The sequence below is a fragment of the Bos indicus genome, chromosome 2, assembly GCF_029378745.1.
Source record: "Bos indicus isolate NIAB-ARS_2022 breed Sahiwal x Tharparkar chromosome 2, NIAB-ARS_B.indTharparkar_mat_pri_1.0, whole genome shotgun sequence".
NCBI lineage: Eukaryota > Metazoa > Chordata > Mammalia > Artiodactyla > Bovidae > Bos > Bos indicus.
The window spans coordinates 126,629,442-126,697,551 of NC_091761.1; the positions used below are offsets into that span (position 1 = coordinate 126,629,442).

The 68,110-nt window shown below is 51.0% G+C and overlaps 5 protein-coding genes and 2 long non-coding RNA genes across 9 annotated transcripts; 3 read left to right on the forward strand and 4 right to left on the reverse strand.

Annotated features, from left to right (window-relative positions):
- Positions 1-2,281: 2,281 nt before the first annotated feature.
- On the reverse strand, positions 2,282-17,689 carry CATSPER4 (cation channel sperm associated 4). The gene is made up of 11 exons (XM_070776019.1): positions 16,932-17,689; positions 16,730-16,804; positions 16,107-16,250; positions 13,083-13,184; positions 7,039-7,136; positions 6,750-6,870; positions 6,402-6,535; positions 4,955-5,126; positions 3,971-4,182; positions 3,487-3,652; positions 2,282-2,743 (listed from the first exon to the last, which is right to left on the reverse strand). The coding sequence occupies exons 1-11, from the start codon at positions 17,649-17,651 to the stop codon at positions 2,696-2,698; spliced, it is 1,992 nt and encodes a 663-aa protein (XP_070632120.1). The 5' UTR covers positions 17,652-17,689; the 3' UTR covers positions 2,282-2,695.
- On the forward strand, positions 17,332-26,719 carry LOC139178570 (uncharacterized). Its single transcript, XR_011562917.1, has 5 exons — positions 17,332-17,445; positions 17,693-19,229; positions 20,455-20,518; positions 21,222-24,497; positions 26,585-26,719. It is a non-coding gene; the product is annotated as an uncharacterized lncRNA (long non-coding RNA).
- CNKSR1 (connector enhancer of kinase suppressor of Ras 1) lies at positions 17,738-29,871 on the reverse strand. Of its 2 annotated transcripts, XM_070776013.1 has the most exons (21): positions 29,727-29,871; positions 26,871-27,028; positions 26,585-26,770; positions 24,417-24,497; positions 23,955-23,996; positions 23,772-23,876; positions 23,113-23,172; positions 22,939-23,007; positions 22,561-22,662; positions 22,404-22,474; positions 22,253-22,329; positions 21,996-22,102; positions 21,887-21,917; positions 21,333-21,496; positions 20,423-20,496; positions 20,188-20,259; positions 19,334-19,407; positions 19,117-19,178; positions 18,927-19,023; positions 18,639-18,820; positions 17,738-18,384 (listed from the first exon to the last, which is right to left on the reverse strand). In XM_070776013.1, the coding sequence occupies exons 1-21, from the start codon at positions 29,776-29,778 to the stop codon at positions 18,115-18,117; spliced, it is 2,136 nt and encodes a 711-aa protein (XP_070632114.1). In that variant the 5' UTR covers positions 29,779-29,871; the 3' UTR covers positions 17,738-18,114. The 2 variants fall into 2 exon arrangements, with proteins under 2 accessions (XP_070632114.1, XP_070632115.1); XM_070776014.1 differs by lacking the exons at positions 26,871-27,028; positions 29,727-29,871 and adding an exon at positions 25,720-25,822 and having other exon boundaries at positions 24,417-24,501; positions 26,589-26,704.
- Positions 29,872-36,027: 6,156 nt separating this feature from the next.
- ZNF593 (zinc finger protein 593) lies at positions 36,028-37,001 on the reverse strand. Its single transcript, XM_019980790.2, has 3 exons — positions 36,714-37,001; positions 36,411-36,473; positions 36,028-36,317 (listed from the first exon to the last, which is right to left on the reverse strand). Exons 1-3 carry the CDS (start codon positions 36,911-36,913, stop codon positions 36,176-36,178), a joined length of 405 nt encoding a protein of 134 aa, XP_019836349.1. The 5' UTR covers positions 36,914-37,001; the 3' UTR covers positions 36,028-36,175.
- Positions 37,002-38,361: 1,360 nt separating this feature from the next.
- Positions 38,362-42,125, forward strand: C2H1orf232 (chromosome 2 C1orf232 homolog). Its single transcript, XM_070801001.1, has 4 exons — positions 38,362-38,445; positions 39,975-40,058; positions 40,168-40,265; positions 41,849-42,125. The coding sequence occupies exons 1-4, from the start codon at positions 38,362-38,364 to the stop codon at positions 42,123-42,125; spliced, it is 543 nt and encodes a 180-aa protein (XP_070657102.1).
- A 640-nt stretch (positions 42,126-42,765) lies between these two features.
- Positions 42,766-46,427, reverse strand: FAM110D (family with sequence similarity 110 member D). 2 transcript variants are annotated; one of them, XM_070776048.1, is made up of 2 exons: positions 46,237-46,427; positions 42,766-44,454 (listed from the first exon to the last, which is right to left on the reverse strand). In XM_070776048.1, exons 1-2 carry the CDS (start codon positions 46,242-46,244, stop codon positions 43,545-43,547), a joined length of 918 nt encoding a protein of 305 aa, XP_070632149.1. In that variant the 5' UTR covers positions 46,245-46,427; the 3' UTR covers positions 42,766-43,544. The 2 variants fall into 2 exon arrangements, with proteins under 2 accessions (XP_070632149.1, XP_070632155.1); XM_070776054.1 differs by having other exon boundaries at positions 42,766-44,451; positions 46,237-46,422.
- Positions 46,428-49,569: 3,142 nt separating this feature from the next.
- On the forward strand, positions 49,570-50,386 carry LOC139186485 (uncharacterized). The gene is made up of 2 exons (XR_011570052.1): positions 49,570-49,837; positions 50,089-50,386. It is a non-coding gene; the product is annotated as an uncharacterized lncRNA (long non-coding RNA).
- Positions 50,387-68,110: the final 17,724 nt, after the last annotated feature.

Below are 68,110 nucleotides of genomic sequence, written 5' to 3' on the forward strand. Positions count from 1 at the left end.
AGTCTCCCATCTTGGTCTTCAAAGTTACCTTGGCTATTGTTGACCTTTTGTTCTCCCTCATAAGTACTGGAATCTAACACCATTGTGATTTTGATTGGAAGTGTGTTGCAATTAGAGGTTTGCTAAGAATTCACAAGTATATGACATGGAAGCCTCCTGCCCATAGTAGCTCCTTTGAGAAGCAATGGAACCTGGCCTGGACCCCAGAGTCAGACCTGGGACAGACTCCTAGCACTGTGACGAGCAGACAACCCACTTCATGTCTCCGAGTCTCAGTTTCCTCAACTGTAAAACAGCATTGATAACAGTGCCTACTTCAGGGGTGCTCATAAAGATTAAATGAGACAATACATAGGAAGCACTTGGCACAGTGCTGAGCATACAGTAGGTGCTCAATAAGCAGAACCTGCTGCTGGTAATGATTTCCCCTTCTGTGCCTCTCACCAAAACTGGTATCTGCCTCCTGGGTATTATTTTGCCAAGGAAACACCCGGTCTTGGAAAAAGTCGTGACTCAGGGGATTGATGACACATGCAGTTTCCTGAAAGCTCCCCATATCTTCCCCCGTGCTGTCCCATGAACTCAGGATCCAGGGTTGCACTCCTCCGTTGCGCTCAGTGAGACATTGCGGGTGGCAGTTGGAGTAGGGCAGGGGAGGGCAGCAGGGGTCCAAGCCCCTGCAGGGGCCACAGTTCTAGACCAGATTGAGAGGGAACTAACCTACTGAAGCCCCTAGCTACTGGCCCAACGCAGATGGAAAGGACAGACAGAAAAGGGGAGACGGCTGAGATGACAGATGAAATGGAAGTAGACAAGGATGGCATCTTGAATGAGGATGGGCAGACAAAGCCAGAAGCTCTTCTGAGGTCATCCCATCATGTTCCTGCCCTGCCCCTCAAGCTCATGGGTGCCCTAAGCCTTCAGATCATTTAGGAGTAGGTTGAAGATGGCTGTACTCACATAAGGTCTTCCTAGGGACAGACACTAACCTATCTTCCACCACCTGCTTCCCCTCCCCAGTGAGCCAGAAGATGGGCTGTGAGAGCCTCCAGAGAAGGATGGATGGAAAGGGTGTGTGTGGATACTCACCAGGAAGATGGAGGGCTCCATCCCCAGTTAATAACAGCAGCAGCAGCAAAAGCCACTGTCCGCCCATCGTTCTTCTGGTTGATAGTCCCGGAGCTCACTGGCAAGGAGTCCTGGTCCAAACCGAGGCACAGACAGCAGCCCCAAGACAGCGAGGAACTGCTGGCGCTGGTGTCACCTCCCACCTGCCTGCTGAGTGTTCCACCCCTGCCCTGGTGGTCCAGACTGCTTCCCAGCAGGCCCCAGGGGGCTTTTCAGGGCTGGCAGCCATGCCGATGGGAGGGAATGAAGGGTGGAGTTTCCCATCAGCTGCAATCAGTGGGCCTCTGGGGATTCCTATTCCAACTGGTGACTGTCCCCAAGGCCCCTAATTGTCAGGGTACGCTGAACAGCCGGGCAGAACTCGAGGCCTTGCAGCCTTTCTCTCACATAACAGCAGGGAACCTGAGTCTCAGTCACATGGCTGATCTCATCAGACTCCCAGCTCCAGGGAGTTGATCTCCGGCCACTTGATTTTAGAGCTGGCGTTCAATCTCACCCTCTCCCGATTGCACCGATGGGCAAAATGAGGCCTGGTGACTTGCCCAAGAATGAGAATCCGTCAGGGCAGCTCTTGATAGTGTCCACCCGTGCCACGGCTTCGTCAGACTGCATTGCCTGGCTCAGGGACCTGCTGTGGCTCTCAGTGGTCTTACTGTGAAGGCCCCAAAGAGGTCTCACAGGTCCCAAGTTCTCTACCAGACTTCATTCACCTGACCCTCAAATTCTTCCTGCTGCCTTCCAGGAGGCTTCCATGCTCTTCTCCAGAGAGCCTGCCAGGACTCACATTTCATTCTCCATTGACCCAGGATGGAGTTTCCTGTACCTGCATGATTTGGTCAATGGTGACCCCACAAGACTAGAGCTCTCCAGAATGAGGACCAGTGTTTTATACCTTCAGACAGAGAGAGAGGGTAGGTGTTTCCATCAGTGAGGCACTCCCAACCCTGAAGACCAGACTTTCATCCCCCAAATTTAGGACCCTAATGCAGGAATTATCTCTCTACCATTAAGTCAAAATTTTTCAGGCTGTAGATTCTCTCTCCCATTAGACTGGAAGCTCTGGGGGACAGTCAGTTACTCCCCTGTCTGGCAAAAGAAGCTTTTGAGGGGGAAGGCTGCCTCCAGAGGTTTGGAGGTCTACCAGTCAGACACATTGATCCCAACACAAAACTTTATTGTCAATACACAATACCTGGCTCCACCAGCCTCATCTTTCTCCTCTTGGTACTTGGGCCCACTTAGACCCCATCTAGTTCTGGTCTAGCAGGGGACCAGGGATGCCAATCCTGAGGGCAAATCCTGGCTGCCTTGGCCAGCACCCCCTTGTGGGCTTATCCTTGCTGTAAGGCTCCCACTCTCATCCACCACCTTCTCCATCCGTGCTCCTCTGGACCTGGGGCTCACAGGCCCAAGTCCTAGAGATACCGCCCCCTTCCATCCCCAGGCATCTGCCCAGGTGTAAGGCAGAGGATGGGCTCAGGCCAGGATGTGCCATGTCACGCTAGCGATGCAGGAAGATGCAGCAGCTGGGTGTGTGCTCATGCCCACTGGCTCCTGTACTGCCCTCTCAGCGGCTGGCCTTGTGTTTGTTAATATTTGTGTTGGATTCCTGAACCTGCAAACCAAGAGGTCTTCTTGTCAATCCCCCACCCCTGACATGGCAGACGCCCCCTTACTTCCCTCCTCCAGCTCAACAGTGGCGCATCCAGGCTTCCCAGGGAAGTCCTTCCCGTCTAACTCTTAGTCTCCTCTCTGACGGTGGCGCTCTCCTCTCAGGCCATAGACACCCACAAGGCTCCCAGGTCAGATGGGATGGGAAGCAGAGAAGGAAACGAAATGTGTGGGAATGTGCTTTGTTCTATGGGGCTTCCCAGGTGGCGCCAGGGGCAAAGAACCCGCCTGCCAATGCAGGAGACATGGGTTCGATCCCTGGTTCAGGAAGACCCCCTGGAGGGGGGCATGGCCTTTTTCTCCCTAGAATTTTCTTCCCTCAGGAGGCTGCTCCTCTTACGTACCTGACAAGACCCGGGGGGTCCTATGCCCCCCTGGTGGACCTAAGCATTTGCCACTAAGCAGGAACTGAGCTGCTCAAGTCCCCTTAAGAGGAAGCTTGAAAAAAAAAAAGAGGAAGCTTGAGGGTGCTGAAGACCAAGATGGCTCAGTGTGTGGAGCCCTACAGGAGGGGCAGGGCCTCCCAGAAAATCTGGAATCTAACCAGATGGGCGGTGACTGCTGGGGTGCCTGGGAGTCTAGGGGGGCGGTCCAGACCTTGAAAGAGTCAGAAACCTTGACTAAGGGGGTGGTGGCTGGGTGGGGTGAGCACTGATTGAGTAGGAAAGGGAAGCTGAGAAGCTGCACCTTTTCTCTGTTGACGAGCGCGGTGATCAAGTCTTGCTCGCGAGTCATCTCACGGATGTCCACGGAGGACCTGCTCTCCAAGGATATGTTCCATGACAAGTACCTCTGCATCAGCTCCTCCTCCTGCTCCTGGTTGAAGCGGATGGAGCGGACCTCGTCCACTATCCTGAAGGTGGAAGGGTGAGTGCATTCCGAGGGAGGGGGTTGGGGGGCGGCCCTTCCATCTCTTCCCTGGGGTCCAGCCCCCTGCACCCTCCCCGCCTTGACTCTGATAGAGACCCAGGCCAAGGCTCAAGGCCCTTTGTGAGATTACGAGGAGGTATATATCCTGCACAGACAGTCTGGGAGGAGCCTGGGCAAGTCACTTAACTGCTCTGAGTCCCAGGGTCCCCATTATCAATCAGGGCATGAGGCCAGAAGAATCTGAGGGTCCACTGAGCCCTGACTCATGAGACTCGGGGGTTACCCCCTGTACCCGCCCTACATGTTGAGCTCATCACGGATCTCCTTGTATTCCATCAGGTTCTCCTGTATCGCCTCGAGCACCAGGCAAAAGTTGTCGCATGTTCTTTCCGAGAGGTTTGTCAGGGGGCCTCCCATAAATGGCTCTTGGGGGACGCCAGACATCTCCGAACGGGCGACTGCACAGTGCACCAGCGGCAGCTTGTTATTCCCATTTTCCTTCTTGTCGTCTACCTGGGGAAGGGAGAATGGAGAGGGAAGGGTAGCTTAGCCGGTACCCCCTCCCCTGGCCCCTTCCTGCCTGACTTCAGGGGAGACGAGTCTCAGGACGCCAGGGTTCTCACGCCCCTCATTTCAGCTCCAACCAGTCTTAGCCTCCCTCCTTTACTGTGGGAGCTCAACTTGAAATGCAGAAGTCTGTCCCTCTGAAAATTCTCACCCCTTTTCACAACTTAGTGCTTCCCCCATCATTTCCCTCCTGATAAATCCTACCCAGCAAACTTCTGAAACCCTAACTACTCTCAGGCCACAGTCCACAGCCCTCGGCACTTTACACAATACTCCCCACCTTTCGGAAGCTCTACCCCCCGATGAGTAATACTATAGCTAATGTTCATCGAGTTCTTAATATGTGTCAAGTACTGTTCGTTGACCCATGAAATTCTCATAATAGCCCTATGAAGTAAACAGAATTATTATCACTTCCATTTTATAGAAGAAGGAATTGAGGTTTAGATTGGTTTAAATGCCCTAAGGTCACCCAGCTGCTCACTTTTGAGTTGTCACAGAGCAAGATATCAAGGAACTCCACACCCCTCAGAAGCCCCAGTTGGTGAGTTGGCATTCACAGTGGGGATTGCTGCCTTCAGGCCTCAGGCTTGGCTTTCTTTAGGCCCTCCAGTGTGTGAGCGCGCGCGCACACACACACACACACACACACACACACTCAAGTTAGCACTCATATACACGCTCCCTTTCCCCCCTCTGCCCTCCCTATCTCACTCACCTCTCTGAAGGCTATTTGATGCTGGTGCCCCTGTTCTGCCTTCATCATTTGCTCCAGATTGGTGGTCACCACGACGACCAACAGGTTGATGCCAATGAAGGCACCCATGGTGATGAAGATGGCAAAGTAGATGGCGCCCCCAATCTCCACTCCGTACTCCCCTGTCTCCGTCCTGGAGATGGCAGTCAGGGGCCCTATCACCTCCCTGGCCCTTTGGGCCTCAGTTTCCTCATCTACGAGATGGAGAAATTATCTCAAAGCCTACTGGGACTTCTGCTGCCTCACTGCTGCTGTGCAGACCTAAGGCCTGACTCCTGATTGTTCCCACAGCTGCTCTTGAATGAGCACCCGCTGTACTGCCAGACAGTGGGCTGCCCTCAAGCCAGCCCTGCAAGGTGAGGATTCATACACCAGCATTATCAAATTTAATCTATTGGCTGTACTTTTATCATGTCATTCTTATTATAACTCAGGTTTGTTGTAGAAAAATCAGAGGGAAAATATATAGGAAAAAAAATCCCACCACTGTTAATATCTATTGCAAACCTCCCATAAAATATTTTCCCAAATAATAGCTTTTGCTCTCTTGCTACACATGTATGTGTGTGTGTGCACACAATGTCAGTCTCTACTAATCCTCAGAGCAACCCATGACATGGTTAAATGTCGTATTATGATCTCCAGTTGACACATGAGGAAACAGGCTCAGAAGGTTGCATGGCTAGTACAGTGGAGCAAAGACTCAAAAGGCCAGGCCACCTTTATTGCACATTCCATGACTTGTCCACTGCCTATAATGTAATGCGTAATGAGAGTAGAAGCCCCTTTACCAATTGGGCTTCTACTCTCACACGAGGAAGATAAAAAGAAATCAGTCAGTGGGACCCAGCCCCTGAAATGGCCTGGAAACAAGTAGGATTTGGGCTAAATGGAAAGAGGCAAAGAACAGAACGCAGGCAGCCCTCTGCGGCCAAACATGACCTTGGACAGTGGGTCTCAAAATGAATAAAATGAGACCTTACATTCCCAGGAGTCGAGGCATTCTGGTGGGCTCCAGTGTGGACTGGGAGCTGCCTTGGGACCCTAGGTACAACCACAGACCTGCTGCCTGGCCCAAGGCTAAGCTGCCCAACTGCTGAGCATGAAGGGAGACTGCAGTCCATGAACAAGACTGCAGCGGGACTTTGAATACATGGAGTTTCATAGGGACAAGGCTTCAAGTAGATTACAAAGCTAGAGGCCTCAGCCCCAGGAGTCTGCTTTTCCCCAGTTCAAAGCCCCAGGTGCCACACCCGCCTCCTGCCACCCTCACCCCAAGTCCTGGAGCCCCACTCCCACCTGAGACCCCTTCTCCCTCCCCAGGTGGTTTTTTTTGCCCCTGGATGCCCCAGGCCCTCCCCGCCTAGCTCAGCTGGACTGGGGGCCCGGAAGCCCCACGGACACTCACTGAAAGTCACTGTAGATGTCCACCCAGCCATCCTGGGTGATGCAGATGAAGAGGGTATACAGGGCAACCTGCATGTTCTGGAAATGCATGGGCACGAACACACCAAAGAGAGTGACCCCAAACACGGAGAACACCTGCCGGAGAGATGGGAGACCCACCCCTGATTTCACCCACGGGCCTGGGACACAGGACATGCAAAGGAGCTGCCAAAGGAATCACAGGGAGGCGGGCCTCTCCTCCTCTTATCTCCAAAGCCTCCTCCTCTCCTCTCCAGACACCCCGTATCCCCAGTGACCCAGGGGCCTGTCCAGGAAAGGGGGGCGGCTGGGGGGAGGGGAGGGCACTGACCAGCATGAGGAAGAGGATGAGGACCATGATGTTGGCCATATCGGGCACCGACTTCAGGATGACGCGAATGATCCGGGCCAGGGGCTCCACCGCCATGCACACGTGCAGCAGACGAAGTGCCCTGCGGCAGAGCCTCTCAGGGTGCCCCTCGGCCCTTCCCAGACCCCTCCTCCTCACCATCGCCCCACCTGCCCAGAAAGGCAGAGCTGATGCCCACCTGCAACAACCCCCTCCCCTCTCTCCCGGGATCCAGACGGGTCCCTTCTTCACTCCGAGTCCCCCAGCTTACCTGAGGGTGTAGGTGATAGCCACGACACTGAGTTCATTAACGAAAAACCCCAGGAGCAAGATAAAGATGATAAGGAAGTTGAGGATGTTCCAGCCGTCCTGGGGGGGTGGGCCAGCCCCAGCAGGGTCTGTCAGGCCCAGCCCACGGGTTCATCCTGGGTCTGCCCTCCCCACACCCTCAGGATGGGGACTCCTGGTGCTCTCAGAACAGGGCCAGTCACGTGCCACCCACTGCGGTCCTGCTGTCGCCCCCCAAACATGCCACAAAACACCCACGCACTCGCTGTCTCACACACGTGTCCACAGCCAAGTGCAGTGTCTGAACACACAATTGAGTCCCTCATATACGCCAGTTCCTAAGCTGAGCGCCCACCTTGGCTAGTGTGCCGCTGACAAAGGCCTTGCCCTGCAGTTAGGTGACCTGAAAGCGTTTGGATGCTCCAGCTTTGTGGGACACACACTACAGTTAATAAAACGAAAATAAACGAAAACACTAAGGCACAGGGCTTCAATAGCCACTTCAGAGCTGAACTAACTCTCACTGTAGAAGAAAGGCACAGTTTGCAAGCCCCACGTCCAACACGGCACAAACTCCTTTAGAGTACGGACGGAGGAAGGAAGCTCACGTGTATGACAAATTCAAGCACAACCGCTATGGGGGGAATTTTCTCTAATAAACAGTCTGCATTTTCCTTTGACCAGTGATCCCACTTCTAGAAATCCATCCCACACAAACTCTGGTACAACTACAAAATGACATTTGTAGAAGGCTGAAAATAACTAAAGTGTCCAGCAATTATAATAGAACACTGGCTGGCTAAACTACATGTTCATTCAATGGAGTACAGAACAATGGGAGAGGTCTCCATGTACTGACACAGAAAGACCCATTAAATGACAAAAGTAAAATGTACTGCAGCATTTAAACTATGCTACTGCATGGAAAGGGAGGACTAAAAATATACACATATTTGCTTATGATTGCAAAATAAACACTAGGAGGATAAACAAGAGATTATAAATAACAAAGATTATCTGAAGAGGGTGGGGGAAGGGGACAGGGATGAAGGGACAGAGTAGAAACAAGAATTTTGTATGCTCCTTTCAGTACAGTTTTGACCAATATGTAGCTGCATTAAATATTCAAAAAGAAAATAATTTTTTTTCCTTTTTGAAAAAATATTTGGCTGCAACAGGTCTTTGTTCCAGCATGTGGGATCTAGTTTCCTGACCAGGGATTGAACCTGGGTTTCCTGCATTGGGAGCATGGAGTCTTAGCCACTGGACCACCAGGGAAGTTCCAAAAAGAAAACTACTTTATTTTGAAAAAATTACTTTAATGGGAAAAAAGTTCTTAAATTTATTGGGCAGTCCAATAAACACAAGACTTCCTGGTATGTCACATTCAGAGTGTTGGTGCCTAAACATACATCAGGAGACACAAGGCTCCCTGTCTACAGATCCATCCCTGTATCCATTCAATATTAAGCTCCTACTCTATGCCACACCTCAAATCAGATCCTGAAGATACAGGATTTCTGCTCTGCTGAGCTCATAGGCTATTTTGAGGGAAGTGGACAGACAGTAAATTTTAACTCCTGGTGAGAGACTCCAGGAGTTGGTGATGGACAGGGAGGCCTGGCGTGCTGCAGTTCATGGGGTCACAAAGAGTCGGACATGACTGACTGACTGAACTGAACTGAACTGAGAGGTGAGTACACAGTGTTAGGGAGACAGGGCAACAACTAAGCTAGCTTAGGAGAAACAGGAAGACTTCCTGGAAGAGAAGACATCTGAATGAGTCTTAAACTGTAAGTAGGAGAAAAGCAAGTGAGTAAGTGGTAAGGAGCTTTCATAGACTAGATGTCAGCATGGACAAAGGCATGAAAGTGAGCAACAGCAGTGTGTAAAGTGAGCAACAGCAGTGTGTGTATGTATGTGTATGTGTGCGTGTGCACACGTGTAAGTGTGTCTTTAGGAATGTCAACCCACTCCAGTACTCTTGCCTGGAAAATCCCGTGGACGGAGGAGCCTGGTAGGCTGCGATTCATGGGGTCGCAAAGAGTCAGACACTACTGAGCGACTGATCTGATCTGAGGAATGTCACTACAAGCAGCTTGATGTAGCTGGAACACCCAAGGGTGAGGTGAGGAGTGATAAGGCTGCAAAAGCAGACAAGAGCCATTTCATGGAAAGCCTTAAGCACAACTGAGACAGCCTGGGACCTGGCACTCTTTGCTGCCGTGCTTCAATGCTTGCACCTGGACGTACCTCTACTCGAGCAACAAAATACAAAGAAACTGCTGCTGCTAAGTCGCTTCAGTCGCGTCGGACTCCGTGCGACCCCATGGACTGTAGCCTACCAGGCTCCTCCATCCACCGGATTTTCCAGGCAGGAGTACTGGAGTGGGGTGCCATTGCCTTCTCCTACAAAGAAACTATTTGGGACTAAAAATAACTAAGTGCATGTGCAGATGGGACAAATCTGGGACAAAAGATACAAAAAGACCAAAAAATTCAATTGCCACTTCTAAAGAGCCAGGAGCAAAAACAGGATGTTGGGAGCAAAATCAGGGTATTGCACATGCCCCCTGCACACAACACTACCTAAGGGATGGGAAAACCACCTAAGACACCCCTCCAGTCTGACTCCAGACACACCCCTACCCCCACCCCATGTAAGGAACAACCTTGCCTCGCAGGTCAGGGATTAAGGGAACAAAACAATCTGTTGCTTGTCCTCCTTCCCCTCTTCTGCAGCAGGGGCCCTAAAAAGCCTAGCCTGAATCTTTTGTCTGGCCTCTAGTCAGTTTCTGTTGATTGGAGAAGGCCAAGAACCCTGGTCGGTATCACAATGAGGCATTTAGACCTGATCCTATAAACAGTTGGGAGCCACTGGAATGTTTAAGGGCACTCTGTCTTGGGCTTTGGGAAAACTATTTTGATGGCAGGTGGGGTGCACTGGAAGCCATAGCAACACCCTGTGAGAGAAGACAGGAACTGGAATGGGGTACCAGAGCTGCAGAGGTGGCAAGAAAATTGTGAAATTCTTAGGTGGTAAAATAGTAATTAATAGAGTGTGGAGGTAAGGAGGAGACAGGAGCCACATGAGCACTGTAGAAAAGGGGGCATTGTGGGCAAAACGTTGGGGATCCCATGTGGCTGGGTAATATTTGAAATATTAACTTGCAGATTTTCCTCCCTCCCCTGCCTTCTCCCTTTCCATCCACCCATTAAATGGGGAGTAGTCCTTGTACACCAGGACCAGGAGAGGGGCTGGGCCTGGGGAAGAAGACAGCAGAGGGTCTCTAACAAGCCCTGGCTTTTGGCACTGGGAGGCTGGCCCCAGATAAAGGTTAGGGCTTGGGACATTCGTTGTCAGCCATTAGTTCTGGAGGGCGGTTTTGCCTTCCAGAGGACATTTGGCAGTGTCTGGAGATACCCTTGATTGTCACAGCTAGGAAGACGTTTATGGCATCTAACGGGTAGAGGCCAAGAATGCTGCTAAACATTCTACAGTGCACAGGACAGTCCCCTCCCAATGAAGCATTATCTAGGCCAATTATGTCAACAGTGCCCAGGCTGAGAAATCTTGTCCTTGAGGAGATATGCAGAGTGGCTGGGAGGAACACAAAATTTGCTCCCATTCTCTTGTGCTAATGAAACGCTAGAGTTTAGCCTTGAAAGTGCAGGCCCTCCTAACTGCTGCTGCCAATGAGACAGGTAGGAATCTGGGACCCTTTGCTGCAATGCTTGCACCTGGACAAACTTCCCCAAGCAACAAAATACAAATAAACTGTAAGAGACTAAAAATAACTGCCTGCATGAGCAGTTGGGGCAAATTATGGACAAGATACAAAAAGACCAAACAGCCTAAATGCCACCTCTGAAGAGCATAGAGCAAAAGCAAGGGGCTGGAAGCAAACGCAAGGGCTCAAAAGCAGTAAGCAAAAGCAGTACTCGCACATGCCTCCTGCACACACCACCACCAAAACGGCAGGCGTACCACCTAAACCACCCCTCCAGTCCGACCCCTGGTCACACCACTACCCTCACCTCATACAAGGAATCAGGGAGAGATGAGCAAAGGAAATAGTTACTTGTTCTCACTCCCCACTGCTACTGCAGAGGCCCCAACAAAGCCTTGCCTGAATTTCTTATCTAGCCTCTGAACAATTTCTATGGACAACGAAAGAAATCTCAGGACTGCTTTCACATAAGAAATGCTCTCTCTTAGGGAACAAATATCTGCCTGTATCCTGAAGAGTGGTACATTGAAATATTCACAAAATCATGGTACCTATTCTCCCCTCCACCATGGAGACAAATAAATATGCACCATCCTATTCTATTTTCTGTTAATAAACATCCTCCCAAGTGTTGGTCTCACAAAGCAGCCTTTAAGACATCCATACTTTAGAAATATTGTTCTAGGTTCTACATTCTGTGTTCTATGAAGTGACACTTCTAAGCCCTGGAAAGCTTGTAATTCTAATTGGTTGTCCTGATAATGGTATTTAAATGATGCTTCCTTTTTAAAAACGTATAAAGTTTTGATGGGTAATTTTTTTTAAAGACTCTTCTTGCACATGCCCAAAGGCAAGATAAATCTCTTGACTCCAGAAATCCTTTGACTCTAGAAGTCCCATTTAAACAAAGAATTTGAGTCTTTGTTTCACTTTATGTAATGTTAAGATCTGTTCCTACCCAGGTATCTTTTTGATACTCTCCCAAATAGGAGTCAGAACACTATAGCTCAAGGCCAAATCTGACCAGCAGTCTCTTTTTTTTAAGACCCATGGGTTTAGAATGATTTTTACATTTTTTTAATGGTTGGGGGGAAAGCAAAAGGAAAATAATATTTCGTGACATGTAAAATTTAAAGTTCAAATGTCAGTATACACAAATAAAATTTATCTGGAACATAGCATGCTCATTTGTCTATATACTGTCTATGGCTGCTTTGTGCTCTTACAGCAGAGATGAGTATTTGCAACAGAGACTATATGGCCCCCACAAAAAAATATTTACCTGGCCCTTGAGAAAATTATAGGGAAACCTCCCTGCAATGCAATTGGATGGCCAAAAGGGGGCACTCTCATGCAGTACCACTAGATTACTAGTAGATTACAGGAAGAATTGTCAATTACTGACTCAACAGAATAATCACCAACTGGGAAAGAATCATCAATTATAGGCCCCACAGGAAAAGAGGTACAGAGCATCTCCTGCAAGAAATCTAATATTCCAGAAACTCAGCTAATAAGACCATTTCACCCTGCACTCTCACTTTTCTCCAGCAGATTTTGGTTCAAATCAACCTCTCCTAACTGCCTCCTTTTTCTCCCTAAAATAATGTTCCTCTCCATTTTTGGACTTGCTGTGGCTTTGGCTATAGCTTACTAGTCCTGAATTGCAAATCCTCTTCTATTCCCAAATAAACCCCCCATTTTGTTTTGCTGGTAAAATAACTGACTTAATTATTTTTAAGGTCAACACCCTTTACAGAAAGTCTCTGCTGACCCCTCTGCTCTTGAACCCTGTAAATTAAGGTGTGTGTGTGCGCACTAAGTTAATTCAGTCGTGTCTGACTCTTTGCAACCCTATGGACTGTAGCCTACCAGGCTCCTCTGTCCATGGGATTCTCCAGGCAAGAACACTGGAGTGGGTTGACATGCCCTCCTCTAGCGGATCTTCCTAACCCAGGGGTAAATGAAGGTGGATACTCTCAGCTGCATTTCTCTGATAAGGAAATCAAGGTTTTCCTAAGAGCACAGAACTAGGGAAAGCTGGATCAGGAACGGGGACCCAGGAAGGCTGCACTTCCAGTACAAATTACTTTCTGCCACATCACAGACATCTCAGAAGTCAGTCTTTCTTTCTTCATGCATGCGCATGAACATACTCACACACTCATACACACACACACACACACACACACACACTCCTCAGGTTTCAGGGCCAGGTGCACAGTGGTGGGGACAGGATGGGGTGCCAACCCTAAGGAGGAGTAGAGGTGATGGCAGGGAGGGCCCAGGATCTCACCTTCCAGAAAATCCAGAAACCATTCAACCAGCCGAGAAGAAGTTCACAGATAAGGGTGGTCAGCACAATGTCATCTATGGTAGAGAACAACTCATAGTGTTTCTACATGGAAGACAGAGAAAAAGAAGGGCAGAAAAGTCAGTGGAGTGGGGCCTTGGCAAGACCAGGGACAGAGGATGTCTGTAGGGAAGGGGAGGCCTAGATTCTTATTGCTTTTCAGGCTTGCATCTTTGTAGCGCTCTTTAGAGTAACTCTTGCACGTACGTGCCAGGCACCATTCTTAAGACCACAAACTTATTTCATGTTACCATCACCATCATCCTGCAAAGTAGGTTTTATTCCCATCTTGCACTTGAGGAATCAGAGAAGTGCCCAAAGTCAAACAGTTAGTGATAAAGACTGTTGTCTGACTACAAACCTTTGTCCATGAACTCTAGAGTAGGAAAAGGGAGGTGGAGAAAGGCAGAACAGACTCCAGGATCGGGAGGGAAAGCCCTGGCCCTTGAGATGGAGGACACCAAGTCCCATCATTGCTTCTTTGGTTGTCTCCACCACTCCGGCTGCACCAGCTCCCAAATCCCCAGGCTTGGCTTGACCAAACTCCTGAGTATCCCCTTACTCATGGGTCCAAGACATGCTCCCGGGGTGGATGGATTGATGGATGGATGGATGACTCCATGATTCTGAATTCTGTTTAAAACGACTCACTTTCACGCCATCTCCTGTTAAGCTGTGACACTGCTGTTGTTTGTGACATGAACAGCTCCCAGCCCCCGACTCCACTTTGCCAGTTACAAAAGTCACCTGACTCCCCCTTTTCTTTACCTCCGTGGCCCACAGACTCAGGGCTTCACGCCTCCTGCTCCCCACACCTTGCCACCAGCTCCATCCACCAGCCAGTGTGAGGCTGGACAGAGTTGCTTCTTTTTCTCTCAGCCATGCAGCACAGCATGTGGGATCTTACTTCCCTGACCAGGGATTGAACCCATGCCCCCAGCAGTGCAAGCGTAGAGTCTTAACCACTGGACCACCAGGGAACTCCCTGGGCAGAGCTTCTTAAGTTCAGATGGGAGCTGAAGTTTATGGGCTCCCAGCCTGTTCCAAATTCCCAAAGGGCATCATGGGCCAGTGGTGTCTACCTAAAGCAAGGAAAGGCTTTTTCTTCCCTTCATCTTTCCCTTCAGCTCTACCCCACTGGCCACAGGTGGCAATAGCCTCTTGTATTTACTGAAAGAGCGTCCTGAACAGTTGCCCTGCCTTCTCCAAGTCAAGAGCATCTGTGGTTAAATCAGAGTTGTATTCTTTACCCACAAACCTTCCATGACTCGCTATGGCCTGCAGGGTGAGGTACAAAACCAGGCTGGCATTCACAGCTCTCTAGGATCTGAGCTTCACGGCACATACACTCTACCAGGCTTTTTTAGCATTTTTGACTTGGACTCAAATATATATTTTACTCCATAATGCTTTCTCTCCCTCTGGCTCCTCCCCTCCCTCTCTCTTCCCCACCACAGTTGCTACTTCATTCTTTTTCATTTTGTTTGATTCTACATCAAAAGCTACCTGCATTCTGAATTGTTTTCATGATCCACTGATGAGTTTTGATCTGCCCTCCAGTCACTCATTCTGCAAACCCTGGCAAGTGGGTTTCTGCCTCCACCACATCAGAGTTAGCTCCTGTCAAGGTCACAAGGGCAAGATCCAAGGGGTGTTTCAGAGTCCTTTTCTGGCCTCGTGTCCTAGCCACATCTGACGCTGCGCTTGCTCCCTTGGTAATGTTCTCTCCCGGGGATCCTCTCACTCGGCTGGCTGCTCCTCCTTACTACCCTTTTGCATTTCCTCTTCTATTTTCTGCCCTTTACTTAGAGGCTCTTCTCAGAGAACTCTGTCTTGGTCCCCTTCTCACTCGGTACTCTCTCCCAGGCAACCTCATCCCTTCCTTGAGCTTCGGCAACCAGCTGCTTGGATGTCAGTCACTCTCACGCTGCCATACTTTAAACCCTGGCTTGCCTGGATAAACATCAAGGTCCTACTGTATAGCACAGGGGACTATAGTAATATCCTATGACAAACCATAATGGAAAAGAATATAAAAAAGAATATATATATGCATACATAACTGAATCACTGCTGTACAGCAGAAATTAACACAACACTGAAATCAATGATACTCCAATTTAAAAAAAAAGTAAAAAATAAAAAAATAAACCTTGGCTTGCTGTTCATGGGGTGGCAAAGAGTCAGACACGACTGAGCGACTGAACTGAACTTCCAAAGACATCCTCCTTAATATAACTTGAAGATGCTGTGTGATCTGGCTGTTGACCGCCTCTCTGAACTTATAAGTCACCACACAGGAACATTTTAAAATCACTGGCTTTCAAAAGGACAATTCACGTATGTGGTGGACTCCTTGTAAGAAATTAAAACCTCAAGGGTAAGACCCAAGTCATAGTGGACTTGAAGCTGGATACCCAGAACTCACTTCTATGCTGTTTCTTCTGCCCAAAACATTCTTCTCCACCTCCTTCTGCCTGGCCAACACCTACTCATTCTTTATTCTCCACTTAAATGCCTCTTTCTCCAGGAAGCCCACCTGACCCCAAGATTGCGTCCAATGCCTCCTCTGAGCTTCCACACACCCTGTGACACTCAGGTACTTGCAATGACATGTTTGTCGTGTCTGTCGTATTCATACCTGGCACAGAGCCCAGTATCTGGTGCAGAGTGATTCTCGCTCAGTGACTGTTGGTTAAAATGGGATACCCTTCCCCACAAGACACCCACTGGCCTGCCTCTGCTCACACCATTTTTCTCCTGTCCTTCCTCTGCAAATCCAATGCATTTCTCAAAGCTGGGGCCCCTCCAGCACGAAGTCTTCCTTGATCTCAGTGCTGAAAGGCCCGTGAAAAGCATCCAATCCAACCATCATAAAAAGATGAGGAGTCCGAGGCCCAGGGAGGGAGGTGCCTTGCCCCGGCCCCTGTGAGATGAGTGAGAGCAGGGGTCAGGCTCGAGTCCCACCTGGCCAAGCATGGAGTTGGTGCGGAGAGCGATGGTGATGGCGTTGACCACCAGCAGCATGGCCAGCAGCACCTTGGAGGCCGGGTGTCGGAGAAGCTGCTTGACATACATGCGCGTGATGAACTCCTGCATGTCCCAGGCATCCTGGGAGAGGACGGGGGACCTTCCTTCAGGCAGGTGTCACCATACGAGGCCTCTGCCTGGAAGTTTGCTCTCAGTGAATAGGGACCCACAGGGGCCACTTTTAGGGGGAGAAGTTGCCTGAGACGGGATCATAGAATTGGGGGCATTAGTGTAGAGGTCACTACTTAGTCACTAAAAGCGGGTCACTCCTGGGGGTGGTCTTTGTTGGGGTCATTGCAAGGGAGACTCTTTTGGGGGTCTCTGCTGGGGAGTGGCTCTCATTATAGAGGGGCTCCTGTGAGGGTCACAGCCAGGCGGTTACTAACATATCATGGTTGGGGAGCGGGTCACTGCAGGGATCCCTACTGGGGCGTTTAGAAGCAGAAGGGGCAGTTATCCTGAGGGCCTGTGGCCCCATGGATGCAGCAGCAGAGGGGTCACCATGGGGGTGAGGATGGCTGCAAGCCCCCGCCAGGCTGCACGCCCAGCCTCAGCCTTACCTTCCTGCTGGTGATGTCTCGGCGGTTGATGAGCACTTGCTCCTCTGGCCGCCGGTAGGGCTCTTGAGCAGCCCTCTGCAAGGGTGAGGAGGGGGCCCATCAGGGCAGCCCGTGCCCCTCCAGACCCAGTCCAGTCCTCTCATGCCTCATCCCACCCCGGGATGCCCAGCTTGGGCAGTGCAGCCAGGCAGGAGCCGCCTACCAGGCGGTTCAAAGGTCTGATGTAGGTGGTGTCTGTCCACTGCTGCCACCAGCTCCTCTGATTATCTGCCATGTCGCTCAGTCTCCCCCGACTCCTCAAAGAAACGTCACTCCAAGCGCGCCTGCCCGCCCCTCGTGGTGATATCACAGAGGCCTCTGTGACCCCCCAGCGTCCGCATTCCACCAAGGAACTCCTGGAGCAAGAGAAGCTCCTCCCACTGACTCCCCTGGGTGTGCCACAGAGGAGGCCCAGCACACGGGGGAGGTCACAAGTCGGAGGCTGGTGAGAGCAGGTCAGGTCTCTTACGCAGCCTGGATGGAGACAAAGGGGCAGGTCCCTGCTCTGCATCCAGGAGCTGGAGGTGAGACCCTGCCAAGGAGAGAGAAGAGGAGAAAGGTGTTTCGTTCTGGGGTCCTCCTCCAAGCAGACTTCATCCTGAATCCCTGCCCACTGGCCACCCCATCCCACCACCCCAGTCTCCAGGGCTGCCCTTCTGCCCATCTTTCCATGGGAGGTATGTTTCCCCATCTGTAGAGGAAAAGTTTGGTCTCTGTTTCTCACATGTTCCCCCCTGGAGATGGCGCAGGACAACACCATCAGGTCTCTGAGGGCTGGGGAGAGATGGGCATTAAGGAGAAGCCCCCACCATCCTGGTAGGGATGGGGCTTCAGCTAGAGACCCCGTCGGTGGGCTGTGCAATGGGCTACTTACCAAGAGCATTCACCCCCATCTGACAGCTTTTCATCCCTGTCCCCTCCCAGAAGCAGATTCCAGATTCTAATACAGAAGTCAAAGGCACATGCAGATTCATGTTAAAGAAACTGACTTTATTTACTTGAAAAGTATCCACTGGTTCAAGTGAAGAACTTCTGTACAGACTGGCTTGGGGAATGGAGACATGCTGAGGGGCGGAGGGGGCACAGGAAGAGCACAGGGTAAGAAAGAGTTCTTGCACCCCTGCCTCTCGCTCCTTCCTTGGCACAAGCTCACTTCACTTTACCCCATTCCAGGGCGGGCAGAGGAGCAGAAATGGCAGAAGGCGGAGCAGAGGCGGTCAGCTTGGGGCAGAGGCACCGACAAGCACCGCCTCCAACTCGGAACAGCATGCAGGGATGCTCTGTCCTAGATGTGTCAGAGGTGGTCCTCAAGGCCGGAGGTCGGAAACTTAGGGTACTGGCCAAGGTTAGAGGTCAGGAGGTCGGGGGTCACTCTCTGGGGTCAGGGGGCAGAGAGGGGAGCACTCCTCGGGGTCAGAGGGTGGCGGGTGGGAAGACTGTTCCTTGGGGTCAGAATTCAGGACTTGGGAGCCGCCCTGGGCCTGCTCCCCTCCCCAGGCCCCCAGGCCCTCCGAGTAGAGCTCCTGGTTCTGCTCCTTCCACCGGCGGAATTTCTCTCCGGTGAGCTCGGGGTCGCCCAGCACTTCCTCCAGAGCCTGCAGCTCCTGCAGCTTTGCCTGGAAGAGGTGTCGGGGTTAAGGGGCCAGGATCACCCCAGGAAGGGGCAGAGCCCGAGCCCAGAGCTAGCTCTAGGGCCCAGCGCCCAGATCCCAGCCAGCGCCAGCCCCCATCCTCAAAATAGAGAGCCTGGCTCCAGGAATCCAGAACTCGACCCGGTCCGCAGCCGAGCCCAAGAGGGCTAGACATCTAGACACCTGGCCCAGCTAGACATCTAGCCCAGCACCCAGCCCCCCGTGCGCCCCCTGCTGACCTTGAGCGTGCTCTGCAGTGCGCGCACACGGTGCACTCGCTCATTGAGCTGGGGGTCTCGGTTGCGCCGCATGAAAGAGCTTCGCCATTGCTCCTGAGTGAGGGGCTGCTGCTGGCCCAGCAGGGACACACCACCCAGTCTCAGGCCCCGGACTATTCCTTCGAGGGCCCCTTCGCTGCTGTCTGTGGGAGGGGGGAGCAAAGTGAAGGTGTGCCCGCCCCACTGCCACCAGCCCTGTCTCAGCTCCGTGTCCCGACTAACCCCACCACCGCCTGCTCTGCTCCGCACCTGTCGCCTGACTGAAGGAGGTCCGCGGGCTGTCCTGCGGGGTGACTGCAGGTGATGGATCTCCATGGAGCGAACTCGTAGCTTGGGCTGGGCTGGGCTGTGGGCAGGGTGGAAGGAGAGGAGGGTTATCAGTCTGAGCTCCACGCCCTGCTCTTCACCCCACCACCCTCTCCACCAGCCCCCGACTCACTGAGGCTGAGCAGGATCCAGCCTCGTCGTCAGGATCTTCGGCTTCCGTCTCGCTATAGCAGTCTGGAGTGGACAGGAGCCGTTGGGGGGACGCACAGAAGCTTCACAGGTTGGGTAAGCCAGGGGGTGGGCTTGGGGAACTGGATTCCCAGCCCCCACCCCAGGAAAGCAGAGGCTCAGGTGAGATTCGATGGGATCCAGCCCTGTGAGATACCCACCTTCCTCTCGGGGTAGGGAGGCCCGGCCTGGAGACTGGTACTTGGAAATACAGGTGATGAGATGACGCACCCACCTGTGGAGGGGCAAATGGGTCTCAGAGAGTTTCCACTGAGTCAGTATGCTGGGTTGGAGAAGGCAATGGCAACCCACTCCAGTACTCTTGCCTGGAAAATCCCATGGACGGAGGAGCCTGGTAGGCTGCAGTCCATGGGGTTGCACAGAGTTGGATACGACTGAAGTGACTTAGCAGCAGCAGCAGCAGCAGCATGCTGGGTGTCAGTCAGTCAGTCAGTTCAGTCGCTCAGTCGTGTCCAACTCTTTGTGACCCCATGGACTGCAGCTCACCAGGCCTCCCTGTCCATCACCAACTGCCGGAGTTTACTCAAACTCATGTCCATTGAGTTGGTGATGCCATCCAACCATCTCATCCTCTGTTGTCCCCTTCTCCTCCTGCCTTCAATCTTTCCCAGCATCAGGGTCTTTTCAAATGAGTCAGTTCTTCACATCAGGTGGCCAAAGGTTTGGAGTTTCAGCTTCAACATCAGTCCTTCCAATGAATATTCAAGACTGAATATTCCTTTAGGATGGACTGATTGGATCTCCTTGCAGTCCAAGAGACTCTCAAGAGTGCTGGGTGGGGCTTTCACTTATATCATCTTCTAACTTAATCCTCAGAGCCAATCTGAGAGATAGGAATTCTTATTAGTCCATTTTACAGAAGGTGAAACTGAGGCTTAGAGAAGGGAGTATCTTGAGCAGCCCTCTCAGAGAGCTGGGATCTGAATCCAGGCTCCTGAGCCCAGGCCCTGAGCACTCACATGCAAGCTGTGGGGGGTGAGAGAGTGGCACTCACATGCTCAGATCCGTCAGGGTATCAGCAGCGAAGATGAAGGGTTTGTACACGTTGTGGGTGAGCTGGAACACACTGCCGGGGAGCAGAGGGGCCTCACTCACCTGGGGGTGCCCATCCCGAACCCAGAGAGGCTGGCCTGGGAACCCCAGCCACCTGCTGCCCCCACCTCGCCCCTCCTGTCACCTGCCTCTCCCTTTCTCTCCCTATCCCCGCCTGTCACAGCCCAGGACTTAACTATTTTTTCTTCTGATCTTGTCCACTTTCCAGACTGTAGTTGGAGACATTGATGAGGCCCTCGGCCTTCTCATCCTGGGGGAATCACAGCGTGAAGGTCAGCTTGGAGCTCCAACACCCTTGAGGCCCAGGCAGGCTCCTAATGGCAGCGGGGGAGGGGGAAGGGCATCTCCTGGGCTGTCTAACTGCTCATCTCTCAATGCCCAGGGCTCAGGGAAGGAAGCTGGGATAGGGTTGTGACCAAGGGGTGTCTCTGTGCCTGGAAATGGAGGCAAGCTATCCGGAGAAACAGCCAGGAAAGAGGAGCCCGCTCATACATCTGCTCCATCACAGACACAGACGAAGCTGCTTTGCAGAATGCTCTTCTCCCTGCCTGTTTTTCTTGCACCTTTCTGTCTAACCTTCAGGCACTAGTTTCTCAGGAAGCCTTCGCCACTCTTCAGGTGGACTGGTCACCTTTGCAGGGATCCCACCCACCCCTGGGCTCTTCCTCCATCACATTATATGTTCCCGTATTGTCCCTGTGTATTCATCCCTGTCCCCACTGGCCTGAGAAACAGAAAAGATCTGGTTCTCCCACATGTCCCAGGGCCCAGCCCAGAGCTGGGTATACAGTAGGCACCTTGAATGTTAGTGGAATGAGCAGACAATTGCTTGAGCACCCATCACTGGATGAACAGATTAACGGAAGGGGAAGGAAGGGTGGGCAGAATCAGCGATTCTACATGCCCTGTGCTACCTTTTCCAAACTGCTTTTGCACACACCTCAGTTCTCGCCAAAGACTGTCCCCATTTTACAGATGGGAATGCTGAGGCCCACCTGTGACCACTGATGGGCCTGAACGCTGGAGGAGGAACAGGAGCCATGGCCCTGAGGTGACTCACTTGTGCGTGTGTGTACGGGGTCTCACCTGGGGCTGGCGGTACCAGTAGAGTGTGTGTCCCTTGAGCACGAACCAGCAGCGGCGCCAGCGCGGGCCCATGAAGCCCCCGGGCACCTTGCGGAGCAAGAGCCAGCCATCACAGTCGGGCGGGCCCAGCTCCCGACACGACACCCGCCTGCGCGTCGCCACGCCTGCAGCAGCATGACACAAGGGTCAGTGAGGGGTTGGCGGGGCATCCCAGACCCCCAAAGCTGCTCCCTGGCCCCGCAGGAGCACCCCAGCTGATGCTTCTGAACCCCTGCTCTGCACTTGGATTGTAGCAAGTGTCAGTTCCGGGCGGGGGTTGACTCTTCTCATTTTAAGAGATGAGGAAGGTGAAGATCAGAGGACAAGCTGTTTGCCCAAAAATTGCAGAGATCGTGAGAGGTCTAGGCTGGGAGCACAGGTCTGTCTGACCCCAGAAACAGAACTGTGTCCGGGGGAGAAGTGTGCGACGTGTGTGTTGGGAGGGTGGTCTTGTCCAGCCTTGTAAAGACTTCTAAGAGTGCCTCCCAACCTACCCAGTCTGGTGCATTTCATACCTTTTGATTTCCTGCAGCCAGGGACAGGACTCTGAAAGGGACACAGGCAATTAGAGAAGAGTCTGCATCCAGAGCCACACACCCCTCCCTACTGAGCCCCTGAACTTACCCTATCAGGGTGTTCTGGGCGCTCCGGAGTGTCTGCTACCTCTGCCAGGTATGTGGCTGCGGTTGCAGGGGGGCTGGGCAGGGGCTTGGGGCCAAGGAAGGTTGAGTCTGTCAGGGAGGGAGAAGAGAGAGAGAGGCTCCATGAGCCTCAGACCCAGGCCCAGCAGTAGGCTGCGGGTGTAAGAGCCCAGGGTCAGAGTCAGACACCCCACATGCCTTGTCTGAGACACCTGCTAACACGTGGGGCTTTGATATTACCTGTCCAGGCAGGAGGGCTGGGTCCAGGACTTGGGTTTGAAGACAGGTTGAAGTCAAAGATGTCTTTAGACGGGGTCCTGGAGTGATGAGGGAGAGAGAAAGTGAGCTGTGGCCCACCCTCCAAGACCCACCCGGGGCCCGAGCCTGTTACCTGGGAGACACTGAGGCTGGAGCTGGTGATGGGCTCACTGGGCATGGTGAGTCCAGGGGCTGAGGAGGGGTCTAAGGAGCAACCAGAAACAGGAGATGGAGCTGGGGACCACACCCGGGTCTGAAAGCAGACTGGGGGTGGGGAGGGTGGCAGGTACCTGTTGTGGGGTCTCCGGCACCGGGACCTTCTTCAGCACTAAGCTGACCCTGTCCGGCTCCCGCAGCAGCTCCCTCACCACGTTTTTGTGGGGCCAGCCCACCTAGGGGATGGGGACACGGGGCTGGACTGACCTGGACGGGAGTCTCCGGGGCAACCTTACAGCCCTCCCCTCGATCACTCTCTCAGTCTCGGGCTCAGCCTCCCCTCGCTGTCCTCTAGGAAGCCTCCCGGAGCCCCTCGGACCCACGTGAGCTGGCTGACCTCACGGCAAGCAGCTCACCACCCTGGTCTCCCGAAGGAAGGGAACCTCTCCACCCACCAACCTGGGTTCTACTCAGGAACCCCTTCCTCCCATCGTGCCCTTCCCCTCACTCACCACCACCTGCTCGTTGACCTGGACAATCTCGTCTCCAGGCAGGACTTGCAGCTGGGGGTTGGTGGGGACCTGGTGTTGGAGGTAGGGTTCAGAGGGGTGCACCCTCATGGGGCTTGGCCGGCAGGTAAAGAGGACCGTGGGGCTTGTTGGCTGAGAAGGCTGCAGGGCTCTCACCTGGGTGCCCACTCGAGACACGAAGTGCAGGCAGTTGCTGGTGGTGTGGATTTCCAGGCCCTGCAAGGCAAAGCCTTGCGGTCACTGAGGGTCGGGGGGCTGCAGGGCCAGTGGGCAGGACCCTCGCTGGGCACCAGGACTCATAGGCGGGTGGAAAGGGGGAGAGAGCTGGCCTCAAGTTGGCACCGCCCGACTTGCTGTATGACTTGGGGCTTGCTGCTGCACCTCTCTGGGCCCTGCCTCCTCTTCCCCTAAGGACTGAGGGGAGCAGGTTACTGACTTCTGAGCTTTTAGCAACTCTCAGCAACTCTCCTGAAGGCTTAAGCAGGGACAGGGCAGGGCTGGGGTTTTCCCAGCTGGTCAAGGATTGAAGCAAAAAAGTTCATGCCCTCTCCCCTTCTCCCTTAATCTGCCAAGTCCGTGTCCCGGGGCCGGCATGTGTCACCAAGACCCCACCTGCTGCAGCCCCTCTGGACTGGAGAAGGGGCTGAAGGATGGTGAGATCCCAGGGGAGGTCCTCTGAACCTTTAACATCTGTACAGAAAGGTCCATCCAGCCGTAATAGGATAGGATTCTGTGGGATCCTAGAATCAGATTTCCGAGCCCACACGAGGCTGCTTGAGGGGACCAGAGGTGAAAGGTGAGAGGTCAGGGCTCACCGAAGGATCGTCCAGCGGCACTTGCTCTAGTACAGCCTTCTGCTTCAGCAGCTCCTCCGGGCAGCAGCTCAGGATGTTGCAACAGATCCCAGCCACATGGCTGCTCTGGCGGATGGAGGGCAGGATGTCTAGCCTGAGTCCCGTCCCACCCCATCCCCACGGCCCGCTCAGCCCCTGACTCACAATTCTCAGGACTTTGCTTTCCTTCTCAGCCGCTGGACAGTCCTGGAAGCAGAGAGAGAGCGGGGGCCGGCCCTGAGCAGGGTGCCCTGCCTTCTCCTGAGGGCAGGGGAGTTCCCTGCGGTCCCTCCCAGCGTGTCCCATACCCTGGCCCCTTCCCGGAACGACAGGGCCGCAGAACTTTGGCCCCAAGATCCCATCTCCCTGATACCAGGCCCCCAGAGATCACCACACATGCCCTCCCCCGCTCCACACCCTCCTGAGATCAAACTTGCTGAGCTGCCCCTTCCAGTTAGGAGCCCCCACACCCCCTCACCCACTACCCAGTGGCCGGGCCTCCTCTCTTCCTGCTCTGGCCCCTCCCTGCTCTCACCCCCGAACCTGTGCTGATTCACAAGTTATAAAAAGCTCTAGCCTGACTTGGTCTCTATGGCCTCAGCCAAGCCTGGCCCTTGGATCTCCTACCTCCTGCAAGGCCTGGCCCAGCTCCCCGCATAATTCCCCAATCGCCTGGCAGGATGAGAAGTCATTTAAGTGGGAGAAGAGGTACCTGGCAGAGGGGAGGATGGAGCAGTGGTTAGGGGACTGAGCTTAACAGTCAGGCCACTGAACCACCCTGAGCCAACTACGCATCTAAGGCCCTGATGAGTTTTGGTTTGGGGTGAAGGAGATGACTGATACATCTTTAGCACAGATTTATTCTGTGCAGACTTTATTTATTTTAGCACAGACTTTAGCACAGGATTTATTTGTCAAGTGTTTAATGAATGCCAGGCTTGGTTCTAGGCACTGGAGAGACAGATATTAAATACATAATTACATCAATAATGATTAGGGACTTCCCTGGTGTCCAATGATGATTTATGGGCTTCCCTCATAGCTCAGTTGGTAAAGAACCTGCCTCCAATGCAGGAGACCCGGGTTCAATTCCTGGGTCGGGAAGATCCGCTGGAGAACGGATAGGCTACCCACTCTAGTATTCTTGGGTTTCCTATGTGGCTTAGCTGGTAAAGAATCTGCCTGCAATGCGGGAGACCTGGTTTCAATCCCTGGGTTGGGAAGACCCTCTAGAGAAGGGAAAGGCTATCCACTCCAGTATTCTGGCCTGGAGAATTCCATGGATGGTATAGTCCATGGGGTCGCAAAGAGTTGGACACAATCGAGCACCTTTCACTTCACTTCACTTCACTGGTGGTCCAGTGGTTAGGAATCTGTCTGCCAGTGCAGAGGATATGGGTTTGATCCCTGGACTGAGAAGATCCCACATGCCACAGGGCAATCATGTGGCCCAACTATTGAAGCCCACAAATTCTAGAGCCCGTGAGCTACAACTATTGACGCTTATGTACCCTAAAGCCTGTGCTCTGCAACAAGAGAAGCCACTGCAATGAGCAGCCCACGTACTACAACCAGAGAGCAGCCCCCGCATCCCACAACTAGAGAAAGCCTGCCCACAGCAAGGAAGACCCAGTGTGGCCAAAAAAGAAACAAAAATTCAAAAAAAGATGTAACTTCTACTCCTGTGACACATAGGGAGCTCTGAGAGTGTATAATGGGAAAGGCTTCCCTGAGGAGGTGACATTGGAGCTAGGACCTCTGGGACAAGCAGCAGCCAGTGAAGGGGTAGCCAGCTCCTTATGCAATGCTGCTGATGAGACATGGTTACAAGCTGGAGGTCGGGTGGGAACCCAGGGAACCCAGTGCCCTTAAGTGAGTGAAGTCGCTCAATTGTGTCCGACTCTTTGCGACCCCATAGACTGTAGCCTACCAGGCTCCTCTGTCCACAGAATTTTCCAGGCAAGAGTACTGGAGTGGGTTGTCATTTCCTTCTCCAGGGGATCTTCCTAACCCAGTGATCGAACCTGGATCTCCTGAATAGAAGGCAGACGCTTTACCATCTGAGCCACCATGGAAGCCCCATTACAAACCACTGTGAAGCCCCTTACACAGACCAATTAACCTTTTTTGGCCAGTCCCACCATACTACTCCTTGGAAAGAAAGTTATGACCAACCTAGACAGCCTATTAAAAAGCAGAGACATTACTTTGCCAACAAAGGTCCGTCTAGTCAAGGCTACGGTTTTTCCAGTGGTCATATATGGATGTGAGAGTTGGATTATAAAGAAAGCTGAGCACTGAAGAATTGATGCTTTTGAACTGTGGTGTTGGAGAAGACTCTTGAGAGTCCCTTGGACTGCAGGGAGATCCAAAAATTCCATCCTAAAGGAGATCAGCCCTGGGTGTTCATTGCAAGGACTGATGTTGAAGCTGAAACTCCAATACTTTGGCCACCTGATGCGAAGAGCTGACTCATTAGAAAAGACTCTGAAGCTGGGAAAGATTGAAGGCAGGAGGAGAAGGGGACGACAGAGGATGAGATGGTTGGATAGCATTACCGACTCAATGGACATGAGTTTGGGTAAACTCTGGGAGTTGGTGATGGGCAGGGAGGCCTGGTGTGCTGCAGTTCATGGGGTCACAACGAGTGGGACACGACTGAGCAACTGAACTGAACTGAACTGAACCATAGCTGAACAAGAGCCAAGCTCTTGTTTTCTCTCCAGGTCCCTGGAGGAGGCCATGGATGCAGAGGGTCCCCTCACCAGTCACTCAGACCCTGGGAAGAGACCGAGGTACCTGTTGAGCCAGAAGAGGAGGGAACGGGCCTCATGTACCAGCTGCACGGCCGCGCCCAGGACATCTGCAGGGGTCTCCACACAGCCCCCCAGGCGACCTTGGACCAAGCTCTGGAATGCCTGGGTTCCCTCCAGCAGCCCCTCTGTCAGGCTCTGCAGGTTCTCTGACTGTAGCCCTGAGCTCTGTGCAGAGAGGGGGCAAGTTACTCCGGCAGGGGCCAGCCCCCATCAGCATCTCCAGGGTGGGTGGAAGCTGCAGCCAGTTAGGCCGCCATTCACTTACCAGGGCCTGGAGCTGTTCCACCCCTTCCAGGATGATCTCCTGGTGGCCCAGAGGCCACACGGTTAGAGCCTCCAGGCTGCGGGGGCAAAGCTGCAGCAGGTACTTGCCAGGCAGCTCCCAGTCCTCAAAGCAGTAGTCCTGCAGGGAATCGTCCAGGCCTGGAGGGAGAGCAGGGGTCAACACGGGGGACTCGGGGTTGGCAAGGCCTTTCCGGTCAGTAGAAGAGCCCTTCTCCCACCCTGAGACCAAGGCTGTGTTCTGTCCTGCCCATTTCACAGATAAGGCTACTACTGAGTTGAGAAGTAGGATCACACAGGGCAGTGGTTCTCAAAGGATGGTTCCCCAGACCAGCAGCAGCAGCCTCATCGGAGGACTTGTTAGAAATACAAATTCTGGGAATTCCCTGGTGGTCCAGTGGTTAGGATTCAGCGCTCTTATTGCCATGGCCTGGGTTCAACCCCAGTCGGGGAACTAAGATCCCATGAGTCACGTGGTGTGGCCATAAAAAAGAAAAACAAGCAAGACATGGAAACAACCTCAGTGTCCACTGACAGATGAATGGATAAAGAAAATGTCACACACACACACCTGCACACGTGCACACATGCACAAATATTCAGCCAGGAAGAAGGAAATTGTGCCATTGGCAACATGGATAGACCTTGAGGTTATTATGCTAAGTGAAATCAATCAGAGAAAGACAAACTGTATTATCTCATATACAGAATCCAAACAACGCAAACTCTTAGAAACAGGGAACAGACTGATGATTGCCAGCGGCAAGGAAGCAGGGAGCGGGGGAAAGGGGTGAAGGTGGTCCAAAGGGACAAGCTTCTATTTATAAGTCAGTTTGGGGGAGAGAATGTACAGCATGGTGACTATGGTTAGGATTCTGAGCTTTCGCTGCCGTAGCCTGAGTTTAATCCCTGGTCTGGGAACTATTAATAAGATCCTACAAGCCGAGTGGCGTGAAATCAGGGGCAGGGCCCAGCAATGTGCTTTTTAACAAATCCTACAGGGGTTCTGATGCTTGGGCAAGTCATGACTGATGTGGCTTTGGAGTCCGAGAGACCTGAGTGATAGCAACTGAGCAAGTAACTGAATTACTCTGTGCCTGTTTCTACCTAAAAAAATGGGGGAAATAAAAACACATCACTTCTAATGTGTATTAAATGACATGACACATGTCAAGCACCTGACCAACTCCCTTGGTTCAGTCAATAACAGCCCCCATGTTATGTGTTGCCAGACTCTCTACCATGATCTGCAAGGCCCCGTATGATCCGGCCACCACCTGCCTCTCCAGTTTCATCTCTTGGCACAGCCCGTCATGCTCAACACTCTAGATCCAGAGCACTAACTGCCTGCAGCTCTCGGGAGGTTCTTTTGCTTTTGCTTCACGGTCCCCGAAGGTGCCTTTCCTTCTGCCTGAACTGCTGTTCCAGCTCCCTCATGTCCTTGGTCATCTAACTTCCTCCAGGAAGCCTCCCACAACTCCCCAGGCTGGGCTGGGGCCCTTTGCTGCGCTCACTGCCCCCTGTGCCTCCACAGGGGTCCACAGACCCCTGCACCAGAGCACCAACCTCTCCTACTCAAACACGAGCTCTTCCAAGGACTGGGCCTTAAAACAAGTGTTCATCTCTAATTCCGGCCGAGGCCTGGCATAAGGCAGACACTCAAATACTATGTGCTAGGAAAAATTTAAGGGCTTTATACATATTAATACATTTAATCTTCACCAAATCTAGAAAGTACAGATATTTCACATAGAGGTTAATAGTTAGCTTCCTCCCTCTTTGAAGGAACCCCTGCCATTCCAAGCCAGAGTCCTTTACGGGGTATGTGTGTGTGACCAATAGCTCTTCCCCCATCCCCTGTGTGACATCAGGAGCCCTTGACTAGGAGTTCACGAGCTTTTACTCCGTGGCCGTGGGCCTCAAGCACCCCCCTTCCCATGCACAGTGAATGTGCTGTGTTGTCTCCCTCCCAACAGACCCTGACGCTGAGCCTGGCCCTCATCACAATTGTCTTATTTGGTCTAACCTCAAGAGATCAGAGCTGCCTTTCCCATTTTGTGGATAGGGAAACGGAGATTTGTGGTCACAGAACTGATGAGCAGAGGGGCTGGGCCTGGAATTCAGTCTGGGAGACTGACTCCAGCCCTGAGTCCCTGCTCCTCACGGGGATGGTCACCCTGAGTCTATCCCCAGACGACTCCAGTTGCCTCCCTCCAACTCTGGCTCCGCCTGTGGGAGGAATGTGGTCCTCACCCCAGCTCCCAGCTCCACAGCAGACCATCTACACTTCTCTGAGTCCGCTGGCACTCTGGGCCTTTTCTCACCAGCCTTTCCCACTCTGGGCTCATCCTCCCTGGAGGTTTCAGGAGGGGCTGTGCCGACCCCCTCCAGTTGGGCCTGGGCTTCTGTTCTCACTGGGAGCCTCAGGGTGGGGGGAGGGAAAAGACACTACGGGCAGGCCCTAGTCCAAAGCCTGGGCAAATCACTTGTTGGCTCAGTGTAGAGTTTTCAGCATCTGAAAAGTGGGATTAATTACAGCCCACTGCGCCCCGGGGGCAGAGGGAAGAGGAGATACACTGCGGGCGGTCAGCTGGGGCGACACCTACTGTTTTCATTACAGAACCACTGCCTGGGCTATTGACGGGAAGGCAGACCCCTTCTAGGTCCTCGGGGGACCTCAGCGGAGTCATCTCGACTATCTTTCTGCCGGGTTCACGGCAGACGCTCTGTAAATGCTTGCGGACAGACTAACCGACTGACAAACTCGGCACGTCCTTTTTGCTTCCGCTCTCCCCGGCCCAGGGCCCCTCAGGCCCAGCACTGCCCCGGCCCCACCCACCTCTCAGCCAAGCCGCCACCTTCCTGGGGGTCCAGGTCGCCACTGGCTCCATGGCCAAGTTCGGCCTCTCGGACTGCACCCGCTCCGCCTCGCCCACGCAGGAATTTCCGCTCCCCGAGCCCCGACCTGGGGCGGGGCTGGGCTGGGCCGGGGGCGGAGCCACTAGCATACCTGGGCCCACAGAGCAGGCCAGGTAAGGCGCTCTCACAGCCATTGGCCTCTCCGTCTCCTGCCCCGCCCTTCAGGCATCCCAGAATATCTGGCTGCCAAACCAGGGGGTGGGGCCACTGGTGTGTGACACGGGTGACCTCGGAGTTGGCCTGGGATCTCCAACCAAAACTGGCCTCAAATGGCAGGATGCGACCTGACCTTCCGGCCTTCTCAGAAAGGGACCAGAAAGTGAGCAGTGATCACAACAGCGAGGCACAGAAAGGTTAGGAAGCCCGAGCCTGGGTCTAAACCCCAACGCTGCAGCTTCTTAGCTTGTGTGACAAGGCCTAAACCGACCCACCGGGCCTCAATTTCCCTGTCTGTAGAATGGGTATTAGAGCGTACTTCAGAGGGCTGTGCGGAGTACCTGAATTAACAGCTCTATCTCACACGCTAGTAAAGTAGTGCTCAAAATTCTCCAAGCCAGGCTTCAGCAATATGTGAACAGTGAACTTCCTGATGTTCAAGCTGGTTTTAGAAAAGGCAGAGGAACCAGAGATCAAATTGCCAACATCTGCTGGATCGTGGAAAAAGCAAGAGAGTTCCCGAAAAACATCTATTTCTGCTTGACTATGCCAAAGCCTTTAACTGTGTGGATCACAATCAACTGTGGAAAATTCTGAAAGAGATGGGAATACCAGACCACCTGATCTGCCTCTTGAGAAACCTGTATGCAGGTCAGGAAGCAACAGTTAGAACTGGACATGGAATAACAGACTGGTTCCAAATAGGAAAAGGAGTACGTCAAGGCTGTATATTGTCACCCTGTTTATTTAACTTATATGCAGAGTACATCATGAGAAACGCTGGACTGGAAGAAACACAAGCTGGAATCAAGATTGCTGGGAGAAATATCGATAACCTCAGATATGCAGATGACACCACCCTTATGGCAGAAAGTGAAGAGGAACTAAAAAGCCTCTTGATGAAAGTGAAAGAGGAGAGTGAAAAAGTTGGCTTAAAGCTCAACATTCAGAAAACGAAGATTATGGCATCTGGTCCCATCACTTCATGGGAAATAGTAGGGAAACAGTGGAAACAGTGTCAGACTTTATTTTTTTGGGCTCCAAAATCACTACAGATGGTGACTGCAGCCATGAAATTAAAAGACACTTGCTCCTTGGAAGGAAAGTTATGACCAACCTAGATAGCATATTCAAAAGCAGAGACATTACTTTGCCAACAAGGGTTCGTCTAGTCAAGGCTATGGCTTTTCCTGTGGTCATGTATGGATGTGAGAGTTGGACTGTGAAGAAGGCTGAGCGCCGAAAAATTGATGCTTTTGAAGTGTGGTGTTGGAGAAGACTCTTGAGAGTCCCCTGGACTGCAAGGAGATCCAACCAGTCCATTCTGAAGGAGATCAGCCCTGGGATTCCTTTGGAAGGAATGATGCTAAAGCTGAAACTCCAGTACTTTGGCCACCTCATGCGAAGAGTTGACTCACTGGAAAAGACTCTGATGCTGGGAGGGATTGGGGGCAGGAGGAGAAGGGGATGACAGAGGATGAGATGGCTGGATGGCATCACTAACTCGATGGGCGTGAGTCTGGGTGAACTCCGGGAGTTGGTGATGGACAGGGAGGCCTGGCGTGCTGTGATTCATGGGGTCCCGAAGAGTCGGACACGACTGAGCGACTGAACTGAACTGACTGAAAACCTTTAGAACTACTTTCCAGCCCCCTCTGTTTTGCACTATGGACCCTTTTGACGGTATGGTGGAAATCCTAGATGTTTTCTCAGAACATTGCTTTTAAAAGCATAAAGCAAAATGCTGAAGATTGCGAGGACAATTACTATCAAAATATATTAAAACCCACAAATTTATGATATAGTAATATGTATTTATCAGTACATATAGTAATATGTATTTAATATGTATCAATAACAGGACTGGCAAATTAACTTTTCCTCTTCTAGTGGTATCAGTGTATTGTTACTCAGCATGAATAACACTGAATTGTGGGGGTGGTCTCTGACTCACCTCCTCACACCTATTGGTCAGCAAACAACTACAGATAGGGCGTGTGAGAGGCTGAGAATCTGAGTCACTAATGCAAGAGCAGGTGGATTCACCATTTGGCCACTAACCCTCTACTGGCCACAGTCAATGGCAGCTCTGTTTTAGGAGTGTCTGAAACAGAGTGTGATTTAGCAGTGGGTTAATGACTGTCAGCATTTTGAAATCTTTAATGAGCATAAGTAACATTTTGAGATACTTGTGATAACTACAATTTGATATCAATGTATCTTCAACTGGTGACAAAAACACAGATACTATTAATACTTCATAAAGAAGGAGATGGTAAATTTTGGTTAGAGGTCAGTGGAAATAAATATATAATTTTTTCCCCATCCAAGTTGATGGGATGGGAAGCCCAAGTTAAGAGCTTTCCTTTTAGAACAACGTCTTACACATACTAAGTGTCTGCAGTTATCATCATTATTATCATCCCAGGCTAGGGAACGCCCAGGACTTTGGAGTCAGCCAGAATCAGTTCCACATGAGTTTAGAATTAACATACACATGGCTATGTATACAACAGATAACTAACAAGGACCTATTATATAGCACAGAAAACTAAACTTAGTATTTTATAATAACTTGTAAGGAAAAAAGAGTCTGAATATATATATTCTTATATTCTGTATTTATCAAAATCGCTTTTCTGTACACTTGAAATCAACACATTGTAAATCAACTATGCGTCAATTAAAAAAAATCAGTTCTACTTGCTATGTGACTGAGTCCACCTCTTACATTTCTCTGAACCTGTTTCTTTGTCTCTAGAAGAGCAGAGAGGGAATTAGACCTTAGCTCTGAGGATGTCTTTTAGTATTTGAAATCTGGAATATGAGGTAGATCTGAGTTGTTATTGCTTTACTTCTGTGGGGAGGGGCCTGGGAGGGCTGCCCCGTCCGTGTCACCTAACTTGGACTCTCTACCAGTACCTCCAAAGCCTGTCAGGAACTGAATCGTCAGAGATTCAAAGTCTGAATTTGGTCCACGGATGTCCATGTGGTATGTGTGTGTGTTAATTATCATTTAACAATTTCACATACAAATTGAGTCCTCTGGAACTTGGCCAGCTCTGTTGACCTCATTCTACCTTCGCACGTGGCATCAAACATGAGTGCAGATTGTCAGCTGCTTCCTTCAAGGGGATGCCAGCTCGCCAGGTCCCCAGAGGCCTTGCTCCCTCATTTGTGAACCAGCAGGCTCAAATTTGCAGCTCGGCCCTCACGTTTCTGGCTTTGTCCTTGGTCGCATGTCCTCCTGCCCTGCACTCTGTGTATCCCTCTAACACTCCTCTGTGCTGTCTCCTCCTTTAATGCTTTTCCTTCTTCCCACACTAGCTTCCCTGTGATGCTCCAATAAACAGACGTATCTCCATCATCCTGATTTCATCAAACACTACCCTGAGCTGGCACATGAGCTAGGGGTGAGACGCCAGCCAGCCTGACCTCCCTGAACTCACAATCCTGTAGGGGAGAAACCAACAAGACACCACTTGTACTCAGATCCTCCCCGAAAAGGACTGGGGGCCTAACAGCTACGCTGGTGCCTTTACTGCCCCCCAACCCCCACCCCCACCTGAAGGACCTGGCAGGGCTGAGAAGTAGAGGCATGGTAAATGGCAGCTTCTATTTTCTTCAATTTTTTAATCAGGATTTAAAAAATAAATTTATTTATTGGTTGAACTGGGTATTCACTGCACACACTTTGTCTAGTTGCTGAGAGTGGGGTCTAACATAGAGTTGCAGTGCGCAGGCTTCTCACTGCACTGGCTTCTCTTGTGGAGCACAGGTTCTAGGCATGGGCTCAGTAGTTGCGGCACAAAGGCTTAGTTACTCCACGGCAGGTGGGATCTTCCTGGACCAGGGATCGAACCTGTGTCTCCTGCATTGTCAGGAGGATTCCTATCCATGGTATCACCAGGAAAGTCCCGCAGCTTCTATTTTGAGGGTAGTTTTATGAGTTTATAAAAGGTCTTTGAACTTATTTGCTGCAAAAATGTCAAAGGTAATAGTAGCTCATTGAGTGGAAGGAAAGTGAAAGTGTTAGTTGCTCAGTCCTGCCTGACTCTTCGATGCCATGGACTATAGTCCGCCAGGCTCCTCTATCTGTGGCAAGAATACTGGCAAGTCTCCAGGCAAGAATACTGGAGTGGGTTGTCATTTCCTTCTCCAGGGGAATCTTCCCAACCCAGGAATCGAACATGGGTCTCCTGCATTGTAGGCAGATTCTTTACTGGCTGAGCCACCAGAAAAGCCCAAATGGAAGGTGGATGTGTCCTTTCCCCAGCAGGATCCCATCCCGTTGCCCAGAATGGGCCACTGTTAAGTTTTCTGGGTGTTCTTCCCTTCTCTACATACTATATGCAGACACTCTACATGCTATTTAGCAAACACACTTTTCTGCATTTTTATGAGATAATCAATTCCAAATGAAATCATACACGTAAAGTGCTTAGAATAATGCCCAGCACAGTCAGTTATTTTTTTGGGCCACACTTGTAGGTCTTGCAGGATCTCAGTTCTCAGATCAGGTATGAACCTGAGACACGACAGTGAAAGCCTAGAATCCTAACCACTAGGCCACCAGGAAATTCCCAATCAGCTACAATTTTTCTTAACACACCTCAAACAGCTTTTTCAATCAGTAGATGCAGATCTTTTATTCTTGTCTCCAAGCTGAGGAGGGAAGTTCCTGTAGGAACTCCATCTTGGGGAAAGGGGTGAAATGTGCCTTCCCCCAAGGTAGGTATGGTTGATCTAAGAGAAATCAAGTGAAAAAGGCCTGCCCCTATTTGGAAGGGGTGCTAAAGGTACCCAACCCCTCCTCTGCTGAGAGCTGACAGGTGACATCCAGTTACCTGAGGCAGGGACAGGGCCAAAACCAGGGCCGGGCAGGCCCTCCCGCACCTGGTCCAGGCCTGAGACTTGTCCACGCTGCTAGGCAAGGCCTCTCCTGCCTCCCAGGGCTGCACTCCCCAGTGGGCGGGGGAGGAGCTGCTCAGGCCTGATGCTGATCTCTCCTGACAGCTGCTCCTAAGGCCGGCAGGGCGGGCAGTGGGGGAAGGGACAGATTTAAAGGTCTGGCTGTCCCGCCCCTGCCAGACCCGGGAAGGCAGACGCTGGTGAGCATCCTCTGAGGGCAAGGCTCTCTCACGTATGAGAAGCAGGGACCTCTGTGCCCTGATTTCCGCCTCTTGGTATCATGAACGAACGCCACTGGTCCTCATTCCGGCTTTCACCCCACAGGACATCTGGGAGACGAGCGGCACCCACCATGCGATTTCGATGCCTGACCCCTGGCTACTTCCGAGTGCTACAGGTAAGTACCCCAACGGATGGCTTCCAGCACCGACCCTATCCGCCCCTTACCATGGCCGGGATGATACCCAGTCACCAGGCTGTCACGTTCCCGGCCGCCTGAGCAACCAGGGCCCAGATGGGCAGTGAAGCGAGAGGGATTGGGGTGGAATCTCCCTGGGGCAGCAATGGCATCCATATCTCCTTTCCCCAGCTGTAGCTTCTCAGCCCCTTTCCACCCCACCCGTCTTCCCAGTAGTCTTGACTGACCCCTCAGGTGGACCCTCTGTGCATCTCCAGATGCAGATAGCCGGGGAGCTGAAGGCAGAGCCCCGGAGTCCGCTGGCGGGGATTGTGGCTGCAGTGCTGGCTGTCCTCGGGCTGGGCGGCTCCTGCTATGCTGTCTGGAAGATGGTGGGGCAGCGGCGGCGGCCACAGGCTCCATGACGAAGCAGGCAGCCTCTCACCTCGGCCCCTGGATTCACAGGGGCTACAATCTCAGGAGCCTACTTCTTTCTTTTCCTGGAGGTCACTCCCTGTCCTCATTGTAAGCAAGAGTATAAACCTGATCCTACCCATCACCCCACACACACCTGGGCTCCAAAGGGGGCTTCAGCACAGATGCCAGGACCCCTGAGGGATGGCAAGGATGCAGGCTCTAAGGCTGAATCAAGCAGGGAGTAAATTCCTGGGTCCTGTACACAGGAGTAGTAGAGAAATCTTTACAGGGCTTGAATTTGGAGGAGTGGCCTGGAGGTTAGTGAGTCAGAAGCAAGCCCTATTTATCCATTTCTTTTATTGGAAAGGAGGGTATCTGGAAGAGGCCATCCACTCCCCAAACCAAAAGAGATAAGCACAGTCTCTCCCAGCTTGGCCCCTGTACCACTGTCCATGGGCAGCTCCTCTGCCTTGCATCCTCAGGCCATGTCATGTAGACGTGTCCATCTCAGGGACCTCAGTGGATACTTCTGTGGGGACTGCCAGCCGCTGGGGAGGAATATAGGAACCCATGCCCGCTGCCCTCTCCGCTTCTTCCTGACTGTAGGGCTCCACACTCAGCTGCTTCAGCCTGGGAAAAAAGAATAGGAATTGAAAGCTGACCAGATGCAAGCTCTGTCTGCCCGGCAACCCATCCATCAATCCTCTCCTTGCTCCTTCATACCTCTTCTTGTGATCTTTGGATCGGAAGTGGGTCTTCAGGTTGGCAGAATCGATGAAGTACCTCCTGTAGGGATGAGGTGGGTAGGGAGGAGAGTCAGAAGGTGATGCCTCTCAGGCAGGCCTACTTCCCTGACCCTAGCTCATTCGCTGACGCTAGGCTCCGGGCTTGAAGGCATGGGAGGCCGGCAGACCCACATGGGTCCCAAGAGAGGGAAACCCTGCACACCCCGGGCCCGGACCTCACACCTCCGGCCCGTACCGCGGACCCTTCTCCTCCTCAGGCCTGGGCCTGGCCAGAACTCACGCGCAGGCCAGACAGCGATGCAGGCCTCCCCCTGGCAGGTCGGGATCGGGTTCAGCGCCTGGGTCTGGCCGGGGCCGTGTGGCGACCTGGGGCCGCAACTCGCGGTGAATCTCATCCAGGTCCGGCCGCCGCCGCTTCGCCTTCATCTGACGGGCCAAAGAGTGCGCTCGGTGCGCGCCCGTTCGGCGGGAACGACCCATGATGGGTGACAGCAAGATCAGAGGTCCCAGAACCGAGGTGGGAGGACACGCGGGGGCGCTTCCGGACGGCTCGATGACGTCATATGACGCTCCGGGACGGGTCGGGCTCCACCGGACCGCCTCTGATGACGTCACTCGCGCGGCTCGCGCTTCGAGCGCCCCCAGGCGGTCGTCGACGTCAGTGACTGAGCTCGGGATCCGGCCTCACCAAGCGTCCTCTTCGGTCACTGGAGGGGGCTCCGTGGTGTGAGCCCTGCGGGCATTTCGGCCAGTCCCCTGGCCAAACCCATCCAGCCTGGCCCAACCGATTTCAGCGCCGTCCTCTGGCCTTGTCACACCTTCCTGGTTCCCCCATCTTAGATTCCGCGGTTGAGGGGAGAGGGGGAATAATGTTGCATCTCTGGGAGGCACTGAAAAATGTCTGTGATGTGAATAAATGAATAAGTAAGAGTGAAGACGTTTGGGATCCCAGCTCCCACAGGGCGCCGAGATATCTCTGGTCCTTGAGAAAGCCCTCGCCATTTGAAACCCCTCCCCAGTTATTCCTCCCAGAGATCACAGTGCCCTGTCAGAGACTCAAGGGGGTCAGCTCCTCTCACAAGAAGAGGAGATTCTCACAGAAGTACCTCCCATCTTTGACCCCTTGCTCTGAGCCCTGGACTGTCAGGCGTGGGCTGGCATCAAAGAGAGAGATCAGCCTAGATGGTGTGTGCTCAGTCTGGGGAGAGGGCCAGAGAGCCTTTCCCCATGCATCAGAGCTGGGTGCCTTTTTCCTTCCAGGTTGACCACAGGAACTCAGCAATAATTCAGGGGCTCCAGTTCTTTGGAACCTGTTGCCAGGAAACAGGGAGACCAGCACGTGCATCCCTGGGGAGAGGAATCGGTTTCCAGCCCAAAGCAGTGAAATGTAAGCCCAGGGCACCCACTGGGAGCCTTGGGGCCTTCCCACTCCAGACCATACAGGCTGAGTGAAGGTATAGGGCAGGGCCCTGTTGAGGGTATGGCCCTGTTGAGGGCACAGCTGGTATGGCTACAGCCGCAGAGGCACCACTGTGGGTCCTAAGCCCAAAGACTTTGTAAATAGAATTCGTGAATGGAAAAGAATTTTTCTGGAGCCTTTCCAAATAATCAAATTCAAGAACTCCTAGGCCCAGGAAGGAGGCTTCTGTAAAGAAAGATGTCTTCATTATGTTTTCATTATTCTTGCAAATATGGGTCAAGATAAGGGGCTGAAGGGGCAGAAGCTGGGTCTCACCACAGACTCTTTTGGATCGGGTTCACCTGCTGGGCACTGTGCCATCTGGGGAGGCTGGTGCATCTTTAATGAGGTCACCTGATGCTTGGGACAGGCTCTCAGACTCACCAGGTTCCTGGAGCCAGACTCACTGGGTGCCCCCTGAACCACCAGCTTCCCGTGCCTGGGTGCCAGGCCTATTTCCCATGCAGCCATGAGCCAGGCCTTGTGGAAAACCTACAAGTCCAAAGTGCTACAGACCCTGAGTGGGGAATCTGAGGAGGGCCTGGCAGAGGAGGTGGGTACCATCCTGCTTGCTGGATGGGGCATGGGCAGAGGGGCAGCAGGAGTGAAAGGTACAGAGAAGAAGAAGGGACTGGTTCTGAGGAGGGAGGGGAGAGAAAGAGCCATTGACTTGTGTGGAAGCAACTGGCAATACAGGGATGACCAATGGCATGGTGCACTGGCAGAAAGTCAGGACATTCCAGCAAACCAAAGAAGAAGGGAAGACTTGGGGGGGGGGCACCTGAGGAGTGGTCAGCGTCTCCAAAGATCTCAAGGGCTGCCACATGGAAGGGATCCTTTTAGGACCCAAGGGCAGCACCCATGCAGATACACTCAGTTTGACACACGTTTCTAACGGGCAGAGCTGAGCAGAAGTGGGATGATTTGCTTTGAGAGGAAGGGAGCCCCTGGGACTGGTGGCAGGATAAGCAGCATTTGTTACACTGAGGGTCACTGTAGCAGCTCAGATCAGAGCCATTACTTGGACCATGTTTGTTCTGACATTAAAAAAAAGGTTTTTGAAAAGAGTCTTACCTCTGGAAAGTAAAAGTGAAAGTCGCTCAGTCCTGTCTGACTCTTTGTGACCCTATGGACTGTAGCCTGCCAGGCTCCTCTGTCCATGGAATTCTCCAGGCAAGAATACTGGAGTGGGTCGCTGTTCCCTTCTCCAGGGGATCCTCCCAACCCAGGGATTGAACCCAGGTCTCCTGCACTGCAGGTGGATTCTTTACCATCTGAGCCCCCAGGGATGGCAGTTACACAAATAGACACGGCAGAGGCAGGAATTAGTTCCAGGGTGTGTGTATGTCAGTGTGAATAAATGTATGTCTACACAGGTTGGCGTCCAGGGCTGACCCTGTGTAGAAGTGTCTGTGGGTCAGTATAGGGATTGGTTTCTGTGTGGAATCCCCAGGTAAGGTGTGTGTGTGTGCAGGTGTGAACAGGTTATAGGCATTTTCAGGTGTATACCTTTGAGGCAGAAGACTATGGAAGCATTCACAGGTATTGTGTTTGTATGGTATGCGTGTTTGGGTGTGTGTGTACATCTGTGTTTTAGTGTCTGTGAATGGGTGAAGTTTTATGTGCTGAGTGGGCTTCCATGCACCTGTCTGCAGTTGTGGAAGAGCACAGGTGTGAACTGTATGAGCATCCTTGGGTAAGTGTCTCACAGCACATGTATCTATATACAGGTGAAGAGCTGTAGCCATATGGAGGCACACTCATGTACAGGTGTGTGTCTCCATTGGCGTGCAAGCCTTTGTCCATGTGTGTGGCAGTGTGTATGAATGTGTCTGTGGGTGAGCAGGTATGTGAGCTCAAAGGTGTCTGCAAGGATCTACTCTACAGGTAATGTGTATGACAGGTAGTTTTGCATAGAGGTACAAACACCTGTGTGCAGTTTTGGAGGGTGTCAGGGGGCTAGGTGTGTCTTGTTCCATGGGGTTTCAAGTCCTGGTCTGTGTGCATCAGGCTGGCAGGAGGGAAGGGAGGTCGTATTCCTCTGGGGCCTCTCTCATACTGGGTGGGGGTCTTGTGTCCCAGAAGGAGAACCCAGTGTTAGTGGAGTCTGAGATGGCAGAACCCACTGAAGAGGCCTTCAACCCCATGTCACAGCTGGCCCGCCGGGTGAGTTCTGCTTTTTTCCGCCCCAATCCTGGGGAACTGGGCAGAAGCCTCTGTGGAGTCCTGGGAGGTGTGCTGGGGCCCTCCTTGACCCTCAGCCCCTCTCTCCCAGGTTCAGGGAGTCGGGGTGAAAGGTTGGCTGACGATGTCATCTTTGTTTAACAAAGAAGATGAGAATAAGCTGCTGTCACCGGAGCCCTGTGCTGACCAGTACGTGTGTGTTTCGGGGGAGGCCGTCTGAAACAGACCTGGGGACCCTCTTCTCCCATGTCCTTTCCTTCTGCTTTGTCTTTCTGACCATGGAGGACTGGGGAGGGCCAGCCCCTGGCTGTTCCTGTTTCTCTCTCTCTCAGCAGGAAAGAGGCCAATCTGGGAGATTAGATTAGATCTCAGGAGGAATTTACCAGCTGTTGGGATTGAGATGCTAGAAGGTATTACTGTGTCTCTCCCCATCCATGTGGGAGGGGTCACCTCCCTAGAATAAGGGAAACCAGGAGAGAAGTTTTAGGTGTTTGGAACAGAGAGTGGTTCAGATCAGTGGTTCTTAAGTATTGGTCTAAACGCTCATCCTCCCAGGGAACTTGAGACAGACACACATTCCCAGACCTTCCTTCAAAGATTCTGATTCAGTGGGTGTTGGCTGAGGCCGGGGATCTATATTTTCAGCGAGCTCTCTGAGGACTTGAGGGTAACAGTTTAGGAACCCCTGTCTTAGCGAGTCCTTGATGCTGGGGGCCACAGGGTCAGATCCAGGGTCTGATCTCCCCCCTAGCTCTGTTCTGGGACACACTCCACTTCTGCCCTTTCCTCCAGCCCAGTCACACTTCCCTTTTGACATCCCCCCTATTCCTTTCTTCCTTAGGGTTCCCCCGACCCGCCCATCTCTCTTGCCGCAGGGTTCCTTTTCTCTCTCCTGCCCATGGACTCAAGCTTCAACACCATTCCTGATTGCCCTTCTCGACATCTCCTTGTTACCTCCCGAGTCTCCCTCTCCCCTAAGCCTTTGATCTAGGCCCTTCTCCTTCCTCGGGGTCCCTGCACCCGTCCTCTCCCCAGCGTCCCCCATTTTTCTGGACCCTCTTTCCCTCCATCCGGGAAACCAGACCCCTGTTCCCGCCCCGCCCCTTTCCCCCGGGCTCTGCGGGTTTTCCCGAAGGACCGCCTCCAGAATCTGACCGCGTCCCTCCCCCACCCCGATCGGGTGCCACCACCACCTCCCATCCTTCCGCCCGCTCCTCTCTCAGGGCTCCTCCCCACCTTCCCGCAGCCTCCATCTCCCCTGCTCTGGCCTCCTCCCTCTCCCTGAGTACCAACTCTGACCCCGTGAGCCCGGCTCTCTCCCCACGGATCCTGATCCCGACCCTTTTTCCCAGCGAAAGTGAAAGTCGCTCAGTCGTGTCCGACCGACTGCGACCCCATGGACTATATAGTCCATGGAATTCCTCAGGCCAGAATACTGGAATGGGTAGCTGTTCCCTTCTCCAGGGGATCTTCCCAACCCAGGGATCGAACCCTGGTCTCCCGCATTGCGGGCGAATTCTTTACCAGCTGAGCCACGAGGGAAGCCCAGACCCCCTCACCTAATGCCCTGACCCCTATCCCAGTAGCCTCTGAGTCCTCCTCTCGCCTCCATGCCCTGACCTCCTCCCAGTCTCCCGGGTCTCTCCTCCCTCCCAGCCCTCGACCTCGCCCGGGCCCCACTGGCCCCACGATAGGTCCCCTGACCCCGCCTCCTGTCCTTTGGCCTCTCCGGGGCCTCCCGGCCAGCCCCTGACCCCGCCTCTCTCCCGCAGCCCGCTGGCTGCGCAGCCCGCCCCGCAGGCGGCGGCCGAGGCGCGCGGGCCGGGCTTCTGGGACGCGTTCGCCAGCAGGTGGCAGCAGCAGCAGGCGGCCGCCGCGTCCATGCTGCGCGGAGCGGAGCCCACCCCGGAGCCGGACCCCGAAGCCGGGGACGAGGCTGCCGAGCGCCCCGAGCCGCGCGAAGCTGATCCCGTGGCCGGTTTCAAGTGGGGCTTCCTCACTCACAAACTGGCCGAGATGAGGGTGAAAGCGGCACCCAAGGGCGACTAGCCGGCCGGCTGGCCGAACTGGGCGCCCGCTCCTCCCCTTCCGGATAAAAACCTGGCCTGACACCTCTGGTGACCGCGTGCTTTTATGTCCGGACGGAGAAGGCTGCTTTGGGGTGGGCAACCTCAGGCCCGGGTCCAACTGGAGTGGTCCTCGCCTTGTGCCCCCACAAACCTACAGGGAGAAAAACGACCAGGGACATCCCTGGTATCAGTACAGATTGTATTCGATTTGGGGTACCATCTTACCAGTATGGACAGGTCTTGCCGCCCTCTCCAGCCGCTTTTAATTCGACACTTTGCTTGTGGCCCTGTCCCTGTACTAGGGGAAGGTCAGAGACTAACAAGAGAACCCAGACTACCAGCGGGTCCCACGCAAGGTGATAGGTTGAGGCCCCAAAATCAGGCTGTACTTGGGAGCTCAGAGGAGATGAGACCCGCTGGGAAATTCAGGAGTTCCCGAGAGAGAGCTAGAGAACGCATATACGGAATCTTAGCTGAGTGGAAAGAAAGGGGAAGGTAACCTGCCTAAAAGGAAGAGGAAGTGAATAAAGACTTGGAGGTGTGAACGTGTGAGGAAAACAGGTGACCTTGTTTTAAGGGAAAGAAAGGCAGTGATGAGGTGAGGCTGTGGGCTGGCAAAATCCTGGTTTGAAAAGTCCTTTATTATCCTGATTCTGGATTCACCACATTTCAGTCCTTCCTACCGAGTAACCAAAATGGGCGGCAATGCTCCAGGAATGAGGGCCTTCAGGGACTAGTGAACCCCAGATTTCTGGGAGCAGACCCCTCCCTCAACCTCTATCCCCCAAAATAGTTTGGACCCCACCCCTGTGGTGGGGGGCGGTCAGTGGCAGAGATGATCATAATAGTGTTACTGTTAGTATTATGCTAATTCGGTAGTGGTCCTAGAGGCTTCGTTTACTTAGCACTTCCTCAACTTTGCCAAGCGCTTTGTGACCATTTCAATACTTTGATCAACCGAGGGGGTGTCGCTGCGGTTCCCAGAGGCGGAGTGCTGGCCCAGGGTCACACAGTCAGTCTGGAAGCCACACTCCAAAACCCTGGCGCATCTGCCCTGTAATCCAACCTTCCGAGTCCGTTAAAGAACGTTTTGGCTTTATTCAGCAGGTTCTCTGATCTCCCAACCCAGTCTTCACTCACCTCCCGGCCTCCACAGGGGCCGCGAGGCCGGCTACCTCCCCGTCCTCAGTCTGCGCTGGGAAGGGCCTTCGGAACCGTTTGGTCCCAAGCTCCGAAGGTTCAAGAGTGGACGCCGCGATCCAGAGGGAAGGGCTTGCCCCAAAGCACTCGACGTGTGAGGCAGGGAGCCCCTGCCCTTGCCCGGGTCCAGCCCCGCGCCCGCTCCTTGCCCTTCCCCGGACCGCCAACTCCAGGAGAGCCGACCCCTGAGCGGCGGCGGTCACACCTCGGACTCGCGCGGTGGCCCGCGGGCGCGCTGGCAGCCGTACAGCCACTGGATGACGCGCGCGTTGCGCTCCACCACCGACACCTGGGGGCGCCCGTCCCGCTCCGAGCCCGCCGCCGCTGAGCCGCCGCCCTCCGCACCGTCCCGGCGATCTGCGCCGCCCTCGCTGGACGTCCAGTCGCTGGCGTCTCCGGAGCCCGGCGGCGGCGACGTTCCGGGCTGGGGGCTGGCGTCGGCGCCCCAGCTCTGCGGAGAGAAGCGCTCGGCTCCCAGCACCTCCACGAGCGCGCGCTCCAGGCCGCAGTAGTTGAAGAAGCGCTCCTTCTCCGACAGGGGCAGCGAGCACGTGGGGCACAATGCCCGCTTTCCCGCCGCTTCCGGGGCATCTTGGGGCGCGGTCCATGCCCCGGGAGCCGCGGGTCGCTCCGATGAGCCTGCGCTGCTCGAGGCGACGTCTCGGGGGCTGCCCAGGAAGAGGCGCCGCACCAGCCCCTGGCCCTTGGCATTCTCTTTGTTCACCGAAGCCTTACAGTCCCGCTTCTGGCGGTAGAAGATGAGGGAATCAGGCCTTGGCAGTCGCCTGCCACTGCCCCGGCGGGCGGGCCTGGGCGTTCTGGGCGATGGAGGGGGCCCCAGCTCGTTGCAAGTGTGCGGGGTGAGCGGCCCGGGACCCCCACGCAGAGCCGGCTCCTGGCGTCGCGCGATCACCTGGTGCGTCTTGACATACTTGGCTTTGTCGGCCTCCAGCCTCTCCACTGCGCTGGGGGTCCGTCCCCGGGACGGGGTGGAGGGAGAGGCCAGGAGCATTTTAGCAGAACTGGGCAGGACAGTGCTCCATAAGCCACTGGAGGCAGGCAGATAGTGAAGGAACTGAGAGCAATTGGCTGGGGCTCCCTGGGACCTGCTGGGGAAAGAGGAGTGGTCAGGGGGAGAGGTAGGAGATGACTCTCCTGAAGGCATTCCTGGGAATAAGGTCAGCCAGCCACCCCTCCCCCATGCAAGTCAGCCAGGTGCCATGCCTAGGGGGCAGAGGCTCAGGTATCCCTTCCCTGATCCCTCAGAGACAATGGGCAGGGGCTTTCTGACCATCCAGAGACCTAGGCCCTTTTGAGCGTGCCCCATTCTGGCCACAGGGCCATGCCAAGTAGGCATCAGCAAGCCAGACCCTTGGAAAAGGAAATGGGGCTGTTCCCCGGCCTGGTTCCCGAAAGTAGCCTCAACCGGAAAAAATACCTCTTCCCAACCTAGCAACTTTGAGTCCAAGACAAGGAGGCTTCCCAGCCACCCGCTGGTTCCAGCAGGACCCACCCATCCCGCCCCCAAGCAGAGAGGTCAGGGACATAACCACAGGGTAGGAGCCTCCGGTAATTGCAGCCAACTGCCCTGCCCAGGCCCAGCAGGGCCATCAGGGAAAGAGAGGGACATGGTCACCACGTCACTTCAGCCAGCTATATGCCACTCAGTCTGTGCCCCTTCGAAGGGAATTCCAGAATGCCCAACTTGTAAACATCACTTTGTTTGCCCCCTGCACTTCCATTTCACAGAAGAGAAAACTGGTGCAAAGAGGAGGGGCTAGTTCAGGTCTCACTGAGAGTTTGGGCCCAGGACTGGAACACAGGTCTCTCGCTTCGTAGTTTGAATCTCTCACTTGCCTATCGGAACTTTCCTCTCTGTTTTGCTTCTGTTCTTGCTGCTTTAACACCAAGCGATTTCTGCGAGAGATGGGCCCTTTACCTCTCTAAAAAGTTCCTTCCACTAATTCTTCCCAGGAACTTGTACTCCCAGAAACCTGCCCTCTGGGTCCCTCACCCTGAGACCCCCATGACCCTTCTTCTCCACCTTCCTTTTCTGCTGGGGAAGGGGGCCCAGGGGGATTGTAAATCAAGAGCTGACAGTTCCTTTGGCAGTAATAGAATGGGCCACCCACACAGCCCAGCACACTCCACCCCACTTCTGTTTCCCTACTCCTCCCATCCTCCATTCAGCTGAGAGGGACACAGCAGTTCTAGGGGCTGAGGAGACCTTGGGCTGGAGGCAACAAAGAAACACAACTTGCCAGGGATGGGGGGAGGGGAGCCCTGGTGAGGGGTCTTGGAGTAGAAACTCTACCAATCCCACTCCCCCCAGGGCAGCCTGCATGAGTATAAACACATACACTTACATACACCCACTTAGTGTCCAGTAAGTCAGCCCATAGGTAGCTGGTGACTGGGAACCCAGGCAGCAAGGAGAGCCTGGCAGTGCCCTCCTTCCTGCCTCCCAAAGACTCAACTTGGCAACAGGTCTGATTCTAAGGTCCCAGGAGGGATCTGTGCTTGTCTGACCTCATGGGTACCCTCCTGCCCCCTCCTCTTCCCAGCCCTGAGCAGGAGACTATAAAAAGTTCCTAAACACAGGGACCAAAATAGTTTGCTGTCCACTGCCTCTTCCTGGCCTTCTGAGCTCCTTGGTGCTGGACCGCAGACATTCCCTCCCTAAAAGCCTGGCAGACATCCTTGAGCCCTCTGTCCCTCTGCCTACCTTCTCCCAGCGCTGGGGTCAGTGGACTGATGAACTTTGCCCAAGCTTTCGGCTCTGGACACAGATGCGGGCTGGGGGACAGTGCTCCCTGGCTTGGTGCCAGCCTCCGTGCCCTTGGGTGTCTGGGTGCCCTCCCACCCCAGCTCCAGGCTCAGGATGCACTCACCTCTGCATGGGGAGGCTGAATGCCAGGGTCCCCCGGCAGGTCCAGACTGAAGGCAGGAGGGACAGCAGGGACTGGAAGTAACTTTGGTGGCAGCCAAACCTCACTCTCCACAGGAAAAGCCAAGAGAGCCTCCACCCCCAAGATTAACTCTTGCCTTCCTGACCTGGAGCCTGGCCTCTGTTAACTCCTTCCTGGTCACCATCTCAGAGCAGGAGAGGACCCTTGGACCACGTCCAGCTCCTTTATTTAGCCAATGGTCACACAGGCCCTGGCAGGTTAAGTGGTTTACATAGAGGCACAGTAAGCTTGGGGCACAGCCAGCATCCCAAACAAGGTCTCTGGTTCCCAAGCTTCCTCCAGAGGCCTGGGGTGGGGACAAGTTATTCACGTGGGGTCAGCCCGCTCTGCTGGGCCTTGGCGGATGCTCTTCGTTCAGATGGGAAGGCAGGGCAGGGTTCTAGTACACCATGCTTTTTCCCTCTGGAGCAGGTTTAGACCTGCCCTGGCCTGCGTGTGTGAAAGGTGTCAAGCTTGCTCTCCCTAGGGGTGAGGCCAAGAATCTGCAGCCTAAAAGTGGGGAGAGGTGTGCTGCAGATATGCAGGGTGAGCCCCTCCCAACAAGTCTTGGCAGGAAGGTCACAAGGGAGCCTACTGGAGGGGCCTCTGTCCAATATCCTCTGATGGCAAATGGAATTGGCTGGGAAGAGGGTAATGAAGGGATGGGTCCAAGCCTGGGGAAAGGACCTCTTTCCTTCTTTGCCCCCATCGGGGACTTCTAGAGCTGGCCTAGTTTCTTATTTGACACCTCACTTCTCAAGGGGGAGTCCTGTCCCCACAATGCTGGTTCCAGGAGTGCACCTTCTCCTCTCTCCCCACTGGGCAAACTCTGCAGCACCCAGAGCCCCAAGACTAATGCCCCTGCCAAGGGGTCCCTGCACCCCTCCCGACTCTTCACAAATCTCTTTCCCTCCCTTCTAGCACTTTTTAATGTTTGCAAAGCATGTTCATACCTTTGTTCTCTGATCTCCTTTGTCCCCCACAAAGACCCTAAACAGCAGACCCAGCAGGGGTGACCACCGTACTTGATAGGCAAGGAAACAGGATTGGGGGTACCTAATTCCAACCCCAAATCCACTCTTTCCACTGCACCCTCAGCCTGGCAAGTAAGGTAATAAGTCTGAAAACTACAAGGCCCATCTCCTGGTAACGAATTTTATTACCTAGTTAAAGGGAGTATTTTTTTTTTTTTGTCCATCCATATTGTGTTGTTACAGCACTCTACAAAATGTTCTAATGTACATGATCAGAATTCATCCCCAGGACTACATTTCAGAAGTAGGTTTATTATGTTCTCCATTGGACTGCTGAAGAGAATGAGACTCAGGTGAAATGATTTATCAAGTTCACACAATGAGGAATACTAGTTAATATGTATTAAGAGACTGATATATGCTAAGCACTGTTCTAAGTACTTCACACAATGATTAACACATTTAATCCTCAAAACCACCCAATGAAGTAGGGACTTTCATTCTCCTGGTTTTATGGATGAAGGTTGGGGTGCCCAGTAGCCCTGAGATCTGGCCTTGAAGGGGTTAAGCATGAGGCCGGGCAGAGCCCAGCTGGGATGCTGTCAATGGCAGGAAACCTGGCCTGTGAAGGAGGGGGAGGATGGGGCTGTTGTGTCTGACTCTTACACAACCCCCATCCTTTTGGTCTTAAAGGAGCATCCTGGTTGGGAAGAAGGGCAGGCAAGGGGCCTCCTTCTCAGCCCTGGACAGACACCGGGTTACGGAAAGAGGGGCCTTCAGAGTCAATGCAGGTCGCTGCCCTGGAGTGGCCCCCGATCTGACGAGGGTGAGTGGAAGTGAGCCCACCTCCCCTCAGGAGTGGTCAAGAGTTGGGGAGACACAGTCCCAGCCCTGGGAGCCCCCAGTCTGAGAGGGGAGACACAGCCCTGCCCCCATGGGTCTGGACGGGGCTTGGTCAAAGAGCCTGCTCTCAGGAGCTCCCAGCCTGAGAGGAGACAGTAGTCTATCCCAGGAGGTCAGGATCCTGGAGAGCAGAGTCATGATGTCAAGGTCAGATAGGATTGGGTTTGTGAGTGAGAGAGCCCTTGAAAGAGTCAGCCCTCAAAGAGGTGGGGTGTGGACATCATGAGGTGGGGCTCCAGCTGCCTGCCCTGCGTGTGTCTTGGCCACACTTGACTTGAACCGGATCGCCTCTCTTTCTGGTCGTGGGTCCCGTGGGAGAGCCCTAAAGTGATTCCTTCTGGCCCCAGAGCCAGGGCCTTGGTTGAGGGGGAGGCCAAATCTGAGGGACGTTTCCTTCCTGACTCTGAGCTCCTTCCCGGATCACCCCGAGGATGAGGATAGATGGGAATGGGCCTGAGTCAGAACTGGCTCCTTCAGGGAGAGGGTGGTGGGAGGGTGGGGGCACAGCTCCAGCGAGTGTTGGGAATCAGGAGACCCTTCAGGTCCACCTTTAAGCCCCAGATCCACACTGTCCCAGGGCAGAAATGTGTGTCCGTGCCTTTGATTCTAAACCTGGCCCATCCCTCACTGGCTGTGTTGCCTGAAGTAAGAACTTAACCTCTCTGAGTTCCTTTCTGTGTAAATGGGAAAAAAACCCCAGCTTTCAGTGTGGCATGAAGAAGTGGTGCCTGAGAAAAGCACTGGGGCCTCAGGTGCTGGTAAATGGCAGGAGTCTTGACCTCTTGGGTCTTGTCCTCCAACACCTAACTGACACCTCTGGCCCAAATCTCTCTCTCTTTTTTTTTCCCCCTAATCCCTTAGCCTCACTCTCAGCCACTTTCAACAAGTCGTTTTGAACACTGCCCTCTGCTCAGGGGTCTGCAGATGGGTCAGACCTGGCTTTTGCTTTCCGGGAGCTCCGCCTGCTGCAGGGGGGTGGGGTGGGGTGTGAACAGAGGTGTGAAGGACTGATCACAGCTTCTGGGCAGAGCAGCCTGATGTAACAGAAGATGAACAAAGCAGGGGCCATGGGAGGGGGTGCAGCATTTGCTCTGCCCCTGGAGTGAGGTGGGAAGCTTTCAAAGAGGAAGGGTATCGATTTGGGGTCTGGAGGGGATTTCTGTTGGGGATGGGATGCGAGAGGTTGTGAGACGATGGTGACACGGATCAAAGGCAGGCTCAGTGAGAGAAGGGGGGGGCGGCCAAAGAAGAGGTGGGGGGCTCAGAGCAGGGCACGGGGTTCGATCAAACGTGGAGGGTTCAGGGAGAGAGGGCGGGGCTCAGGCTGGCGTCTGTGACACCCCAGCACCCCCAGAAGGGGCCCCCCTATCCCCCGCCCCCGCCCCGCCTCCGCCGGCAGCGGGCGAGCCCCACAGAGATTAGAGCCGCGGTCCCCTAATTCAGGGCTTTCCGTTTCGGAAAGAATCTCGGCCGCAACAATAGCCCGGCGCCTGCGCCCCCTCCCTCTGAGGGAGGTGTCCTTAAACGTTTTTCCCCCGGAGCACCTACAAGTCTCCAATGAACCACGGGAAGCAAATCGGATATCTGCTGTCAGGAACTGACAACCTAGAGTTGGAAGAACAAAAGCCAAACTGAGCGATTGCTCTGTTCTAAGCTCTCGGCTCCAGGTCTGACTCTCAGTGGTACCTCACCTACTCCTTAAAAAACCCTGCGTGAAGTCAGTGACGAAGCCGAGGCAGAGAGGGGGCCGAGCGGCTCACCTAGCGTCACGCGGCTTGCAGAGGGTCGAGTTGGGACTCCGGAGCCGGCTCTGACCGGCTGAGCCGCCCTGCCTGCCTCGACTCTACCCCTCGGGTTGGGCAAGTCGGCCCTCCCTGCTCGCCTGTCCGCTTACTTCGTTTATTTGTTGGTTGGACAGGACTTCATCTTCAGGACCCTGAGCCAGGACTGGAAGGAGGGAGGCCCCGACTGCATGCTGCTCCAGCCTTATTCACCTCCTACTCCTTGGTCATCATCCTTACCCCCATCTCCAGCATTCCACCTTCCACCACTGTTTTCACCTTTAGACTGAGCACCAGGAACAAAAAGCATCCAGTCTCCACTAAGGGAAATAGAGGAACATGTGGAAGGGAATCAGGGGCTTCTCCCAGAAAGCAATGACAGATCTATCCTCCTACTTCGACAATTACACCTTCATAAAGACACTCTGAAAAATGTTTTGTTGTGTTTTGCTTTTTTTATACAGAGAACCCCAGCAAAGTACCAAAGATGACTGTATCTAATTATCATTAAGGATGTACAGGTGGTTTGTTAAAGGGGCAGCAATATTAGATGAGTGAAAAAACAAAGATACAATAATTCATATATTATTATATCTTCATTCCATAAAACCTATTTTTCTTGCTTTGATTTCAGCAAAATGATCAATTGTGTTGCTCAATGATCAACACAATTAAATGATCAATTAAATAATAAAAATTTCATATAATTGTATTCTACTGATAGTAATGCCTAATTAGACAGTCTTTTTTTTTTTTTAATTTCAGTCTTTTTTTTTTTTGGTTTTTTAAAATTTCAATTTGGGGAAACTTTGATGTGCGGAGGTAGTAGCAATTAGAATTGAAAAAAAATTCTTTTTTTAAAAAATTAAATTCTTAAAACAGTACTTAAATTTACAGATGAGCTATAAATGTTACATAACATGTGCATTTAAATGGTGTGTATATAATAAATTACCATTAGCATAGAACATATTACAATCTATTGTAATGGCATTATATAAATCCCTGTCTCTCACATCACAATTGTTACCATCTCATACAGCAATGTCTAGATTCATAACAGTATAGAATTGGCACCAGGCTTCTTGCATGTAATGTCTTGCCTGCGTTTACAAATTTAAGTGCTGAATGTATTGTTTAACATTGCAGAATGTTCCTCAGCCATCATATGCTACTATTGCAGACACCATGCTACCCGCTGGAACACGAAGTGAAGCAAGAAAATGGATGCTGAGCCCTTGCTCGGAAACAATACCCCCTTACGCACGAATCTGTGCATTAATGTGCTCTCAGAGGAAGGATTTGACAAGCTAATTAATTTGTATTTTCTCTTACCTACAGGCTTTCGCCAGTCTTCCCCCACACTCCAAGCAGTGGCTGTCAGCAATTTCAGCAGCAGTGCAAACCTACCGGCACTGGGATGCAACCGTCTTTTGTTTGGAGGAGAGGCAGGAGATGTGGAGAAGAGCGTTTATTTCCCTGGGGCCAAGTGCAGTTAGGTCTGAGCAGATGTTGAGGGTTATGCCTTACTCTGTGCAGCACAGAGCACTGGGTCCCAAGTGGCAGATGCCCATGTGGTCCTTAATAAATGACTTTTGGGGTACTTTTGATATCAAGGACCCCCTAATGGGCAGGAGCATCTCTGACCACTTGTAACAGTGGCACTGAGCTGTGGTCATGGAGGTCCTGTATCACAGTGAACATACTTGATATTAACATTCTGAGCCACGCTAAGTCACTTCAGTTCTGTCCGACTCTTTGCAACGCTATGGACTGTGTAGCCCGCCAGTCTCCTCTGTCCATGGGATTCTCCAGGCAAGAATACAGGAGTGGGTACCCATGCCCTCCTCCAGGGGATCTTCCTGACCCCAGGGATCAAACCCACATCTCCTGTGGCTCCCTCATTGTAGGCAGATTCTTTACCGCTGAGCCACTGGGGAAGCCCTGATGTTAACATACACTTTTATTTATTTATTTTTATTTAAAAATGTGTATTAGTTTAGTTTTGGCTGTGCTGGGTCTCCGTTGCTGAGCAGGCTTTCTCTAGTTGCGGTGAGGGCTTACTCTCTGTTGCCGTGTGTGTTTTTCAGTGCAATGGCTTCTCCTGTTGCTGAGCACAGGCTTTACATGTGCGAGCTTCAGTAGTTGCAGCACATGGGCTCAGAAGTTGCGGCTCCCAGTTTCTAGCGCACAGGCTCAGTAATTGTGACACATGAACTTAGTCGCTCCACAAAATGTAGGATCCTCTTGATCCAGGGATCATACCTGTGTCCCCTACATTGGCAGGCAGATTCTTAACCACTGGACCACCAGGGAAGTCTAGGACCTACCCTTTTATATGTTAGGAGGGCAATTCCCAAAGAAGGTGGAGTTTGAAGGCTGGGCAGACATCCCAAGAGGTGGACATTATAAATACCACCTCTCACATCACCATAGCATTATATCCAACACCTTAATATCACCACTGGATTGTAACTGTTGCCTTCTCCATGGCCATTGTCAGGTTCCCCATCGTTCCTAGGCCTGGGAACATCTGTACTTTTTGCCTTTCAGCAGTTACTCATCTTTCTCCTGGCACTCTTGCCCTGATCTTGGCCACTTTTTCTCCCATTCTCAGTCCTTGTGCTTCTAGAGTGGGGTACCATGACTCAGAGGGGCCCTTGACCTAGGTCTGGGTCAAAAAATCTATCACATCCCTCTGGCTTACAGCACTTCATTTAATTTGATTATGGCTGAAGGACTTTTGCTTCAGTGGCCGAAACAAAGCTTCCCTCTCTTCTCTGCTATGCACAAACCTGGGCAGACAGATCCCTGAGAGGACAGTCTGCCCGAGGACAGAGTCAACAGAGCTCAGAGATAGTGAAAACCAACCTTGATGAGCGGAGCCTCCGTATCTTGTCATGTCTAAAGCAAACCTACATATGGGCTTTACACTGTGTAAGCCAGTACATTTATTTATTTATTTATTTTTGGTGGGGTTGATTTTTCAGTCACTTACAAATAAAATCAACCAGAAGGAAACCCATCATTCTCTCCCAAACTAGGTCCCTTCCTCACGGTGCCTGTAGCGTTGAAAATGTGCAGCCTTGGTTTGCCCACCATTCTGACCCATCTCCACCCTAACTTCTCAGGTGTGCTGACCAGATCCCTCCAGGTTTGTGGTAAAACTGGCCTAGAAGAGCAGCAGAAATTCCCATAAAGAGTCAGGAGGCCGGAGTTATGGTCTTGACTTGGACATGAACTCACTTTTGGTCCGGAGCAAGTCACTTCCTCTCTCTGGCCTTAGGTTCTGATGTGTTAAAAGGAGGAAAATAGATTAGACCATTGGTTCCCCAAAACTATTCCTAGGGTGGATTCTAGTTTGGTCCATGAAGTTTACCTGAAATTCTTGTGTGTGTGTGTGTGTGTGTGTTTTGACCATGTTGAGCAGCTTGGGGGATCTTAGTTCCCCAACCAGGGATTGAACCCTTGGCCCTTGGCAGTGAAGGCGCCTAGTTCTAACCACTGGACCACTAGGGAACTCCCTGGGGTGCTTGTTAACAAGACCAACACCAGGTCTCCACCCTTGGAGAATCTAACTGAGTAGAGCTGGGGTGGAGTCAGGGAAGAAAGACTGCAGCATTAGTTCAGGCTGACTTTGCTGCTCTGAGTGCCCTTGCTGGAGATTTTAGATTTAACATGTTATCTCTTGCAGCTGAAAGTAGCTCTCATAGTTGGCTTATTCAGTTGACTGAACCTAGTACTCAACGTGACCTGTATTCAGTGAGGCTGAGATATCAGCATATACCTGGTGAATGTGTCTGATGTCTAAAAAGATAGGAATGTTGGGACGTTCCTGGTGGTCCAGTGGCTAAGACTCCGTGCTCCCAACGCAGAGGGCCTGGATTCCCTCCCCAGTGGGAGAATTAGATCCCACATGACCCAACTGAAAAGGAGAGATCCTGTATGCTGAAATGAAGAGCCAAGATCTGGTGTGATACAACTCCAGCACAGTCAAGTAAACAAATAAAAAAATATATATATTAAAAAGATAGGGAAAAAAAAGAAAAAAAAAAGATAGGAAGGTTGGAGAAGATTTAGCACATGAAATTGCACATATTCCTTATTCCCACCAAGGACATTCCCAAGGGCACTCAGAGGGTAGTTTTTCACCGAGGTGTTGAGATAAGCATGAGAGACAGCAGCATCAGTAACCTTGAAAAGTGTTGGGGTGGATGTCCTCTGTGGTTTGGATATTGAAAGAGGTGCCCCTGAAATGGGCTCCCTGACTTCACTGGAGATGACAGGATCCTAGAGGAACACCGGAAAAGTGGCTGAACTGTTTCCTGTGGCAGGATGAAGTGATAATTAGAATCTTTTGGCTTGTAGCAATCTTTGATCAGAGTGTCTCTAGGAATGAAACAGATAAGCAACTTAATAAATATGATAGAGTTACATAACAGGAAAACAACAATGACAACAAAGCTATGTCTTATGGCCAGAAGCCTAACTTAAATTGTCACAATGGAGCATCTCAACCTGTCAGCTAATTTCCGCGTCTAAGCCAGTTCACAGACCTGAAGTCCTAGGAGGCCAGGTCCCTTCAGGGAGGACTTCATGGTACTGCCACAAATGTATGCTGGGAATCTTCCTCCAAGAAAGGGGGACGGGAAAAGCCAGACCTTTTAGGGATTACTGGACTTTGAATGGATGCTAATATCTGGTAACCCAAGAATCAACTCGTGCAAAACTAAACTACTGATCTATCTCCTGTTCCCCCATATCTTTCTCACTACTGCCTTTCTCAGTCGATCCCTCTCTATCCCTGTGTCCTTCCAATTAATTGCTCAGGCCAAAACCTTGGAGTAATTTTGGACATCTCTCTGTCTCTCTCTGACATTCCATGTTTCATTTATCAGCAGCATCTGCTGGCTCCATCTTCAGAAGACATGAGATTTAATCTTGTTTTTTTTTAAATTATATATTTGACTATGCTGGGTCTTAGTTGCGACATTGTGGGGTCTAGTTCCCTGACCAGGGATTGAACCTGGGCCACCTGCGTTGGGAGCGTGGAGTCCTAGCCACTGGACCCCCATGGAAACTCTCCAGATTTGATCACTTCTATCTTCCTCCACTCTGACTACCCTGGTCCATGCTATCACCATCTCTTAGTTGGATTATTGCAATAGTCTGTAAGTCTCCCTTTTTTTTCTTCTTTTTTAAAAGTTTTTTTTTTTTTTTTTTTAATGTGGACCATTTAAAAAATCTTTATTGAATACGCTGCCATCTTAAGTTCTGATTTTTTGGCTGAGAGGTATGTGGGATCTTAGCTTCCCAACTAGGGATCGAACCCACACCTCCTGCCTTGGAAGGCAAAGTCTTAACCACTAGACCACCAGGGAAGTCCCTAAGTCTCCCTTCTACTGCTAACTCACTTCAGTCATGTCCGACTCTGTGCGACCCCATAGATGGCAGCCCACCAGGCTCCCCCATCCCTGGGATTCTCCAGGCAAGAACACTGGAGTGGGTTGCCATTTCCTTCTCCAATGCATGAAAGTGAAAAGTGAAAGTGAAGTCGCTCAGTTGTGTCCGACTCTTAGCGACCCCATGGACTGCAGCCTACCAGGCTCCTCCATCCATGGGATTTTCCAGGCAAGAGTACTGGAGTGGGGTGCCATTGCCTTCTCCCCCTTCTTCTAACCTCATCCCTAATAGTTTGTTCTCAGCATAACAGCTTGATCAGTCCTTTAAAAACCTAAGTCAATCCTGTCACTTTATCTGCTCAAATCCCAGAAAAAAGTCTCCTCATTTCACTAGAGAGAAAGCCAGAGTCCTCACTGACTTGCAAGGCTTTCCATGGCCTGGCCCTGCTGGCTCTCTGACCCGATGTTCTACTCTTCTCCCTCTCGCTCAGTTTGCCCAAGGTACTTTTGGCCTCTGGCCTGTTCCTTGAACACACTGACTACATCCACCTCAGGGCCTTTGACCCTCTGCCTGGAATGCCCTTTCTCTAGGTCTCCACTTTGATGCCTCTTTCACTTCCTTTAGGACTTTATTGATATCTCACCCAGTGAGACCTCCCATGACCTTTACTAAGTTTACTAAGTCAGTCAGCCCCTTTCTGCAGCATTCCCAATCCTCTTTTGAAAATTAATTTTTGTTTGAGTATAGTTGATTTACAATGGTATGTTAGTTTCTGCTGTACAGCAAAGTGAATCTGCTATACACATATCCACTCTTTTTTAGATTCTTTTCCTACATAGGTCATGACAGAGTATTGAGTTCCCTGTGCTATACAGTAGGTGAGAAGTGAAGTCGCTCAGTCGTGTGCAACTCTTTGAGATCCCATGGACTGTAGCCACCAGGCTCCTCCATCCATGGAATATTTTCAGGCAAGAGTACTGGGGTGGGTTGCCATTTCCTTCTCCAGGGGATCTTCCGGACCCCGGAATCAAGCCCAGGTCTCCCGTATTGCAGGCAGATGCTTAACCCTCTGAGCCACCAGGGAAGCCCATACAGTAGGTCCTTGTTGGTTATTTGTTTTACATATAGTAGGGTGTACATATCAATCATTTTTACTCTGCTCTACTTTCCTTTGGGACTTCCCAGGCAGCTCAGTGGTAAAAAATCCACCTGCCAATGCAGGAGGCTTGGGTTTGATCCTTGAGTGGGGAAGATCCCCTGGAGGAGAAAATGACAATCCATTCCAGTATTCTTGCCTGGAAAATCTCATGGACAGAGGAGCCTGGTGAGCTACAGTCCATAGGGTTGCAAGAGTTGGACACAGCTTAAGAATGAACACAGCACAGCACTTTTTCATTGCTTCCTCTTGACTTTTTAAAAAACTTACCATATTCTAACATACTGAATAATTTACTTGTTTATGCTCATAAATATCCACCCCCCCCCCCCTGCCACACACACACACACACACACACACACACACACACACACTCGAATGTAAGTTCAGTGAAGGCAGGAGTCTCTGTTTGGTTCACTGATATATCCCAAACACCTGGAACAGTAGCAGTGCCCAGTGGGTGCTCAATACATTCATTTCATGAATGAATTTTGAAGAGCCCCTGGAGGGACTGTGAAGGGGACCAGAGAGTTTCTTGAGAGGATGGGCCTTGGGACCAGAGTGATATGAATTTTAGGCCCTAGAAGCCCTTCCAGAACCATGCAGTTTCCTTCTGGTCAGTGACACAAGAGGGGAAGTCCTCGGAAGGGCTTCCTCACTCTCAATGAGACACTGGAGGAAAAGGCACCTTTGCTTCTCTGGATGTGATTCTTAGAACTAGTCTGTCATCTTGGGAACGTGGGGACAGCAAATTTAAGGAAAAAGGTGTGTGGGTTGGTGGGGGAGGGGGAAGGGACATGTGGATAATCGGAGTCCTTTACTCACAATGTGCCCTTGGGGAAGGGCTCACTCCCCCCACCAGTTAGTCGCAGTTAGTTGACGCCTGTGGCTGTCACCTCCTTCAGGTCTGTCTCGGCTGCTGGGAGTCCCCCTCCCCAAGGTCACAATCTCCTGGGGGGTGGCCCACATCTAGTGATTGAGAGAGGTGAGGGTATAACGTAGTTCTAGCTCAAGTGGAACTCTGACGGGCAGTACTTGCTCCAAATCATGTGCTGATGTGCTTAGTCGTGGCCGACTCTTTGCAACCCCATGGACTGTAGCCCGCCAGGTTCCTCTGTCTTTGGAATTTTCCAGGCAAGAATCCTGGAGTGGATTACCATTTTCTTCTCCAGGGGCGCCAAAGCATGGGTTGAATCAAAGACCTTCATGGTGCTGTGTCCCCATAAGGAAGAATACAGGCATACAGGAACTGCAGGGCTGAAGCATGAGTGACTCCACTTTCCCTTACTCTGATAATCCCCTGGAGACCTCCTGCTTACCAGCTTGGCCACTCTAAAGGTTTAAGGTCCTGGTTCTCAAAAGGGGCACACTTTTGCCCAAAAAAGTTACACTGAATGCTAACCTATGTCTGTTTTTCTGGGTGCTTTGGACTCCTTGTATCCAGGGGCCAGAAGTCAAGAAGCCAGCTTACTATCCTGGCAGGAGTGTTCAACCTGATTGCGAATAGGCTGCTCCATGGGGGCATGGAGGAGTAAATGTGGATCCCAGATGATCCACAGTTACTTGGCTGCTTCTTGGTAGTCCCCAGCCCAGCTACAACCGTAAATGGCTGGGTAAGGTCCCTGAATATTCATTGGAAGGACTGATGCTAAAGCTCCAATACTTTGGCCACCAGATTTGAAGAGCTGACTCATTGGAAAAGACCCTGATGCTGGGAAAGATTGAGAGCAGGAGGGGAAGCGGGTGACAGAGGATGAGATGGTTGGATGGCATCACCAACTCAATGGATATGAGTTTGAGCAAACTCTGGGAGATGGTGAAGGACAGGGAAACTGCATGCTGCAGTCCATGGGGTCGCAAAGAGTTGGACACGACTGAACAGCTGAACAACAACAGTAATAACAACAACAGTAATAACCCTGACTTGAGAAGAGCACGGTGACCAGGGGCTCAGGCATCCTGAGGGTCTGGATTATGCCACCAACTGAGCCACAGCATGGTCGCGGAGGCTTGAGGGGAATGTGGCATGGGTAGAGGAGGTGGGAGATCACCAGAGAGGCTGCAGTGGTGGGAGCTGTGGCTCTTCCCACTAACATTCCTTACTGAATTCCCTCAGGAAGAGGGCCAGAGGATTCCTGAAGGAGCTGCTCCTTGAAGTGTACAGGGCAGTGAATTTGAGGGCTCCGGGTGGTTTGTGGTGGACACCAGCTTTCAAGGACTGAGTGACTGAACCACAATATCCACCAGAGGGCAGCCTTTGCCCTTTTAGAAGCTTTCCTGATTGGCCTCCATCTGCCAGCCTTGCTCCCAGCTCCAATAGCCCAAGGGTCCACACCACTGCTTAGCATAACTGGGCACCCTTTGGACATCCTTAGCACTGCTGCTCTACCTGGTGAGTGCCCTGATATTATTTATCTTGACACTTGGTGCTTTGTAATACCAGTTAACTGGTGAGAGCAATGATTCCTTCATTTATGTTTTCCTCCATATTTCATGAACATTATGCTCATTCCGTTTGCAAAAGAAACTTGGGAAGATAATTTATTATTATGGCCACTTTTTGAAGTGGTAGCTGAGGCTCACAGGTTGAATGGCTTGACCAAAGTTACACAATAAGCTGCTGCTATCACTAACATCTAGTAAGCACTTTCTGTGTGACAAGCATGAGCTTAAGAGATGGTTTATTTAATTCTACGGCAATTAAAACAGTGAAGTAGGGCTAGACAGTGGGGACACAGAGATGACTGGAACATATAGAGCTTATTAATTGTATCATTTAAATCTCCATGTCCTTACTGAATTTTTGTTTATTTGACCTATCAATTACTATTACAAATTTCACAATTTGTGTTAAAATATTCCACTGTGAGATGATGGATTTGTCCATTTCTCCCTGTAGTACTTTGAGGCTGTATTATTAGATCATACCAACTTATAAATGTGCTTTCTCTCTGTGGTGAACTGAACTTTATCATCCTGTAGTGACCCTCTTTATCTCTAGTGTTGGTTTTCATCTTATTATAGTTATTTTTTCCTATTTATTTTTTGCCTAGTATTCCTTTTTCCAAACTTTGTCAGTCTGTGTTCATATGTTTTAGATCTGTCTTTTGTAAATAGAACAATGCTGGCTTTTGTTCTTTTATTTGGTGTGATATCCTTTAACTTTGATTTGGAGAGTTTAGCTCATTCACTGAGATTGATATATTTTTATTTATTTCTCTCATCTTGTAATATGCACTATATTTGTTGTACTTTCCCCCTCTGTGTTGTTTTTTTTTAAACATTGTTTTTTTTGATTGATCTCCCTAACCCTCGCCTCTATTTCTTTGGAGGTTGTAGACTCTTGTAATGGTTATCGCAGCAATTCTAAGATAGAGCCAGACATCTTGGAGTGGGAAGTCAAGCGGCCTTTAGGAAGCATCACTATGAAAAAAGCTAGTGGAGGTGATCAAATTCCAGCTGAGCTATTTAAAATCCTAAAGGATGATGCTGTGAAAGTGCTGCACTCAGTATGCCAGCAACTATGCAAAACTCAGCAGTGGCTACAGGACTGGAAAAAATCAATTTTCATTCTAATCCCAAAGAAAGGAAATGCCAAAGAATGTTTGAACTACCACACAATTGCACTCATTTCACATGCTAGCAAGGTCATGCTCAAAATTCTCCAAGCCAGGCTTCAACAGTACTTGAACTGAGAACTTCCAGATGTTGAAGATGGATTTAGAAAAGGCAGAGGAACCAGAGATCAAATTGCCAACATATGTTGGATTATCGAAAAAGCATGAGAACTCCAGAAAAACATCTACTTCTGCTTCACTGACTATGCTAAAGCCTTTGATTATCACAACAAACTGGAAAATTCTTCAAGATGGGAATACCGGACTGCCTTATCTGCCTCCTGGAAACCTGTATGCAGGTCAAGAAGCAACAGTTAGAACTGGACATGGAACAAGGGACTGGTTCAAAATTGGGAAAAGAGTACGTCACGGTTGTATATTGTCACCCTGCTTATTTAACTTATATGCAGAGTACATCGTGCAAAATGCCAGGCTGGATGAAGCACAAGCTGGAATCAAGATTGTTGGGAGAAATATCAATAACCTCAGATAAGCAGATGATATCACCCTTATGGCAGAAATTGAAGAAGAACTAAAGAGCCTCTTGATGAAGGTGAAAGAAGAGAGTGAAAAAGCTGGCTTAAAACTCAATATTCAAACAACTAAGAAGGTCATCTGGTCCCATCACTTCATGGCAAATAGATGGGGAAACAATGGAAACAATTACAGACTTTATTTTGGGGGGCTTCAAAATCAGAGCAGATGGTGACTGCAGCCATGAAATTAAAAGATGCTTGCTCCTTGGAAGAAAAGTTATGACAAACCTAGACAGCATATTAAAAAGCAGAGATATTACTTTGCTGACAAAGGTCTGTCCAGTCAAAGCTCTGGTTTTTCCAGTAGTCATGTATGGATGTGAGAGTTGGACCATAAAGAAGGCTGAATGTTGAATAATTGATATTTTTGAACTCTGGCGTTGGAGAAGACTCTTGAGAGTCCCTTGGACTGCAAGGAGATCAAACCAGTCAGTCCTAAAGGAAATCAATCCTGAATATTCATTAGAAGGACTGATGCTGAAACTGAAGCTCCAATACTTTGGCCACCTGATTCGAGGAGCCGACTCATTGGAAAAGACCCTGATGCTTAGAAAGATAGAAGGAAGGAGATGGGGACAACAGAGGATGATGAGATGGTTAGATGGTATCCCTGACTCAATGGACATGAGTTTGAGCAAACTCTGGGAGATGGTGAAGGACAAGGAAACCTGGCGAGCTGCAGTCCATGGGTCGTAAAGAGTCGGACAGGACTGATTGAGCGGCAACAACAGCAATTCTAACCTATTATCTACTGAATTTTTATTTCAATTAACATATTTTTACATTTCTAGAAAGTTGAAAGTTGATTCTTTCTTCAAATATACTAGTTCTCACACAGTATCAAGTTTCTTTTTTATCTCTTTGAATACAGTAAACAAGTTTATTTTATATTGTGTGTCTGGGACTTCCAATATCTTTGAAGATCTGTTTCCACCACATCTCAGTTCTACTTGTTCTCCATTATGGTGCCTTGTCACCTCATGTGTTTGGCAACGTTTTTTTTTTTTTTACCCTGAGCTGCCCAAATTGCCTAGAAATTTGTGAGAATTGAGGCCTGTGTTGAAATTTAGTTCCTTCATAGACTATGTGCATTTATTTCTGTCAATAATGTGCTGGTACCATCAGCCCACACCCCTTTAAATTAAATTCTCCACTTGAGTGTTTTAGGATTATAAAAGTTATGTGATTTGACTTACAATTTTATAAGAAAACTGATTTGTAAATTATGAATTTCTAAAGGAGAATTTTTATTTTCTCCTCTTCCCTGGGCCAGAGTTGATATCAGAAACTTACATATCTCCTCTCTTCTGAGTGTCAGGGTTTACTTTGCATTGACACTTGCATTGTAATTATAATCCTTTGGGATTTCCTATAGGGGTTTCCATATAGTCAAGGCTATGGTCTTCCCAATGGTCATGTACGGTTGTGAGAGCTGGACCGTAAAGAAAGCAGAATGCCAAAAAAATGATGCCTTTGAACTGTATTATATTTCAGGATTCTCCTCTAGCAGACTCCTGAAAGTCCCTTGGACAGCAAGGAGATCAAACCAGTGAATCTTAAGGGAGATCAACACTGCATATTTACTGGAAGGACTGATGCTGAAGCTGAAGCACCAGTATTTTGGTCGTCTGATGTGAACAGACGACTCATTGGAAAAGTCCCTGATGTTGGGAATGATTGCGGGCAGAAGGAGAAGAGGGCATCAGAGGATGAGATGGCTGGACAGCATCACCGATGCAAGGAATATTAACTTGGGCAAACTCCGGGAGATGGTGAGGGACAGGGAGGCCTGGTGTGCTACAGTCCATGGGGTCACAAAGAGTCAGACATGACTGGGCGACTGAACAATAACAGCATAGAGGCTTCCATGGTGGCTCAGACGGTAAAGATTCTGTCTGCAGTGCAGTGTTGCCTATTAGAATTCCATCTGGGAGGGCCCTTGGCGTCACTTCCTGTCTCCCATATATCTTTTCCAGATAGGAAAGGAGGACATTACGGTCCCCAGGGTTTGACAGGCATTCTGAGGGTTAAGGACAATTTGGGCATTTACTTTCCCCTCTCCACAGTTCCTGGTTTCACTTCATTTGGGGGCTTGGCATATTCCTGGTTTCCCTGGTGGCTTAGGTGGTAAAGTGTCTGTCTGCAACGTGGAAGACCCGGGTTCGATCCCTGGATTGGGAAGATCCCCTGGAGAAGGAAATGGCAACCCACTCCAGTACCCTTGCCTGGAAAATCCTATGGATGGAGGAGCCTGGTAGGCTACAGTCCATGGGGTTGCAAAGAGTCAAACACAACTGAATGACTTCGCTCACTTGCTTTCATAGCAGCTCAGCAACACCATAAAAATCAATTTTTAAATACCCCTTTATGCAATGTTTTAAAGTTTTCATCAGGAGGGTTACTCAGGTACACAATTCACTGTACTGCTAAAAAAAAAAAAGTTACAATGTGGTTTTCATTGTAACTCACATTTGTTTTCTGACATTTTATAGTCTTTTATACATTTTAATGTTATGAGTTTTATATAGTATGAAATATATATTATGAATTATAATGTCAGTATGTCATTTAATTTGCACAGCTAACCTAGAGAAGTAGACATTATTATCCCCATTTTATACATGATGAAACACAGGCTGAGTTTAACCCGAGGTTACATCAACACTGGGGCAGAACAGGAACTTAAAACATTGGTATTCGCCCTCCAAAGATCAAGAACCTTTGCTAGGAATCTCTGAAAGACATGGAGTTCTTTAAAAATCCCTGTCCCCACAAACGTGTACACTGATACACTAAAGTTTCAGGGGGAGGTTGAAATCTCCATTGTTCATCCATGGATTCTATATTAAGAACCTCCGCATGTTATAGTGTGGTGAGGTGGAATAAAAAGACATTAGTTTTTTAAACTAGTGTCAGACTAGGAATAAAGCTGAGTGCCAAAGAATTGATGCTTTTAAACTACGGTGTTGGAGAAGACTCTTGAGAGTCCCTTGGACTGCAAGGAGATCCAACCAGTCCATCCTAAAGGAGATCAGTCCTCGGTGTTCATTGGGAGGATTGATATTGAACCTGAAACTCCAATACTTTGGCCACCTGATGCGAAGAACTGACTCATTTGAAAAGACCTGGGCAAGATTGAGGACAGGAGGAGAAGGGGACGACAGAGGATGAGATGGTTGGATGGCATCACTGACTCAATGGACATGAATTTGGGTAAACTCTGGGAGTTGGTGATAGACAGGGAGGCCTGGAGTGCTGTGGTCCATGGGATCGCAAAGAGTTGGACACGACTGAGTGACTGAACTGAAGTTTTTAAAAAACTATTTATTTGTCTGGGTCCAATCTTAGTTGCTTCATGCAAGATCTTTTGTTGTGGTGCAGATTCTCTAGTTGTAGCACATAGAATCTCCAGTTCTGATGGGCAGGCTCCAGAGTGTGTGGGCTTAGTTGCTCTGTGGCATGTGGGATCATAGTTCCCCAACCAGGGCTCAAATCCGTGTTCCCTGCATTACAAGGTGGACTCTTAACCACTGAGCCACCAGGGAAGTGCCAAGACATTAGTTTTTTAGCTTTGATCATAAGGTCATATTCTTCTGTCTGTCTTCAAAGACCCTTCATAAACTGATCTCATTATATTCATCTAACCTTTTTTTCCCAACACACAGTCCCAGCAATGGTCCATCTCAGCATCTCCATGACCTGTCCTCAATTATGGGCTTCCTCAGTTTGTACAGTGTAGTGATTAAGATCGTGGCTGTCAGGTCAAGATAACCTGGGTCTGAACTAACTGTATTCATCATTAGTTGATTGGCATCAGATCCTGAACTGTGGACCTTGGGCAGATGACCCACCCTCTCTGTGCCTCTGGTTTGGTAAAGAACAGTACCTATGTTGCACGGTTGTGGGAGATCATATGTGTCAGTCATATGACTGATCATATGTGACAATCATAAGTTGCCTGTGAAGCAACTTAAAGCAGAGCCTGGCTCATTGTAAGCACTTGATGCGTTTTAAGGGTTATTACTATTCTCTCGCATAGAGTGTGTCACTGTTGCCTACATCTCATCTGTAAACTGGAAGAGGATTCCCATAAATAAAACAGTATTTTAAAGTATCTAACAAAGTGCCTGGCACACAGTAGGGCTAATTTTCTCAAGAGGCAATTTTCCTTGTGCCATGTCAAGGAGGGCAATAGAGCTTTCTGTTCTGGGGGCCTACAACTTCACTCATCCCAGTAGGGAGACAAGCGCTTTGCTTTTTAAGTCTCAAGGGCAATGAAATGGCTCAAACAGTTGAAAAACAGGTGAGCGAGCTACCTTAAAGAAAGTGTCTGGATGGCTCAGTGGTAAAGAATCTGCCTGCCAATGCAGGAGACACCGATTTGACCTCTGGTCCAGGAAGATCCCATATTCCGCAGAGCGATTAAGCCCACACCACAACTACTGAGCCTGCTCTAGAGAACTCTAGGGGACTGCGACTATTGAGCCCACGCACCTTAACTACTGAAGGCGACACACCCCAGAGTTGTGCTCTGCAACAAGGGGAGCCATGGCAATGGGAGCCCACGCACTACAACAAAGAGTAGCCCCCACTTGCTGCTGCTGGTGGTGGTTTAGTTGCTAAGTCATGTCCGACTCTTGTGACCCCATGCAGTGTAACCGGCCAGGCCCCTCTGCCCATGGGATCCTCCAGGCAAGAATCCTGGAGTGGGTTGCCATTTCCTTCTCCAGGGGATCTTCCTGACCCAGGAATCGAACCCAGGTCTCCTGCATTGCAGGTGGATTCTTTACAAACTGAGCTACGAGAAAAGCCCGTGCAGCACGAAGACCCAGCATAGCCAAAAATAAATAAATAATTATTAACAAAAAGAAAAGAATGTGTCTTCACAAACCACTGTAGCCTCCACACATGGACATTCCTTTTGGAAGGAATGGAAGATCCAAGTGTCCTCCTCTAGTCACTGCCTGCCAATGCATCTCTCATCAGCTTCAGGAACCCTGTCTGCTAAAATGGAAAAGGCAGGGCCTTAGTCAAGTCTCTGGAGCAGGCTGCTTGGTTTGCGAGCCAGCTGGAGAAGGACCCGAGCACCTGCAGACACAGGTAGCTGTGTTCTGACACGCAGGCCTGCAGAGGAATGGCTGCCTCTCCGGAGACAACCAGGCAACTCCAGCCTGCATTGTCTCTGACTCAGCTTTCCAAACACTGTAGTGTCCATTCTTTTCCTTTTATTATCCAGAGTTCTCCTGCAGTGGTTCCTTCAGCAACTAGAATAGTGGTTCTTAGCCTTTTGGACCTCTTTAAGAATCTGTTAAAGTTTACAAACCATCAGCTTGGAAAAATGTATACATACATAAAATTTTGCTTACAGTTCTAGGGAATTGGTGGACAATGCTGGAGTTCTTTGTTAGATTCCTGTTTAAGTAGCCTTCTCCTAGAGTAAAATATGGAATAGTGATTTATCTTGTCTGTTTCTCAGAAAACAGTTAAGTTCTACCATGAGGTAGGAGGAGTCTGAGGGCAAAGACAGGGTGGGGTGCTGAAATGGGGCTTATGCTGCTGGCTGGTAGGAGATAAGTGAATCTGAAAGATACTACCCTTTGACTTTGTTTCCTGTCCCAAAGCCTGACCAGTGCTCTTTCAATTGCAACATTTTTATCCTATTTTCACATTAGGATCACTAATATTTTAAAGATACTAGTGGGAAGGCCCTGCCTACTGAAATTCTCACTTAATATGAGATGGACCCTAGGCATCAGTTTTTTAAAAAATTTAAATGACTTTACTGGTGTAAAATAATATACATTTAAGCATATAGTTTGGTGAATTCTGATATATGTACCAAACCCATGAAAATACCCATCATCCCCCAAAGTTTCTCTTCTTCTGGAACCCCAATTATATTAATACATGGGCCACTTGATGTCTCACGGCTCACCAATGCTCTGTGCATTTTGTTTTGCTTTCACTATTTTTTTTCTTGCTGCTTCATTTTGTCTAGCTTATGCTGATTTGTCTTCAAGGTCGCTAGTCATCTATAATGTCTAATTTCTGTGTATTTTTTAATCTCAGTAACTATATCTTTCAAAGTTCATTTTCAAATATACATATTCCATTCCTTCTCTCCTTCCCATACTCATGCTTCCCTCTGCCTTCAAATATACATGCCAAGTGTGTTTGAAATCCTTGTATACTACTCTATCTGCTTTATTTCTGAGGTCTGCTTATACTGGTTCCTGTTTTACACGCCTAATGCTTTTTTAAAACTTATTTACCATCGTTATTTATTTATTTATTTTTGGCTGCACTGGGTCTTCATTGCTGCGTGTAGGCTTTCTCTAGTTGTGGCTAGCAGAGGCTGCTCTCTAGCTGCGGTGCACGGGCTTCTCTTGCTACAGAGCACAGGCTCTAGAGAGTGCAGGCTCAGGAGTTGTGACACCGGGGCTTAGTTGTTCTGAGGTATGTGGGATCTTCCCCTACCAGGGACTGAACCTGTGTCTCCTGCTTTGTAAGGCGGATTCTTAATCACTGGACCACCAAGGAAGCCCCGCCTAGTACCAAGGTCCTCAGCCTCATGTGGCTTGTACAGGGGTATGATTCCTACCACAGTGACCCAGCACAGAGCCCCCCCCACCCCCTGACCTGTTCTGCATGTGTAGAGTCTCCCTTTTCACTTCAGACCAACCTGCTCCCCCTTTTCCTCCCTGACAGCTCTGTCTCCTATGGGTTGTCAGCAGTTTCGCTGAGCAGTGGGCTACATGATTGTTTTCGCACCATGTCTTCATATGAGGGAAACAGTCTGACTTCACTTTGAAGGGATGATGTCTGTAGCCACTGGAAGATAAAATAGTGGTGTGATTATTGAACCAAAGGAACTTACGTTTTGTAACTTGGTTACTTTTATTTTGCATTTTGTTAAAGTATTAAATACTTTTTTCCTGTTTGAAAAAAGAAAAAAAAAGAAGCCCTAATACCTTTTAATTGTATGATTGGGACTTTACATTATTGAGGACTGGAATTTTATGAAGTTTCTTAGGGAAAAAAAAAAATTACCCATTCAAGACATACTTTTAAGCTTGCTAGATCCAGAATACCCTTTCACCTAGGACTAATTTGGCCTTGCTTCCTGATGGATGTACTCCTGTGATGTATTAGGGGAGCTCTCCATTCTGACTGATGGGAGCGGCGATCATCTATGGTCTCGTGAGCTGGGAAGGTTATTCTCCTGACCCTTTCATTCTTCTTGCTCTCAGGTAGTTTCCTCACAAGGATGTACTGATGGTCCATCAGTACCATGTTGATTCTGCTGTGCATTTCTACACGCAATATCTCATTTCATCTTTGAGGTGTTCTGAGTCACTTATCCGGAGAAGGCAATGGCACCCCGCTCCAGTACTCTTGCCTGGAAAATCCCATGGACGGAGGAGCCTGGTAGGCTGCAGTCCATGGG

Bases quoted from the DNA above. Each gene is read 5' to 3' on its own strand.
- ZNF593 (XM_019980790.2), bottom strand. From the start codon at position 36,913: ATGGGTCGTTCCCGCCGAACGGGCGCGCACCGAGCGCACTCTTTGGCC. The intron at 36,474-36,713 runs GTGAGTTCTGGC...TCATCCCTACAG, and splicing joins CATCGCTGTCTGGCCTGCGC to GAGGTACTTCATCGATTCTG. The intron at 36,318-36,410 runs GTATGAAGGAGC...CTTTTTTCCCAG, and splicing joins TCCAAAGATCACAAGAAGAG to GCTGAAGCAGCTGAGTGTGG.
- C2H1orf232 (XM_070801001.1), top strand. From the start codon at position 38,362: ATGAGCCAGGCCTTGTGGAAAACCTACAAGTCCAAAGTGCTACAGACC. The intron at 38,446-39,974 runs GTGGGTACCATC...CTTGTGTCCCAG, and splicing joins AGGAGGGCCTGGCAGAGGAG to AAGGAGAACCCAGTGTTAGT. The intron at 40,266-41,848 runs GTACGTGTGTGT...TCTCTCCCGCAG, and splicing joins CCGGAGCCCTGTGCTGACCA to CCCGCTGGCTGCGCAGCCCG.
- CNKSR1 (XM_070776013.1), bottom strand. From the start codon at position 29,778: ATGGAGCCAGTGGCGACCTGGACCCCCAGGAAGGTGGCGGCTTGGCTG. The intron at 22,103-22,252 runs GTAATATCAAAG...CCTCCCTGACAG, and splicing joins CAGCCCTCCTGCCTGGACAG to ACTCAACCTTCCTTGGCCCC. The intron at 19,024-19,116 runs GTGAGTCGGGGG...CCCTGCCCACAG, and splicing joins CTGGATCCTGCTCAGCCTCA to CCCAGCCCAGCCCAAGCTAC.
- CATSPER4 (XM_070776019.1), bottom strand. From the start codon at position 17,651: ATGCTCTTGGTAAGTAGCCCATTGCACAGCCCACCGACGGGGTCTCTA. The intron at 13,185-16,106 runs GTGGGACTCGAG...TCTTCCATGTAG, and splicing joins CCAACTCCATGCTTGGCCAG to AAACACTATGAGTTGTTCTC. The intron at 7,137-13,082 runs GTGAGATCCTGG...CCACCCCCCCAG, and splicing joins GTTTCTGGATTTTCTGGAAG to GACGGCTGGAACATCCTCAA.